Source organism: Rhipicephalus microplus, chromosome 5, assembly GCF_043290135.1.
Source record: "Rhipicephalus microplus isolate Deutch F79 chromosome 5, USDA_Rmic, whole genome shotgun sequence".
Classification (NCBI taxonomy): domain Eukaryota; kingdom Metazoa; phylum Arthropoda; class Arachnida; order Ixodida; family Ixodidae; genus Rhipicephalus; species Rhipicephalus microplus.
The window spans coordinates 7851771-7912718 of record NC_134704.1 but is presented as its reverse complement, the minus strand read 5'-3'; the positions used below and the strand labels follow the sequence as shown (position 1 = coordinate 7912718).

The 60948-nt window shown below is 47.9% G+C and overlaps 1 protein-coding gene across 15 annotated transcripts; it reads left to right on the top strand.

Moving 5' to 3' along the window:
* Positions 1 to 1337: 1337 nt before the first annotated feature.
* LOC119175054 (uncharacterized) lies at positions 1338 to 50055 on the top strand. Of its 15 annotated transcripts, none has more exons than XM_075894789.1 (17): positions 1338 to 1507; positions 11900 to 12037; positions 12348 to 12562; positions 15484 to 15667; positions 16781 to 16879; positions 17055 to 17165; positions 20054 to 20341; positions 24769 to 24997; positions 25055 to 26181; positions 26263 to 28431; positions 34506 to 34760; positions 38456 to 43384; positions 45453 to 45661; positions 45835 to 46018; positions 46640 to 46735; positions 48437 to 48547; positions 49866 to 50055. In XM_075894789.1, the coding sequence occupies exons 1-17, from the start codon at positions 1429 to 1431 to the stop codon at positions 49952 to 49954; spliced, it is 10512 nt and encodes a 3503-aa protein (XP_075750904.1). In that variant the 5' UTR covers positions 1338 to 1428; the 3' UTR covers positions 49955 to 50055. The 15 variants fall into 15 exon arrangements, with proteins under 15 accessions (XP_075750904.1, XP_075750911.1, XP_075750900.1 ...); XM_075894796.1 differs by having other exon boundaries at positions 24769 to 25299; positions 25606 to 26181; XM_075894785.1 differs by having other exon boundaries at positions 24769 to 25580; positions 25617 to 26181.
* Positions 50056 to 60948: the final 10893 nt, after the last annotated feature.

Sequence of the window (60948 nt, the reverse complement as noted above, 5' to 3'; positions counted from 1 at the left end):
TAGATAGATAGATAGATAGATAGATAGATAGATAGATAGATAGATAGATAGATAGATAGATAGATAGATAGATAGATAGATAGATAGATAGATAGATAGATAGATAGATAGATAGACGGACGGACGGACGGACGGACGGACGGACGGACGGACAGACAGACGGACGGACGGACGGACGGACGGACGGACGGACAGACAGACAGACAGACAGACAGACAGACAGACAGACAGACAGACAGACAGACAGACAGACAGACAGACGGACGGACGGACGGACGGACGGACGGACGGACGGACGGACGGACGGACGGACGGACGGACGGACGGATAGATGCGCTCAGTCACCGAAGTTTGCTAAGAAATGCTTTGGATGTTAACAAACTGTCATTATGTAGTAAACTGGTGGAATGGCACAAGCCTAATGAATATAAGAGGATAAATTTTTATTACAATAATTGTTGGGGTTAACGTCCCAAAACCACCATATGATTATGAGAGACGCCGTAGTAGTGGAGGGCTCCGGTGATTTTCACCTCTTGTGGGTCTTTAACCTGCTCCTAAAAATATAAATACACGGGCCTTGGTGGTTTCTGTCTCTATCGAAAATGCGGTGGCCGGAATGCGATCCCGCCACCCGCGGTTCAGCAGTCGTGCACCACAAACACTACTTCAATGCTGCGGGTGAAGATGAATTTTTCATGCAGCGGTGACGAGTAGGACGACGGAAGTCAACACCCGAGACGGGCGTTGGCTCTCAAATGAAGAATATGTACGAAAGTTATTTTTTCTTTCCGTTCCTTCTTTTCGAAATAAACTTCCCTTGAGAGCCAGTGCTTGTCTCGTCTGCTTCTTCCATCCGTCGTCCTACTCGTGAGGGAGCTCAGCATATCCGCGGAGTGAATGATTATGTGTGAGGCAAAGCGTCCATCCATCCGTCTGTCCAATTGTCTGTATGTCCATCCGTCCGTCTGTATGTGCGTCCGTCTGTCTATCTGTTTGCCTGCCTGTCTGTTTGATACTGCCGGTCACGCCTGACGCAGGACAAGGTTAGACTAAGAGGAGCTTCACCCCTAAAATTTATCCTTAACACCAATCAACTCGATCAGCTTACAATCTTAATTCACAAGATGAGATGGTCCGCCTTTTGATTCTTGAAGCGTATTTGCCATTCCATCGAGAGGGCACAGGTATGTGTACTTGGCGGTGGTGTTGTACGGACAGGTGAGCGTCGTCCGCGAGTGACGTAACGGCCTTCTTCGCGGGGGCCAAGGTCGCGAGGCGCGGAGAGGAGGCTGCCGGCGCGCTCGTCGCCTATAAAAGCTTAGCGTCCGGCACGAGTGGGTGCACTGCCGTCATTTGAAGCCGGGCTCTGTTCACTCGTGGACACCTGCGCCACGAGACCCGGAGACGAGGAGGACAAGCTCCGCAATGGCCAGCGCAGGGCTCCGGCCCGCGCTCCGGCTCGGACTATTGCTGCTGCTCTGCTGCTGCCAGGCGCACGGCGAAGGTAGGGGCTTCGACGGCTGCCTGCGTTGTGTGGTGTGATGGTTGTGCGCGAATCAGTACCGGCACCATAGGATGGTGCGTCAACCTCGCGGTGCACTGGAAATGCGCTGAACGAAGCCGCGCTCGTCTCACGACTAAGCCACGCGCGTTAGTCTGATTAGATCACGTGATCCCTTTCGTCCCAGGCTGCGAAAGTAATAGAGTGTGCCTGGCTGACTACCCCACACTAGGAGAGGAGTACGTTATGTAGCACAGATTAAAAATAAAGGGGCAAAAAATAACCGAGAGGGAGTCACTATGAGCTCGCAGGTGTTCCTGAAGTCCTGTATGTTTTGATTAGTTTGGTAATCGCCGAACCGGCTACTGACAGGCTACACTAATGTCAACCTTGTCAATTGCGCTCATTTGTTCTAATTTCTACACGGGCACGTAGTAAGGCTAAGCATATGTAGCGCTGTTTCAAAAGTCGCGCCAGTGCAGTACATTGGGGTGGGAAAAGGGTAACGCAAATTCTGAAATCACAGCAGCTAAGTGGACGTGCGCGTACGACCAATAGGAAAGCCGTGTGATACTACCGATGCACCGTTTTGCGTCCCCTAAGTTGTGTTTCGTGACGCAGTAACGAATAAGTTGAACCAGAGCTATGTTCCCGAGATTAAATCTAGAGTTTGCTATACGTAAAATCCAGTTAGCGCATCCAAGTCACTAGAGCTAGCGCTGAATATAAGCAAAAGTGTCGTGGAATGCAGTAACTTGATTTATATGTACGTTATACTCCGACGCCTCCACGTTGGTGCTATGAGGTAGCAGATGTCGTATATTAAATATCTTGTATTTAGCGGGATCAACCTTAGTGGTTATGGTTACTATACTTCGGTGTATTCACGCAGAAAACAAATGAAATCACTGACCGACTGACCAGTACTGCTGTGCACCTATATATTTACTCGTTCATGTATGTGGCGAGTTTAAGGGATATCTCTCTGCATGCTATGTTTTTTTTGTGTGTGTGTGCGCTGTCACATTGCGTCAGTTAAAAGAAAACATGCTCTACTAACAGTGTTATAAAAGTTATTATTGTTTTTTAATATAACCACACTTGCTGTGAAGGAGATCGAGGGTATAATTATCGGTCACAGTGGTCATGCTTTGATCCTAGCGAAACGCTTTAGGCACTCGTGGCAGCTATCCACATTTGACCACGTTAAATTTGTGTTGTTGCAGACGCTAGTTCTCGCATCACCGTATGCCTAAGATGACTGCTTTCATACATGCCACACTCATATTTGCCTTTTTCTTGAAGGCCATGTGAAACATTTTGCGATAGCAGCAAAGGTCGCAGAACCGTCGAGTGATTCTCATCACCGGACGATCAGCGGCTGCCAGTCACCGTAATCACGCACCAGTGTCCACATTGTTAATTCGTGATGCCGCTTTAACCGTTCGGCGTGCGTTGTCTCTCCGTAGTTCGCAATGAAGAGGCGAAGTATTATCGCAGGCAGGGACATTGATGCAAATACATGTGATTCGCATTCCCTGGCTAAAGAAGCAAAGCGCAGAGCAGGCTCTGCTTTGCCGCGTGCACACCACAGCAGGCCCTCACGCCCTGTGGCCCACAAGAGCATCAGTTGCGTGGCGGGATATTGCGGCAGTAATTGCGCGCCTGTTCACAGCTTGAGAGATGAGAGGCGGCCGCAAGCGTTCGAGGACAGCCGGTTGTCGTGAAAAGGTGTCGTCCCCGTGGCACATCCTCATAGCGCGCTGACGGAATCGTTGTAGTTAGGAGAGCCGAACAACTTAGTGAGGATGCATTGTGGAATAGCACAAAAACACACACGCGCTCACTGGTTAGAGAGACGATAACTTTGAACTGACGTTTATTTTCAGAAAGATTACATAGATCTGGTCATGCGTCCAAGGGCATGAGCCACCCGTATTATACTTGTCGGTGAAGGAACTAGATTGGCTGGATTCAGGGTTGTGAGCGGAGAGAGTGAATTACAGGTTATTTATGCGAAGTCATTGCGCATGACCGGATGCACGTTCATATTTCGCCTTTCTGAAAATATAGCCTACTTGAAAGTTGGCGCCTGTATTGTCGGTAATGTGGTTGAGTCGGACAGGCCAGCCAACGTCTCGATTATTTAGCAGCGATGACAGAAGCACTTTCCCCCAAATGTGACAGACCCGGTGGTCGATGCATTGTGTGCGCGTACTCGCGCAGGATTTCGGTCTTCATCGATGGGGACGAATGTAAGCTTACGCGCTCATATCGGCGAGTGGTGGACCTGTCATCGAGTGCAGTGATTCGTAAGACGCGCCTCTACTGCAATGCTGTGGAATGCTAGTGGAGCTTTTATTTAATTCATGCTGCAGGCCAATCGAAAAGCAGCTCGCTACCAACCGTGCAGTAGGAATAAATAATGACACGTGTTATTTTATATTCCGCTCAGCCTGCAATACACAAACATAGGAACAGTCTTCGGGTGGTTTCCTGGGACGTTTTATGACTAAATTAACTGCATAACAAAGCTAGCCACTCCTACGAGGTTGCACTGAACGCTAACGTGGGTGTTCGGAAATGTTGGCTAGACACGGCTAATAGTCTTCAAGCGCGTAATCAAACGAGGATGGCGGAAAAGACGTGGCACCATTGGGCTCTCATTTGTTACACTTTGTTTAATCGACAGTATCCGTAATAGTCTTGTTTTTCGTATTGTTCTCAGCTGTACGAAAGTTCAGTACATTTCATCGAAGCCGAAGTAGTGATAGTTTTAGGAGATAACTGCGCGTCGGAGCAATCGCTTGCTTTATACTCCGAAAGAGTTACTATATAGCTAAGCGGTCAGTCATTGTTTTCCTGTCTTGCATGTCGTGCGATACCGAGCTGCCATATTCCGCTGCGCGCTTCTAAATAAGTGTTGCGAGTTAGCACCCTAGCGTCTCACGTCTTTTTCACCGTGCGCATCTTTTTTTTTTTTGCGCTTAAATATCGTTAGTATAACACCGTGGAAGTAGGCTATAATGCCTGTGTTTTCATCGTACCGTGGTTGAGTTTTTCTAACACTTCTCCACGCTGTGCAGTACGAATCACAGGAGGCGAGTGCAGGCGAAATAAAAGTGAAGGGGTGGATAGCAGCACGCGGAAGAGCTAAGTGATCGGTGCAAAACCAGCACCGCATGAGACCTTGTGCGGCGTTTGACTATGTTTTTTTTTTTCCTTAGCCTCTTCCGGCGAATAGCGCTAGCGGCTGCTTGGTCGGGTCGAGTCAGGGAGGTCAGAGGTGGGCATTGATTGAACGCCGCGCACTTCCAGGCCCGACGAGCGGTGTTCTCACGGCGAAGAACGGGTAAACCGAGTGTTTGCTTCAAGGAGCTGGCACGGTGCGCCGCCAATTGGCCTGTTCATTTTTTTGGTTTTTCTCGTATTTATCGGAAGACAGGCGTACCTGACGAATTGTGTGGATCTGTTTGGCTTTCATAGGAAAGGGTACTAATTGCGGTTACCTCGCCCCTCTCGACTGTGGTGAGTTAGCGTACAGTGAATTGTGGCAAATAGGCGCTAAACGACAGCGTTGCTTTGCTCGATGAATCGCGCTTTTGTTTCAATCAGGATACCACCGAAAAAGACAGTTAAGTGCAGGGATACTGTCACTTTTTATGGTAGCTAGGCCGAAATTGGAAAACACGCAAAACATTTGGTTTTGGCCTGTTTACGCGTTTCTCGTTTCTTTCCATAACAACTATGGTTCTTTCTTTGTTCTGCAATAGCTCGAACAAATGTAATTTTGTGTAAAGCCACATCAATAACGGTTTGATTGTCATGTAGGAGGAACACATAAATCAGGCCGAGACTTTGCGTCCGGTTTGATGAGATACGGAGAACACGCGTCACGCTCTGAGCCCAAGAGTGCAGTGCAGCCCGCAGTTGGAACAACGGAAGGAGTGTGGCAGCTGGAATTCCCGATAAGGCGGTCTCTTATCACATTCCACTTCCCGCATGAGTGCCAAGTTCTAGAAGCGCAAGAATGTTTTCTGTGTATTTTTTACAATAACGCGGAAGGATGCGTATTAACTTTCGCGGTGGGTCATCTTCAGCTCAGCTCGCTTGGCGTCCACGTCAGCCCGCCAGTTGGTGCGGCGCACTTTAGGGAGCCGGGCGGTCCTATACGTGCCTGATATGCTCTGGCAGGCGCCACAATGATCCCTGCAGCTCACAATCTTTCAATCAACGCAGGGAATGAAATTTCATCCCTACATTTACTGGGGCCTTATAGTGAAGAGATGTGGACACAGGATTTCACGGCTGGGATAGCGTGCGGGACACCTGCGTATCACACACTTGTGTTATAAACAGAACAGACTGTAATTAATCATCCGTGGTGTGCTGGTGCATGCACGCGATGTACCGTATTATGAATAATAAAACTCCAGCAACATACTGCCAAGTGAAGAACAAAATGCACCAAAATGTTTGTGTCCGTATACCCCTCTAAGCTATGCTGTGATAGGTATTCAATGTAACTCTTAAAAGAGCCCTGCAACACTTTTCCCGGAAATCGTCGTTAGAAAAGTCTGCTGCCTCGTGAATCGATTGCCGCCATAGAATCGGACGAGAAGATCCTGTCCCGTGCTGTAATTGCTCTCGTTCTTATCTCGCTCCACGAGCAAAGAGCGAGAAGAAGCGTCCGTTCATCATCAAGCGTCATCACCTTGCACATTTCTTTTGATCTTCGAACGCGCAGTGCGATCTTCACCGTGCTAGCAGAAACGTGGCGGCATCACGTGGTGGCCGCGGCAACTATGCAGCCCAAGCTGCTCAAATGGCTGATTTGACTTTACGGCACTCTCATTGGAGTTAATGGCACCGTGGTGATTGGAACAGCGCGTCGAACAGACAAGGACAAGGAACCGACAAGCGCTAATCTCGATTGTCTGTTTCCCGCGCTGTTCAAGTCGCCATGGAATACTACCAAACGCGGTCACGCACCTTGCTTCAGTTTATGATTGATTGATATGTGAGGTTTAACGTCCTAAAAACCACCAGATGACTATGATAGACGTCGTAGTGGATAACTCTGGAAATTTCTACCACCTGTGGTTCTTCAACGTGCATCCAAATCCGAGCACACGGGGCTACAGCATTTTCGTTGCTTCGTTTTATGGCACCATTTGCTGAGAAAAAAAAAGAGCAATTTCTAGCTGACATCAATAGCCATTCATACATTCGAGGCCAAGCACTGCGCTGTAATGTTTGGCTAACCAGTTCTCGAGAGCTTCGACAACGACTAGACAGTATTTTCTTGTCCTGCTTAAAGAGAGCTGCAGAGTCTCTTTAAAGACGTGCTAGAGCATAACATGTCACGGAGAGCTATATCGTCGGGTTCCGCGTTTTGGAGAAATGCTGCTGTGGTCATATATGGTGATCCACAGAGTTGCGTGGATCATGTCGCATCGTTTCTACAATTTCTCGTGCATTGCATGTTCTGCATCAGTTTCGGGTAACGTGACTATGCTACTCTATCACATCGACGTCGCCTTGTCGGCAGCGATGTCATCCACCAATGTTCTGTTTTAGTGCAGAGACACTTCAGGTGCACCTTCTGCCGTCGCCGTTCTCGCATAACTTAGCCCCTCTTTTCGTGCGTGCGAGTGAAAGCATACTACTCATGATCGACGTTCAAGCTGAGCGAAAACGCACAGACGCTCTCCGTGGCGCCGATCACGGAGAGGATCCGGCAACAGCCGCATACCTCGACCGGCCGGACGTGGTCACGCTTGCTGTATCGGTATTTGCAGGTTGCTCAAACCTTGAGAGAACTATGCTGTCGTCGCAACGTTTGCGTTCAAGTCATAGGCGGCACGAAGATCGCTTCGCTCGTTGAAGCGGCATGTTTGCCTGCAACAGCGTTTTGTGAAGTAATGCCAGGTTGCATGCTTCAGGAGTGAGTTGTATGCTCACATCGTATCACGTGTGCTGCTATCGCATTCATTGCTTCGCACTTGCGCCGAAACTGACTTTTCTAAACGATCACGTGCACACCTCGAAGGTTAAGTAATTTGCGCGTCGTTTCGGTGCCACATCTTTTCTGATCACACCTGAACGAGCGAAATCTTGCTAATTTAAAAAAGTTTTTTCTAGTCCGAGCAATTAAGCTCGTCTCCAGCAACAAGAGTTTGATTCGGGCGAGTTGGTTCATCGTAGTTATATCAATAAGAAGAGAAAAGAAATAGCGCTCTTTCCTGTCCATGTTGTTTCTTCCTAGCATTGTCGCGCTGTTAATACAACTCGTCTCTTGGTTCTGCATCTCTTGACTTCGTTTGGTCGTTTGTTCGGTCGTGGCGGTTGAAACGTGACGTTGGCAGTTTGTCTTTAAGCACTTAGATTCCACCCAAGAACTGCTACGCCTACGAGGCCAATGCGGGAGCTTGAGGCGCCGAGTTAATCCCAATTTACCGATGCTATCATACGTTGAGGCAAATCACAAGAGGTCTTCCGTTCATCGACTAAAACTTTCTTTCGCTATGCCGTTGTTTGCAATGTCTTGAGCATTCTGCGCCCATCCGAAATAGGTAATGTCGTTCATACGTCGAGAAGACTTTAATGGTTACATGCAATATTGAAAATTTAAGGCATTTTTTTAGTGCCAAGTTTAAAATGGAGGAATCCTTAGAAGAACACAGTAATGAACGTGGTGAAGCAATAATGCTGTTTCGTCTCGTTGCGAAATTACGAGGCACTTTTTCTACGAGAATTCACAGATGGTGTCGCGAACATGGCTCGGAACTGTGCAGTCTCCTCGCAACGACGGGCCGATATGAAACGGCGTTTCCATATCGATGAGCGCAGTGATCGGCTACGTGCTCCTCACTGCGGATCGACAGAAGGCGTCCTTGACTCGGTGAATTGGAACACGGTGATTAAGTCCATTCGAAAACTGTAGACTCGAAAGAAATAAATAAAAAGTATTGAGGAGCCGCGCTAATAGAGCACGCACTGCGGCTCATCCTCATTGGTAGTCCAGTGGGATCGTGTCCAGTGCCGGCCGATCATGTCGGAGCATGCGAAAGAAAACCCCGTTACTTTTGAGCCCGTTGACTGGTCATACCGCTTTCCCGCTTCCTTCGCCCATCAAGGCCGCTGCCGGCGGCGACATTGAGGAGCGCGCCAGCGGACGCTACTCAGTGGTCGGAGAGAAACCATATTTCTTTTGATGCGCGCCTCTCTCGCTAAGGTCAGCTCGCTAATCCCGCTCTTCCGGACTTGAGCGCGCTACCGAAAGCTTGCCTTCCTCCTCTCGTGTGATTCCAATCTGCACATACTTGGATTTCATGGGGGGGACTCTTGTCGGACCGGACTTTCCGATATATGCAGTTTTCTTTTTCTTCCTTTAAAAGTCGTCGCGTGAGGGTCATCTTCTCGGCCTCTGGGAACGTGACGTGAAAGTTTGGCAGTGTCTAATCATCCACATCATGCCAGTCGCTGCAAGTTTTCTCCACGTCAGTAACGTCCGTAGACAAAAAAAAAAAAAACCTTAACCTCGATTTACGTAGGAAAGCGCCTCATGAGCAACGTCTTCTTGGCAAACGACGCTGGTTCTTTTTTCGTTATCCGCATATACATAGAAAGGCTACGATGCTTAATGTTTTCAACCACAATCTTTACATGCAGTGATGCTTTCAAAGCACATGAACTGTGGCGGACACACAATAATTACTGGAGTCATAATCGAGATAGGATTATGAGGCACTCCGCGGTGAGGAACTCTAGCCGAATCGCGGCCCGCCTCGGCGGCTCGGCTGCTATCTCGGAAGTCACGGGTTCGATCCCCGCGGTCGCATTTCGATGGAGGTGAGATGTTAGAGGCCCGTGTGCTGTCGGTGCACGTTAAAAAACTCCAGGTGGTCGAAATTTCCGACGCCCTCCACTACGGCGTCTCTCATAATCATATGGTGGTTATCGGATGTTAAATCCAAGTTATTATTATTATTATTATTATTATTATTATTATTATTATTATTATTATTATTATTATTATTATTATTATTATTTTAACACCTTTTAATGTGCCCTGAATAGAGGCACACGGGTGTTTTTCGCATTTTCTTCCACCAAGACGTGGCCGTTGAAGCCGGGAATCGAACCCGTGTCCTCGCTCTCAACAACCCAACCTGCTAAATTATATCATGGCGTGCAGAAAAGAGGACGCGACAGGTCGAAAGCGAGAAATCGTGCACACGAAAAAAAAAAAACAGTGCCACAGATCTGTCAAAGCGAGTGGCCGTCATTGCCGTTCGCTGAAGATGCCCATCTCGTCGTCTTCGTGCAACAGCCTTCGAGCCCTGAAAGTGTTTGTCTTAAAGCAAGACCGGACTGAGGGCTTGCAAAACAACGGTCAGCTAGAGCGCCGAAGCAGCTGGCGGCTTCTTCAGCACTCGCCATTGAACGCGGCGTGCTGGGTGCCCGATGCGCGATCCCTCACAGGGACCGGAAGGGGAAGAATGGGTTAGGCCTCGGTGCGAACAGGGCAGCGGAGTCTGTGGATAGTGGTTGTGGTTGCAGGCTTCCAGCTCGCGGCAGTGGCGGAGAACTGTGGTAGGAAAGAAAACGTGGAAAGCATACAGAAATTCCCGCCAGAGACACTTCAACAAGGCAAGCGACAGGCATACTTGTAAGTTTTAACGAACACGTGGCCCCCTCAGGTCCCTAATGAAGCAATTAGGCAGCTTGCGAAACTATGCGGCGCAAGAAGGTCGGTCCTCGGCAGACACCAAGGAGAGATAAGCGATGTGCGCGGAACATGTCTACGTTATTTTTTTCAACAAGAGTGGGTACTCGTGTCTCCAGTTGTGATGTGTGTTACTTGTTTGTTGGCATCCAAAATCAGCAAACAGTAGTGGAGAAAGTTCGAAGGGATGAGAAATTCTTTAACTCGGGGTGACGCCGGAGCCGTTAGACATATATGTGGCGAAAGGGACCAATACACCCGTGACAGTACAGTGTTACAACGTGTACAGCAGCAAATCATAGTCATCACCTTCATTAGCGCTTTTACTCCCGGAGCGGGAGTGCTTCCACGTTTTTGAGCGCCATGAGAACAGTTGTGCTTCGACAAATGAAGACACTTATGAATTAATGGCGAGATATGACGAAGACGAACATGGCTGTTAAAATGAGCGAACTATGCTCTATATACTAGAAATTCGAGCAAAATGTAAATATTATTGGCTAATGGTAAATATATCCATCTGGTTACCGCAAAAAATATTGGCAGCATTTGTATCGATTCTCACGCCAGTGATAACAGTCAGTACGCATCTTGCACTTGAACTGCACAAGAAACTTCTCCAGAGATATTATTATTCGCGAGTTGCGTTGATCAGTCTACGCAGGCTAAAACAGGCACGGCGAGTGTAGCTGTATACTCGAAATGTTTTTCTAGATACAAGCATGCACATCTTGTAACGTAGGCAAAGTAGCGTTGCTCTTGCAGCAGCGCTGCCTAGCAAACCTTTCTTTGCGGTACGCAGGAGCGTTTTTCAGTCAATATAATGGGGGGAGTTTCTTCAAGTGTTGTGTAGCGTCATGATAGAACAAAGTGCTAGACGCCTCGTACTTTATGATTTGAAAGCCCGGGCCCGGGCAGTGCTCTAGGCTGCAGTGACCCAGCTGCCTCGCAGTTCACGCCGTATTGACAACATCGCTGCACCCCATGCCAAATCTCACGCCAGAGAGCTCCGCGTGGAGCCATTTGTTTGGTCCGGACAATTACACATATACGGTGTGCTGGCAGATTAAAACTCTTAGTAGAAGCTGGTTACCTCACACGCAATGATGGTAGGCTATGGAAAACAAACCCGAACATTCAAGCTCGAGAAGTTAGGAATGTAGAAGGAAAAAAAAAGGAGAGGACTGCAAGTATCGCACTGGAATATGTGTTACTCTAAGTTCCCGCTAGCCAAGCTTTACGCCTTAAAACAGATGATTCAAAAGAAAGCTTCGCCTTCACTCTTTCCACTAAAAGTAATGAAATCTTTTCTGCTATTACTGCACAGTGTTTCGAAGAAAATTTTAGTAATTTAGTGCCACTAATTAGGCCTATTTAAAGCACTATTTTCATATTTTTGGCATGGCAGTGCACACTGCCCTATGGAGAACTGATGTGCACTACAAATGCATTAGAAAACGACAACTAAAGAGGCGCTCACTGGCACTAGCAAAAACTAGTCCGGCTCTCAGAAGGGTCGAAGTGCAGTTGTCATGCATCAACATATTATGAACTGGCGTAGCGTTTCATACATTATTCGCCTAGCAAGGAGCACGCAGATGTGATTTTCTCAGTGCAAGGAATAAAATGCACCTTGGTTTTCGCCCTCTTTCTGTGCTGCGCAGCCAGCGATGTCCTGGTCCGTGAGACACGGGCGGCAGGACCATTTCGCGGACTCTACGAGTTCCTTCAGCAGCGGGATTCCACTGTCTTCTGCAAGTACCTGCGCAAAGCGCAAGTCGAGGATGTCCTGGCGTCCTTTGGTGAGTAGTTGCGTCGTCATCATCACTGCTACGCATGCTAGCAATGAACTCCTGTTGTCGAGGTTGCTCTGGTTTATCACTGCAAGGAGTCTAAACGAAATTGCTTCAATGAGCTGAGTGTACTCTCTAACTTCTCTTGTCCGAGTAACATGTAGCGCCGTATCATGCAAAACCAGCTAGCCTAATAACCGACTTTGCTAACTGTCACTTGTCACGTGGAGTATAAGATGGGCATGAGGTGTTAATGGAACGAGTTTGCCTGAGTATAATTGGCGTAGGCCGAGAGAGTTGAAGAGTTGTGCTCTCGCAGCATCGTTCACCATCATCGCACCAAACGACCTGGCATTTGCGGCGCTGCCACCCAGCGTTGTCAAAGTTCTGGACACGGACAGCCGATTTCTGAGGAAGTTTGTGCTGCACCACATCGTGGGTGACTCGGTCCCGAGCCGCAGTCTTCGCGGCGACCTTGAGATCACCACGGCGGGCGGTGACAACATTCTCGTCAAGGTCTACGACAACGGAAGGGTGAGTGCAACAGCACGACAGTGCAGTCCACTTCGAAAAAGTTAATTATATTATTTCAGAGAGCATAGGTTCACACCGGTGCTCATAGTATTCGAAAACACAGGTCCACAGAAATGGCACCACTAGCACTGAAGGAATACGCATGTACGTATTACTAAGCTTAGAGCATTCAGAAACTTTCCCATCGTGGATTTTATGGAAGACCGAAAGTCGTGCCTTAAAGGAAGGAATCGATGGTTCTGTATCAACAACCACAAGTCATGATAATTAACTGTTGTATTCGGTGAGCCCCAAGGCAATATTCTTGGATCGCTTGTGTTTAATCTATTTATTAACGACATTTTCAACTTAAACAGTGTCCCCGCTGATGTGGTATAGTGGCTAAGGTACTAAGCTGCTGACACGCAAGTTGCAAGATCGAATCAGTGTGCTGCATTTTCGATGGAGGGGAAGACGATGCAGCTTGGCTTCAAGTACAAGAAATGCTCTCGGAACGTATTTCTCATAGAAGCGTTGGGCAATGTCGCCGCCGCTTTCTTTCCCGCCAGATAGTGAAGAGGACTAAAACCCTTCTAACATGCTCATGGCAACCATTATGGACGGACGGGATCATTGAATACTATTGTAGTAACAGACACGCAAACGAAAATTCATGCTATGTCGGAAAATAAAGCTCCAGATTGATTGATTCAAGGACAGAAGCAAATTGTTTTTTCTATTCTTCGCGTAAACATTTAAAAACGCTCTGACGTGACAATAACTGATAGCGCTTCAACTGCACTGCCGGTTCTTGGATCATTAAATTTGGTAGAGGTTCTCAAATATTATAGCTTGAAGTAGAGCTCACACACTTGAAAACCATTCAAGAAAGCGCCTTACAGTGTCTACAAGCATCTATGTTTCAAGGAAACACATTATGCTAAGGTGCTCACTATGTAGACTGGCTCAAAATTATAACACCGCAATAAAGTGGTAGGATCACCGGCAAGAAAATACTCTGCACAAAACCGCTGCACTAAGCCACAGTTCACGGACACGGAAAAACGCGGTGTTCCCAAATCGCCGAGAAGCACACTTACACGCCATGAAAACGTTCGTCTCACTGGGCAATTCATCTCTGTTGAGCGACGACAGCAAGCGTAGGCATGACTGTGCAGTGAAGCACACCGGTCTAAACGGAGTGACGTAAGAGCCCGTGATAGAAACAATGAGCCAGGCCTAAAGTTATCTAGGTGGCATTGCCGAGGAGCACGCAGGATGCACGTCTTCTTGTCCTCCTCTTCATTTTTTCCACCTCTCCTCCTAACCCCATCTTTCCCTTCTGCAGCAGAGCCAGTGTTTTGCCCTAGCCGCGAGCATTGTTCACTTCTGTTGCTGTTCATACCAATTAGGGGAATCTAAGTGGGATATGAGCGAGCCGAAAGGCGTGGGTCTCGGCTGGCATTGTTGGCATGCCTGTTTCGGGCGTTTGTGACGTCACCAAACGCCTCCTCCTGTAGTTAATGTCGCGGACACTAGACATAAAAGTTTGTGAAAAACGCAGTGAATTCCTTATTTTCCCGTAGTTTCTGACTGAAATGAAGGTTGTCTATGTCGATTTCAGGATAAAATCTATCGATTGGGTTGAAAATTTTGGCGGCAAAAATAAATATTGTTCAGTATCCCTTTAAGGTAAATGAAGCCAAGTGGAAGAAAGGACTTTTTTCTCAAAATATAGCTTTTTTAATATGTAAAGTGTTCATTGTATTGATTGTCATTTTGCTGTATAATTCTTCCGTCTACGCCATGTCCTTCAAAACTTACGAGAAAAAATGTTAGACCATCTCCTCCTACGAAACCGAAACTGAAAGTGCGACTTTTCTGTGAACCACAAAGTTTACTTGAGATGTAGTACTTTGTATAGGCTCTTTAGCAATTATGTCAATCGAAAGTTTGTCGTAATACTTTAGAAGCATCGTCAACTTATTATTTTTCATTATAAGAGCCATAATCTTTTCGCTGGGTGAACGCGTAAAGCGGTACTTGTTTCGTTCACGCTCAAGGACACAAATGTGAAGCATCAAATTTGCTTTTTTGACAATATGTGGCATATAAATATTGGAAATAGAAGCACGATTGATAACGTTCAGCAAATTTGGATTGAGCCTGGCCCCTAACCTGAAAACCTTACAAATGATCAGCACCGCAGCGCGAAAGTGCCCCGTCGTTTCACTGAAGCTGCAAAATCAGCTTGGAAAAAAAAAAATGATTGCCGCTCGAGAAAAGGCACACAAAAGTAAAGTACTCAATGAAACTGCAGCAACAAATATTGAGAGTTTCAGTCCTCTTGATCATATTGTGTACGCGCTACACCTGTTTGAAATCTCAATGTTGATTTTCTCGGAACTTGTATTTTTGGTATTTTTCCGTACGTGAACAGTCGTAACACTTTTGCTAATCATCCTTTTTCATGAAAACTTTGCACACTTCCTCATCACTCTGGAAGGTGTGCTGTGAACCTCAATAAGCAAAATCGTGCCACAGGATTCCGTGTGCCTGCTTATTATACGAAGGTGTCCCTAATGCGAGTGCTTACTTTTTGGTTATTTAATTACTTTTTTATTGTTCGTCATATCTCATTCAGTTTATTTCATCGCACAGGCTAATACATTATTTCTTTGCCTGTAAAAATTTTTTTCCAGTGAGCGGAACTTCACTAAGGAGTGTTTGCGCAAGGCATCCTTCGAAATAATTTTTTAGTTATGGAAAATTAAAAAAAACATACGACTTTTTTATAATGCTCAAATGTGCCTTAAATATGTGCTTTACATTGCGGACTAATAATCTCTAATTATTATTCCTTTCAAAAAAAAGAGTTTGCGTCACTTGGTGAATTCGTTCTGAGTGGCAGTGTCATGAAAATGAGCAAATGTTTCTCGCAGACAATCTCCATCGGAGGTGCCAACATCCTGGTGGGCGATGCCTCGTACGAGAACATCATTGTCCACATCGTGGACCGTGTGTTGTATCCGATTGCCGAGAGCATGCTCGCGCAGACCATCCAGTCCAAGTACGGCTACTTTTACCGCCTGCTCCAGAGCGCTGGCCTCACCAGCGTCTTGAACAGTAAGTGCTCACCAGTTTACTTCATTCATTACGTCGAACGTCGTAAATTGCTCGGCAATCGAGAAAGTCGGCCGTCCTACAGTTTGATTTGCGCGAAAAATATCATTACGTCATGACGCCATATTTATTAATATCAGCTGGGTCTACACTTTCGTTGAGGCCTGATTTGCGTACATTTTTGAGCACATAGCTTCCTTGCCGCAGCTGTTTAGTAGCCTGAAAAGCCCCGCAGTGGTGGTCTAGTAGCTAAGGTACTCGGCTGCTGACCCGCCGGTCGCGGGATCGAATCCCTGCTGCGGCGACTGCTTTCGATTGAGGCGAAAATGCCTTAGGCCCATGTGCTCACATTTAGGGGCACGTTAAAGAACACCAGGTGGTCGAAATTTCTTGAGCCCTTCACTACGGCGTCTCCCATAATCATATATACGGTGGTTTCAGGATGTTAAACACCGCATATCAATCAAATTAATTAATAGCACGAAAAAACAGAAGAGGACGCGAGTAGTAACTTTTGTTTCCAAAAAGTTGGTGTTAGAGTAATAAACATCGCTTCCACTACGCATGTCTGCTGCATTGCTTTCATTTCATCCGAAGTTTATACTTATGTATTCATCATGTTTTGTCGATTAGATATATATGCATTGTCTAAAACTTTTCTATTCTATCAAGTTTTATAGAAACTGGCCTAAATCTGTCAATAATTAATAATTGAACTCATTACCGAAATAATCAGTTTCTTCAAGCGGCGTAGGCCGCACCCAAGTGCGACTGCATATTTTTGTAATATCGTTTGTAAAGTGTGTCATTCACGCGGTATGCTTCGCGCTTCTGGGAAAAACATTACATAATATAAAGAGTCGTTGTATTTATTATGTACTGAACAGTAAAGATTTGACACATTCATGCGTGGTTTACACGTTGGAGATCACTCTGTTTACTGAAACTCATTTCGTGCTGACATTGTGGGCGTTGCCAACTGTATGATTATCAAAAGCTTTAGCGTATTGGTGTACATATCAAAAGGTGTTCCTATGCTTTTTGGTGAAAGCATGCCCCGTGGAGAAGCGAAGGACACTTGTTGAACTTTACGACTTTGATGTGTTCTTTTTCCAGGTGACCTGTACACTGTCTTCATACCAACTCAAGACGCCATCACCAATCTGCCAGCGGAAACATCGCAGAAGATTTTATCAAACAACGAGCTTGTGAAGCGTACGTAACGTTCCCCCTACACCGAAAAAAAATCAATAACAACAGCCATAAAAAATTCTGCCTAGCTTTTTGTAGCCACACAGCGAGCTTAGAAGCATTAAACTGATGCTTAAAGATGCAGCTTGCGTTCAATTGTAGCGTAAAATGAGAATGGCCTGAACGTTTCTTTTCGCAGGCGTCGTTTCTCATCACATCGTTCCCGGCCTGCAGTTCAGCGCTGCTCTTAAGGATGGTGCTACGCTGACACCGCTTGACGGCGAAGTTCTTCGAGTCACTACGCAAGCTGGTGAGTGATAGTGTCGATACTGAACTATCTATGACGTGTTTTAAGAGCGGAGCACGTCATGTATCGGCGTCTGCTCTCCTCGCCCGCGCCGGTGGCCAATAAGACGGAGCGTTCACTCAGGAAAAGCTTGCAAGAACGCGTGTTCGTCAGCGAGAGACATTCATTCACAAAACTTTATTTGTGTCCTGAAGCCCGGTCTTTTCAGACCGAGGCGGGCCGCGTCCACGTTGGTACCGTTAAGCCGAGCCTTGTGGCGTCATTCTGGACTGCCCGTAGCTGGTCTTGATAAGACGCGCTTCGCACCATCGTCTGCCAGTAAAGCCATTGTTCTTTGGGGTCGGCGAGAGTCGTGGGACGGCCCGCCAGCATGTGTCTGATCCCAATGATGCCATCGCACGCGTCACACTTGTCTTGAATTTCACTAATAGGGAGAACTTTATGTAGAAAATACGGAGTGGGGAATGTTCCGGTTTGCAGTAAACGTAGCGTGACCGCCTGAGCCATGCCACCTGCAATACCTGGAGGGGCAAATAAGACGGTGCTCTTGTTTCTGCGATGGGCGCTGTCTGAGATCGGTGTTGGACGCTGTCCCCTACGCTGTTTTTGAAATGCGAAGCATTTTTTAGCGAACTTCGGTGGCTTTGAGCGTATCTATTAATCTAGCTATCAGCCTATGACTTTAAGCTCTTCTGGCCGTTTAGAAAATGGTATCGATGCCAAATTTGGTATGGCATAACATGACTGTATGAAGAACATATTTGACTAGTCATAACATGAAAATCACGACATGTATGTCATGAATGTTAGGATTTACATTTCATGGTCCTGCAGCTCTTGCGGTGGTTTCATTCACATGGCATGTTGCAAAACTGGTATGGTATGGCATGATTGCATGGCGAACACAAGCGAGAGACCCTAACATGAAAATCATCATATGCGTGTCGTGTAACAACATGACTACATGCCACGCTCATGATGCGCTCGCGGCCGTTTCGATAGCTTCACTTATACCAAATTTGGTATTACGGGACGTGAATGGATGACGAAGGTATGATACTGGTGCAAACATGATAAATAGGAGATGCGTGTCATGTAACAACATGACTACATGCCACGCTCATGATGCGCTGGTGGCCGTTTCGCTAACTTCACTTATACCAAACTCGGTATTACGCGACGCGAACGAACGACATAGGTTGATGACACATCCAAACATGATAATAACAGACATGCGTGTCATGTAACAACATGACTACAGGCCACACTGATGATGCGCTCACGGCAGTTTCGCTGGCTTCACAAACGCCAAATTCGGTATTACGTGAAGCCAATGGATGACGATTATCTGTGACTGGTGCAAACATGATAATCATCAGATGCGCGCCATGTGAGAATATGACATGCCGCAGTCAAGGCGCCAATACATTTCGACGTGACACGGTGCGCGTCCTCGCCGGCGTTCATTTCGTCGCGCGACGCTGGCGTTGCCACGCCAGGCACCGGTCCTGCCCACCTGTGGAAAGAAGCATGTAACTAAGTTTGTAGAATGCGCCCTAGCTTTTGTGTACACGTTCCTCCTGTCGTGTGGCGCGGTTTATATTGGGCAGACCCGTAGGTGTGTTAATGACCGTTTGCGCGAACACTCGTGCAATGTAAAAAAAAAAACAAGATTTCTTCTGGTGGTTTCCTGGCTATGCATTGTAAGACGTGTGGATGTGCTTCATTGTTTGATCAGATCAGTGTACCATCTTGGGCCACTGTCATAACCAGCTGACACGGGAAAAAACTGAGGCGAAAGCTATCGGAAAATGTGTGAAGCTGTGTGTGAGTACGCTGTCTGTGGCCTTATCTCAAAAAGAGGTCAATTTTTTGGAGCGTGTGCTGTGACGCATCGATATATATTTGTTAATATGAAATCATATAACAACTAGGTTTCCTTGATAGTGTGCTGTGCCACACGTGTATGGTTTTGTCATGTGTGTCGCGTCACGTGGAATGAGCTATATAATGTGTTGTATGGGTATGCAATAAACAAAAGTTGGAAGTTAGCGCTCACACTGTCATCTGTTTTTCCCCTTCTTCACTGCATAGTATCTTTCCTTCAAGCTCAAACTGAGCTGCGCTAAAGCAATATCATTTCTACGTATTGAACGCGATTCATATACTTCGCTAAGAAAACTGACGCATACTAAGCAATCGAATGAACGCCACATCTCGAGTTTGAAATTTGATGTCACTGCTCTTTTAAAAATAGCACAATAGGGCTACCTGCCAAATTTCCTTGTCGTTCAAACATATGTGTGATATTTGGCGGATTTCCTGTAGCCCATAGCTGTAACACAGCAACAACTTTTGAGCGTAAATTTATAACGTAATCAGGAGGTCTGTTGATCCACCCCTCTCTTCAAAGTGTTGCTTGTGAATCACCCCAACGCGTACTCATATTAGTCGATAGCTCTATATGCTAATGTACCCAATTGTTAGCACGTTTTCTTAGCAAAATAATTATCTTTAGCAGCGTATACTTTAAAGCATTGGATTTAAGGAGTGTACAAAATGAAAAAAAAAGTTACTTCAAAAACAAACTGCCTTTTTTTCATCACGTTAGTCAGACATTTTGGTTGTGACAAATTGTTCAGCTGCGGCATTAAAATGGAATTGTATAATGCAACCTCGAGTGAATGCGCTTGAAAAAGTGCTGAGTAAGTGCCGCTTGAGCAGTGTAACAGTAAAAATGTTCACAGAATAACCGAGCTCTGATAGGTTGGGTGAGTAGCATCATAACACTACAAGAAGTACAGACATACTTATCTCTCTTGGTGCTAACTTACCCCATGTATATTCATGACCCTTAGATGTACACGTCTATTTTTTTCCGTTTCACGCAGGACAACTCTTCATTGACGGCGTCCCTTTCGTCAACAAGGACGACGGTGCGACCAATGGTGTCATCCACATTGTAAACCGGCTGCTGGTGCCGCAGAGCGTGATCGAGGACTGCGGCTGCATCGCATCGCATGGGGGAGGAGACATCCTTCTCACCGGTGGAAAGATTGGTTTCAAGGAACCTACTGTCGTCGGCCAGCAGCTTCCGGGTCTCGTTCACCACGTCGTGGTACCGGGTACAGTGACGCAGACCACGCACATCGTCTCCCCACCCAAGACAGTTGTCCTAGGTCAGCAGCCAGATGTATTGGTTAGGCCTGTAGTGCACGCAGCGTTTTCCCCTACTAAAGTGCCGCTCGTCGCTTCCGCGCCCATGAAGCTCGTTCCTTCAGGACCGGGCTTTGGTCAGCGCCATAAACCTAATGCCGGAAATCTGGCTAGTGCTCCGCAGTTCTTCTTGCATTTTACTCTGCCCACACAGGCTAATAGACCAATGGCTACCCCTGCTGGGCCATTGCTTCCTTTCAGTGTAGGCACCGTGCAATCTGGGAAACCCGCTTCTCTATTCCCTGAATCAGGCAGTGTCAAACAGCCAACGCCATCTGCTGCTTTAAAGCCCTCGCTTAGCCAGCCTGACGCTGATCGGGTTAGCGCAAATGTCCCCAACGTGGAGAAACCTCCATCCCGCGCAACTGATGACACTTCGTCTCCTAACTTTACACATCAACAAGCAATGATGGCTCTGTACGGTGAGGGCATAGAAAAGCCTCTGTTGCACCAGCCAACTTTGTCGGTCGCAGTTCCTCCACGTGATGTCGTTCACAGGGTGCCTCCTACGCTTCACAAATTAAACTTGCCAACACTTAAACCTAAGCCGCCAAAAGAGGGCTCAGCAAGCCTCATGACATTCTTCCAAGGCATTAAACCTCTGAAGCACCAAAAAACACAAAAAGACGAAATACCTGGTTTAGTACACAAGTCTTCAGCTGGCGTTGCAGAAACCGCGAAGTTTCCTGGTCACCTCTTAAAATTGAAGACACCGTTACAAGACCCCCGTGAAGCCCTACCATTATCACCAATATTTAAGACATTCCCACCCTGTGATGACAGCTCTTTTTACGACCTTATTCGCCAGGCGCTTCCTCGTACACATGCTTTGAGAAAGGAGAATGTATCTAGAAGTTCGAATAACGGTCGCGAACAAGCAAAAGTGCCACCTGAGACACCAGGACTTCAAGGAAGTGCCATTTTGGTTGGACCAGCCTCAGATATTTCACAATCCACACAGCCACAACTTCCACCGAGTGTTCAGTACCCATCATCAAGGACACCAGCCTTTACGTCATACACCCCCACAGACGATACACAGAGGCCACGAGACACTCTCTCGCCAAAGGCACCAGTACTGGGACCTTTTGGAACAAGAAAGACATCCAGCCAAGACTCTATAGGGTCATCAAGCATCTCACCTAGCGCTGGTGGGTTCATATCAGGCAAAACTTAAAAAAAAACTCCCAACCCCAAGTCAGCATATACGAAGTTGTTAACACGCTGCCATGATACGCAAATTTTCTTATATGGAAATTTGAGAACATTCACGAATTCAAATATGTCATGGCAAGCAAATTGTGGACCTCTACGCCTCGAGTAGATACTACTCTACAATTGTACCAAGAAATGCGTCTGAATATTGTCACAAATGAGGGAAGTGCCATATTTGCTCATGGTCTTCACAATTACTCTTTATGTTGCGACAGGCTGCTTTGGTTGGCTGAAGATGCCTTTAGGGGCAGTAGGCAAGAAAATTAATTTAACTTCTGTTTTGCGAAGAAGCGCAATTGTTTCAAATGGGACAATTGAAGCGGTTCATGTGAAGAGCCCATTGGTGCTTTGATATTTCGAAAAATAAACGGCCTCTAGTATCCATTGCGGAATAATCAGGGTGAACAGTGAAAGTGCCTCAGACAGGCTGACTGACGTTTTGATGGGAGGGCCTATCTTTCTCAAAGACGCTGTGTCATCCTTGTCGTGTTAGTTTAAAGGGGTTAGTAGTGACGTCATCTCCTGGTGGTGGCGAGTGTCCCTGTTGATAATCGCTGTCTGAAAAAAAAAACTATGAAGCAGGAGAGTTTTTTTTTTGAGATGATGATTATCAACAGGAACACGCGTGGAAGTGTCTGAGGCACTTCCACTGTTCACCCTGATTACCCTCTACGTGTTTCCATCTGTCAGCTCCCATCTTGATTTTGCATTGCGAATTAATTAAATTCGACCAAATTTTCCGGCGACACCAAAATTGATGTACTACCGAAAGCAACCTAGGAAATTATCATAATAACGTCAGTGTTCAAAACAATGATGTACGAAGTTGGTTCTACTGAATTCGTTACCTTTTATGCAGCATGCGTTCTATATTCTCAATGAGAATCCGCACACTCAGTAAATCAAGTCGGTTGATGGTTGGCATAACGACCCTCAGTGAGATCCTAGACGTCTCCGAAGAATGTGCCAATCATGCTCTTCAACGTTTCAGCTTTGCTTTCGCTGGTGAATTTGGTCAAATTTCATTACTCCACAAGCAAAGGTCACTTTTCGAAATACCTAAATGGCAGTGCACCCTTTGCATTCTTGAAGTGTCCCATTTGAACCTACCACCTGTATCCACTATAAGATGATAATCACCTTAATTTCTTTATTACAGTCATAACATGTTTTAGTATTCTTAAGATGCCTGTCATTAGAAAAAAGTGGTTATCGAGAGCAAATGTCCTATTTCCATTATTGAGAATTTTCGAGCACGCTTCCCATCACTCACAACATGATGTATATTCCATGGCAAACAATTTAACACAATATGGCCCACGTCAGTACAAACAGGCAAAATGCGTTTGGATTTATTAGTATTTATAACAGTCTTGCTTACCAAAACAGATCCAATGAGACACACCTTATGCGGATTGGTGCGCAGTCTGTTTGAATAGTTGCATCAATTACAGAACTCAAAAGGGGCCCAGAACCACTGCTCATACTTACATATATAATACATTCCTTAGGTAGAAGACAGAGCTAGCAACATGGCAGATAAATTTTGGAGTATTGTGTGGTGCAGGGAGTTCACAAGCAGTGCACTACGTCGACCACATCCAAACACCGCTTTAAAACCGATTTGAGGCAAAGGGCTCGCAGCGGGAGGCTGCTCCTTAGTGTCGACCATATAGAGCGCTTATTAGCCACAATATCGGTAGGGTGCTACAGTCAATGCATATATTCATATTTTAGCATGTAATAACTGATTAGGTTAATTAAACCAACCACAGGAGATAATTTTCATTAAGATTTTTGTTAAGTTGCGGTATAAATTCACTGCTTTCCCGTTTTTCTTTCACATACCGCTCAGCTGCACCCGCATGTAAAGGGAAAACGTGGTGTCATAAACCGGAAGGTCACACCGCTGAATTGGCATACGGGAAATGGTGAGCGATGTGGGAGTGAAACTGCGTACTCGTCGTATATGCACAAAAACTAGAGGTCTTAAAGAGTTCTTTTGAATATATAGTTCATGAAGTTACTTCACTTCTACCAAAGTATTTCATTGGGTTTGACGAAATGTGGTTCAGGGCCTCCTTACAGGATTACGAACAAAACTTCCAAAAACAGACGTGACCTCAAAATTCTGCTCCGAAGATGTAACTGTTTTCACAAACAGTTGATTTCTCATATTTTTGAACAGTTGGCTGTATTTTTTGATGGATTGTCAGCGTGCGGCAGCTGCAGAGAACGCGTGCCGTGACGTCAAAATCGCTGAGGCATGCAGTATGCGCGTGTTCCTGTCACCTCTTCATTTTCTCCACTCTCCGTTTACCCCACTCTCCCCCTTTCACTAAAGCGCTGATGCCTTTTCTCAGCCGGGAGCACCGTTCGCAACCGGGGCTGTTCATAGAGATTCTGCGAACTGTAGGGGGAGATGAGCGAGTCGAGAGACGCGGGCGATGGCTGAAATTCTCCGCATGCCCATTTCAGGCGTTTGTGACGTCACCAAACGCCTCCTCCTGTAGTTCATGGTGTGGCAGCTAGACATTTAGGTTGTGAAAAACGCAGTAAATTCATTATTTTTCCGTAAACTCAGACTGGAATGAAGGTTGTCTCTGTCGTTTTCAGGGTCCAATCTTTCAATTGCATGAACATCCTCGGGGAAAATTTTTGTTTAGTATATCTTTAAGTTTTAGTGGCTTCATATGAAAGCCATACATAGGAGGATATCTCATGCAGAATCTGTTAACTGCACTGAAGAGTCTTATATGTAGACTCAGATCATTCCGAATATATGAATATATGCAGAAACAAAGAAAATTACAAGAAATTGCAGTTGCAAGGTGCTAAACAAAGAGCTTATTTATTCATGGCACTCTTAATGCTCTAAGTTAAGGTTGTTTGAAAGGTGGAAGAACACAAACCTGATTGATTCGAAAGATGTCATCATTCCAAAAAGGAACTGTTATTAATAAAGTGCATGTCGGCCACCAGTGAGAAAGCTTTTCTTACAATGTTATATTGCATGCAATGATTACTATCATGATTACTATCATATTTCATGGAGCAGAGGTTATTATGTAAAACGATGACTATATACTATATATAAAAGCAAGGATATACAAGTGTCATAGTTTGCATCAGTCCACCGCAGATGTCATTTCATGTAAATTGTGTACGTTTGCAGGTCCTGGGACTCTTCAAACTCTGCTCCCTGGCCAGCCTCCTCAAATCACATTCCAGTTTGGAACCCCAGGAGCTCCCAAAGTCCCTTCTATTGGAACACCTAAAGCACCAACTGTGCCATTTTCATCCAGTGGGCCAAGTGTACCTGGTGGGCCAAGCCGACCACTGAGCCAAACCCTTGGAGGGACAAAAGGTCTAAGTGGGCCATTTGGACCCAGTGGACCAAGTGGGCCAGGAAGCAGACTAAGTGGATCTAGTGGTCCATTCGGACCTGGTGGACCAAGTGGACTTGGCGGACCAAAAGGACCAAGTGGACCATTTGGACCAAGTGGCCCTGCAGGAACAAGCGGGCCTAAAGGGCCTGGTGGACCAAGAGGTCCATTTGGACCGGGTACACCAAGTGGACCTGGGGGGCCAAGTGGACCAAGTGGGCCAGGGGGACCACTTGGACCGAGTGGACCTGGTGGGCCAAAAGGACCAAGTGGACCATTTGGACCGAGTGGACCTACAGGACCATTTGGCCCAAAAGGACCTGGTGGGCCAAGAGGACCAAGCGGGCCAGGAGGTCCATTTGGACTGAGTGGGCCAAGTGGACCTAGTGGGCCAAGAGGACCAAGCGGGCCAGGAGGTCCATTCGGACCGGGTGGACCAAGTGGACCTACAGGACCAAGTGGGCCATTTGGACCTGGTGGACTAAGTGGACCTGGTGGCCCAAAAGGACCAAGTGGGTTGTTTGGACAAAGTGGGCCTAAAGGACCTGGTGTGTCAGGAGGACCAAGCGGGCCAGGAGGTCCATATGGACCAGGTGGACCATTCGGACCAAGTGGGCCAAAAGGACCTGGTGGACCAAGCGGACCTGGTGGACCAAGCGGACCTGGTGGGCCAAGAGGACCAAGTGGGCCAGGAGGTACATTTGGACCGAGTGGGCCAAGTGGACCTAGTGGGCCAAGAGGACCAAGTGGGCCAGGAGGTCCATTTGGACCGGGTGGACCAAGTGGGCCCACAGGACCAAGTGGGCCGAAAGGACCAAGTGGGCCATTTGGACCTGGTGGACTAAGTGGACCTGGTGGTCCAAAAGGACCAAGTGGGTTGTTTGGACAAAGTGGGCCTAAAGGACCTGGTGTGCCAGGAGGACCAAGCGGGCCAGGAGGTCCATTCGGACCAAGTGGGCCAGGAGGTCCGTTCGGACCAAGTGGGCCAAAAGGACCAAGTGGGCCAAAAGGGCCTGGTGGACCAAGCGGGCCTGGTGGGCCAAAAGGGCCAAGTGGGCCAGGAGGTCCATTTGGACCAAGTGGGCCAAAAGGATCAAGCGGGCCAGGAGGTCCATTCGCACCGAGCGGACCAAGTGGACCCAGTGGGCCAAGAGGACCAAGTGGGCCAGGAGGTCCATTGGGACCGGGTGGACCAAGTGGACCTAGCGGACCAGGAGGACCATTTGGACCGGGTGGGCCTGGTGGGCCAAGAGGACCAAGCGGGCCAGGAGGGCCATTTGGACCGAGTGGGCCAAGAGGACCAAGTGGGCCAAAAAGTCCATTTGGGCCGGGTGGGCCAAGTGGGACAAAAGGACTCAGTGGACCAAGTGGGCCTGGTGGGCTACGAGGACCGAGCGGGCCAGGAGGTCCACTAGGACCAGGTGGACCAGGAGGACCAAGTGGGCCAGGAGGTCCATATGGACCAGGTGGACCATTCGGACCAAGTGGGCCAAAAGGACCCGGTGGACCAAGCGGGCCTGCTGGCCCGAGAGGACCAAGCGGGCCAGGAGGTCCATTCGCACCGAGCGGACCAAGTGGACCCAGTGGGCCAAGAGGACCAAGCGGGCCAGGAGGTCCATTGGGACCGGGTGGACCTAGCGGACCAGGAGGTCCATTTGGACCGGGTGGGCCTGGTGGGCCAAGAGGACCAAGCGGGCCAGGAGGGCCATTTGGACCGGGTGGACCAAGTGGACTGAGTGGGCCAAGAGGACCAAGCGGGCCAGGAGGGCCATTTGGACCAAGTGGACCGAGTGGGCCAAGAGGACCAAGTGGGCCAAAAAGTCCATTTGGGCCGGGTGGGCCAAGTGGGACAAAAGGACTCGGTGGACCAAGTGGGCCTGGTGGGCTACGAGGACCGAGCGGGCCAGGAGGTCCACAAGGACCAGGTGGACCAGGAGGACCAAGCGGGCCAGGAGGTCCATATGGACCAGGTGGACCATTCGGACCAAGTGGGCCAAAAGGACCCAGTGGACCAAGCGGGCCTGCTGGCCCGAGAGGACCAAGCGGGCCAGGAGGTCCATTTGGACCAGGTGGGCCAAGTGGACCCAGTGGGCCAAGAGGACCAAGCGGGCCAGGAGGTCCATTGGGACCGGGTGGACCTAGCGGACCAGGAGGTCCATTTGGACCGGGTGGGCCTGGTGGGCCAAGAGGACCAAGCGGGCCAGGAGGGCCATTTGGACCGGGTGGACCAAGTGGACTGAGTGGGCCAAGAGGACCAAGCGGGCCAGGAGGGCCATTTGGACCAAGTGGACCGAGTGGGCCAAGAGGACCAAGTGGGCCAAAAAGTCCATTTGGGCCGGGTGGGCCAAGTGGGACAAAAGGACTCGGTGGACCAAGTGGGCCTGGTGGGCTACGAGGACCGAGCGGGCCAGGAGGTCCACAAGGACCAGGTGGACCAGGAGGACCAAGCGGGCCAGGAGGTCCATATGGACCAGGTGGACCATTCGGACCAAGTGGGCCAAAAGGACCCAGTGGACCAAGCGGGCCTGCTGGCCCGAGAGGACCAAGCGGGCCAGGAGGTCCATTTGGACCAGGTGGGCCAAGTGGACCTAGTGGGCCAAGAGGACCAAGCGGGCCAGGAGGTCCATTTGGACCGGTTGGTACAAGTGGACCTACAGCACCAAGTGGGCCAAAAGGACCCGGTGGACCAAGCGGGCCTGCTGGGCCGAGAGGACCAAGCGGGCCAGGAGGTCCATTTGGACCGGGTGGGCCAAGTGGACCTAGTGGGCCAAGAGGACCAAGCGGGCCAGGAGGTCCATTTGGACCGGGTGGACCAAGCGGACCTACAGGACCAAGTGGGCCAAAAGGACCTGGTGGACAAAGTGGGCCTGGTGGGCCTCGAGGACCAAGCGGGCCAGGAGGTCCATTAGGACCGGGTGGACCAAGTGGACCTGGTGGGCCTGGAGGTCCGTTCGGACTGGGTGGACCAAGTGGACCTGGTGGGCCAAGAGGACCTGGTGGGCCAAGTGGACCTGCGGGACCAAAAGGAAGTGGTCCTGTGGGACCGAATGCGCCAGGCGGTTTTATTTTCGGTGGCCCAACTGCACCAGGGCTTCCAAAGGTACCCGGCTTGCCCCTGCCAAGTGGACCAAAAGGACCCTCTGGTCCATCCGGACAGGCAAGTCCTAGTAGACCAAGGGTTCCCAGTGGATCGAGAACATCACCGAGAAGACGACCTGGCTACCTCCCACCTGAAGGAGTCATTCCAGCAGCGCCTAGTGTTTTGAATGTGCCTCGAGGTCCAACGCTTCCTGGGGCTACAGGTGTTACTGGTGCACCAAGGTTTCCCATTGTCACAGGTGTAACCAGCGCCCCACGACTTCCAGGTTTATCTAAAGGTCCAGTGTCTGCTGTGCTGCGAGGTCCAAGTGGTGCGACTGTTATAAGCGGACTTCCTGTTCCGAAGACACCAGGTAAGTAGATTTAGGCGTGTTTAAATATAGGTCTATCGGCCCTCGCTTTATCCAATATGTTACATCATGATATTGTCCCACATCAAACAAATGAAGAAGTCTTGTTTTGTTTTGTCGCCGAGAATATCATTTCGGGATATCACGCGGTATCCCAAAATGATTTCGTTTGTTTCTTCTGGATGCGGGCTGGTGCTCGTCACAATTCATGACCAGGTGGCAATATAAATAACCACTTCTTGAAACAGTGATAATATTGCAACAATTTTATGAACCTTTTCTCCGTTTAGATGATCTGTTTGATCAAGGAGGTATGATTTTTTATCTTCAGTGATATTGTATAAGAAAAATGCTTGCGTAATATTCTTGTATAGCTTTGGTGCAGCTTAGTATTCGTATGAAGGAAGGTGACATAAGGAAGGAACGAAAACATCCCTCACAAATACGAAAGTGCCTAAAGGCTGTTTTAGATGACATAAAATGCAGCGATTATTTTGGTGCGACTGTGCCCACAGTGCAAAAAAGCCGTTTATTCGCACCTAAGCATTCTTCGTCAAGCGACCAACATTCTGAAAATTTCTCCATGTGTTCACCGTGGTGGAGCAATTTTTTGGTCGGGACCTATCGAAATAATAACGCAATGGTTGAGCGATTAAAATTAAGTCACTTTTGTTGACCGAAGTTGCTCACTTAAAAAAGCAGTTGCTTACTTGCTTGGAAGGGCAAAAAGGTGTCCTTAAAATTACAAAACACGGGTGCTCTTCATTACTGTTCATGAGAACTTAATGTCGTGGCGCACATATTTTTACAATACGTTACAAAATTGTGCAGTGTCCGCCACAAAAAACTGCACCAGTCGCAAAGTGAATATGACAGAAGATTCGCTGCCGATGTGAAACAAAACAATTTTTAGCGGTGGTTACGAACAGGGCGAATAAAGTAAAAAAGTGGATTTCTTTGTTGCAATCACAGCGTGCGAAACAGGCTTAATGCGAATTTTGAGCGCAGATGTTTCGGAGTTTTGATTTGGCTATAAATTATGCTAATACCTTATTACCATGAATTCAAACCAACTAGCCCAAGTAGCCATTCTTCTTTAATGCTGGAGGTTTACAAAGAGGGAGTTCAACTTAAGTTCAAGACGATGCAGCGAGCAATGGAAAAGAAAGTAATAGTCATAACCCTCAAAGACAAGGAGAGACCAGAGTGTGTCAGGGAACAAACGGGTTATAATAACACCATAGTCAAAATCAAGAAGAAATAAACATGGGCAGGCCGTGTATCTCGAAGCCAAGATAACGGTTGGTCATTAAAGATCACAAGCTGGATTCAAAGAGAAGGCAAGCGGCTGAGGGAAGACAGAAAGTTAGGTGGGTAGATGGGATTAGGAAGTTTGCGGGTACAAAATGGCAGCAGCAAGCACAGGACCGACTTGACTAGCGGATCATGGGAGAGGCCTTAGTCCTGTTGTGGGCGTAGTCAGGATAATAGCGGTGGTGGTATGGATAATGATGATGATGATGAGCTAACGTGCATGCGCCAAGGCAACGTGGTGCGGTGCGAGTGGACAGGGGCGCGGGCACAATTTTTTTTCGGTAGGGGCACCACTTTGATCCTAAGTGGGGGCCGTGCAGGCAGACGTGGTCGACGTCTACTGTCGTTTTGGGCTGTTTTTACCGCGGCAAAAAATTTTCGGTGTGGTGGCAGAGTAGTTAATTGAGGGTTTTGTATGATAGAGCCAATATTAAGGTAGCTCATAACATAAGATTCACTGAATATCGCGAACATCTGGTGCGCTAACGTCACGTATTTCTTGCCGCATGCTCGCTTCAAATCCCTCTGCCATTGCACCAGATGGACGCCGTGTTAAAAGGGATCGAAGGATTTTTCCATATTCACCAATTTTGATAAAGATTTCAACATCTGTTCTAGACGGTACCGTGGTGAAATGCACCCAATAATACTACGCCAAGTCATCCATTTTTCGGAAACCATATTTTAAATATTGGTAGCCAGTTCTGTAATCACTTCTGTAACCGCGAGCCACCCTTTGTATGTGGTGCAAGTGCCTACTCTCTTTCAAAGCCCCGCCTTGCCCAGAAAACGGATGCAGCGCGTGCTTTCTTCTACGAGCTGACGCGTCACCCCCGGAAGCTTTTCAGGCCTGCGCGTCACGTGACGTGACGTCGACGACGTCACATCGCGCCGGCCGGCCGGCCGCCCTTCGCTGGGTGGCTGCGCCAGCCGCGAGCGCTTGCCGCGAGCGCCCTTCACGCCTACCGACTCGGGCGAGGTTCCTTGACACCATGTCCGCACGATTTATCAAGGTATCCATTGATTGTATGGTTTAACGCGCCGACGCAACGCAGACGATGAAGCGCGCCGTAGGGGAGGGCTCAGGATCAAGTTTTACTACCTGGGAATCTTTATTGTGTGCCGAAATCTCGTACACACGGGCGTTTTTGCTTTTCGCCTCCATCAGAAATGCGGCCGCCGCAGCCGGGTATCGAAACTGCGCCCTAGTGCTCAGCAGCGCTACGCCTTAGACACTGAGCCACCGTTGCGGGGAACTTATCAAGGTATCAAGAAATAATGAATATCGTGAATGGAATAATGCGTATTTATTTATCACAGCCAGACGCCGTCTGTACAAATATCACAGTGCACATTGTTCTCGGTCCAGGCAGACGACAGGCAACACAAGATGTTGCCCTTAATGCTGAAAATATGCCAAAAGTACAAAACACAATATCTTGCCACATAAAACTCAGAAAACAAAACAGATTGTAACAGCAAAAACATCCCCGAGCTTTGGAACAGAAAAAGCACACTTTCATTTAAATTGTAGGTTAGAGGAAAACATACCATTCGTTTATAATAGTAGCAGTAGCAACACAAGGTATCAGGTTCAAACACTTGCCAAAAAATACAATACATAAGAACACTGGTGACTAAATTGTGGTCCACAGCATGATAAATGACAGAAAGAAAAGTAATTGTACTGCCACAGGTAGGTGCATGTCCTAGGGAAAAAATCAAACAAAAATCTAAGAAAAAACAAATCACAGTGCACAACATGTCTGTACACAGAGTGCACAAGGAAAGTGTACACAGCTTAGGTACCAAAACGGACTGTACAACTGCTACAGTGGGCACCGAGGCAGTTCGAGTTAAAAAAAAAAGAAAAAAGTACAGCACCTTTAAAAGCTAACAACTTGTAAAGAGATACAAAACTGGAAACAATTGAGGCTCAAACAAGGGAATGTATTGCTTGAGCCAGGTGGCAATAAGTGCAGCGCTCCTCAGACAGCATCGACAGGTTGTTCAAAATTTCCAACAAGGAACTTACTTTTTGAACTGAGTCTGGTACAACAGCGCTACCAAGGTTCTTGATTGGTGAACCTTGATAGCAGGCAAAGACTTCAAGGTTTGCAAACACGGTCAATGACGCATTCAAACAAGGTTCACGATAGTCGATGATGTTCAAAAACATGGAGCACTCTTCTTTATGAATCACAGTCCACTTCGGAGACACTGACACCCCTTGCAGGCGAGCCCTTAGTTCTTCGAGGGACGAAAACCGGTCTCGTTCTTGCTCCGCTTCATATGACGCCAGCGACTCTTCTACAGCACGGGCGAGTTGGGAGGCTTCTTGTCGGCTCCTCTTGGCGTCAGGGGTTTCTCTCGTGCTCTGGTCTCGTACTGATAGGTAGGACGGACAGCCGAGAAATACCGTTGGGACAGATCCAGGACGCAACCGTGGTACTGGGAGTGCAACTTCAATAACTCTCCCTGTCCTTGGATCCGTCTACGATGTCGTCTTCTCAATGCATGAAGCGTCGAAATGATCCGCGCACACCTGCACAAACGTTTCAAGAACGTCTGAGACGCCACTTCTCAAAAGAAAAAAATGCGCTCCCGTTTGCATGACCGTGTTTACAGTCTGTGTAGCTAAAACAAAGTCTACCTACGTTTCGCAAGCATCTAAATAAAAGCGCTGCGCTAAGCGGTACAAGCAACATGAAAGGAAACACGGGAGCGTGATGTCACCGCACTCCACGAAGCGCTTCCACCGAGAGCTTGCAAGAATGGACGACACCACGGCACTGTTAGTGAACAAAGCGCAGCTGACCATCCTTGCTGCGAACGCTGCTGGCGTCAGCGCTTCGCGAGGCCCGGCGGCCACACGCTCAAGTATTTCCCATCATAGGTGATTTCTACCCGAACAAGCAACGACAAGCTAAGAACAGGAGCATCTCAAATTCTTACCTTAGTGCACGAAGTCGGCACGAAGTCCTTCCTAGGAATGGCGCGTAGCCATTGTTTGAGAGCGTCGGCGTCTTTAGGGAAGGAAAACACTTGTATCTTCTTTCCTGTTTTGTAGTTGCCGGTGCATCCGGGTACACAACACTTATTCGGCATTGTCGCATCACTCCAGCATCACGCACGGAAACGAAATTGCCGCAAAACAACAACGGAAAGCAACAAACGCGAAACACCGTCAACACCACGCCGCCGAACCGTCACCACCGCCGCCCGCGCTGCGCTCGCTGCCGCTGCGGCTTCCCCGAGAGTCGGCCGGCCGGAAATGACGTCAGATTGCTGGGCGCAGGCCTGAAAAGATTTTTCGGGGGTGACGGCTGACGACGCCGCGAGCACAGTTCAGTTTTGTGAGCTTCATACAGTGTGTTAGTCGTCTTTGATATCGGGCCTTACACAAGCATGCAGAATATTTAGCAACACAGCCATCTATTCGGGGCACATCAGATGCTTCACGTGCTGGTGGGTCGAAATCAAAAGGCGATGCTTCCGCGATCAGATAGTAGCTGCAATCGTCACTGAACGTGTCACTGGTAAGTTCAGACGATCTGGCACAGCTTGTTTCCACACTAAATGACATCATCAATTGCTTATCATAGTGAGGAAACGCACGTGAGCTATTTTCACTCCCTGGCCAGCCGTGGCGGTGTATGTCAGATTTCGTGAGGTCATCAGATACGCATTTCGTGATGTGATACGATACACACAATAGAGAATGTAGCAGCTCCCTGTTTCAGTTCCTGTTTTGAGTGATCATTGATTGTTTAACTAAAACTATTGACGAGTGTCTGGGCAACATGAATGGCCCTAGGTGTTGCAGATCAGATAGTAGCTGCAATCGTCGCTGAACGTGTCACTGGTAAGTTCAGACAATCTGGCACAGCTTGTTTCCACACTAAATGACATCATCAATTGCTTATCATAGTGGGAAAACGCACGTGAGCTATTTTCACTCCCTGGCCAGCCGTGACGGTGTATGTCAGATTTCGTGAAGTCATCAGATACGCATTTCGTGATGTGATCCGATACACAACATAGAGAATGTAGCAGCTCCCTGTTTCAGTTCCTGTTTTGAATGATCATTGATTGTTTAACTAAAACTATTGACGAGTGTCTGGGCAATATGAATGGCCCTAGGTGTTGCAGGACTGTCAGTCTTTTTTGAAAACGGCCTTATCTCAGTATGGTCGAACACGTACTGGAGTTTATTTTTGGGCAGCGTTTACCCCACACACATCAAAGGACAGAGCATGCGCAAGGTGCACTTGCTCCGGCTCTCACTAATTGTCACGCGTTTCAGCCGTCTTCCTACCCCCTCTATATTTGAGCGCATGCCTGCTCACATCACCAGTTGCTCTTCGGTACGTGTCGTGGCACAGTGAAATAGGAGAGGGGTAGTGGGCTCACCGGCGTCTAATGTGTGATGCCGCTAATGTATCCTTGGCAACTAAGAAACACACCAGGGCAGACGAACGCCGACGGGGAATGCCACTACCAAACATCTGGGTATGTATGCGCAGTTGCTTATTAGTAGCAGCGCTTATTTTATTCAAAATTTATTCAGATGACCTCACAGGATCCTACATTGGGATATTGCGTGGGGGCAGTACATAAGTAGGGGTAATAATAACAGGAGTATTGATAATTGAGGACCTTGATCATGCAAATTGGTGTTTTAGTGCAAGTTTCTATCTCAGTAATACTACATCTTCAATGAAATAACAATGCATTGTTTGGTTCTGTTCCTGCTTGTGTAGGAGTAACAAGCTTGAAAATCTTCCCTGGAGCACCTGCGGTCACCACCTTTACTACTGGTGTGTCAGGATTTATGCTTGGTGGGCCAGTTGGACCAAGAACACCTGGAGGATTTTCATTTGCGTTCCCTGGGCTGCCGAAGGGACCGAGTGGATCACGGGGTCCAAGTGGCGTCGGAGGACCAAGCGGGCCAGGAGGACCAAGCGGACCAGGAGGACCACGTGGCCCAAGTGGAACAGGAGGACCCAGTGGACCAGGTGAACTACTCATTGAAATTATGATAGCGTGATATTTCAGAACTATTTGTGTACGAAAGACCACAAAGATATGCCTTGTGAACATCCTGAAAAGCACGGTCGTAGTTTGAAAAAAAAAGCTGTCCTGAACAACTTTCAGCGTTAATTTCGTAGAATTTCTAGACAGTTTAAAATAAGAAAAAATTGTTGAACACAATGTTACTAGCCCGAACGTTTCGACTAGTGGGCTTGTCCTCGCCAACGTCTGCCACCATGGTGGTTGAATGGTTTCTGTGTTCAGCTGCACGTGTAAATGCCGCCACAAGCACGAGCTCAATTTGGGCCTCGCCTATGAAATTACTGTAGAGATGATGGGCTAGGCGTTCATGTACTCTAGTAAAGCAGGGCGCGTTAATGAATAATACCACGTGGATCAAATTTTCGGAGCCCACCCGTACGGTATCTCTCATGATCACATCACGGTCATCATGGTTTTGGCACGTCAGTACCATGAAGTTAATATTACTCGTGATGGCAGCTGTTATTTTGATGGAGGCAGGGCCGCTTGTTGAAATGTTGGCTCCAGCGACATTTTCTTTTCAGCAGTTTCTCTTCAAAAGAACAAAACATAATAAACCTGAAAAAAATGGCAGCCGATCCATGAAGTGAATACTGATGATAGAGCAAAGCTTGGTCCTAAGGTACATAATGCCAACGGTGAAGTCACCCACTAGTATAATAAAGAATGCACGAACGGACGGACGGACAGATGCACACACGAACGGACAGAGCACGGTCTATGCACGACATGAATGCGCTATGTACGGTTAATCAGGTGGACGACGCGTACCTATGACGACGGCGACAACGGGCATGATACGAGCAAAATGAGCTTGGCTTCTAAAAAGGATAGCATCCATAGTGCTAACATACTTCTTGATAATGATTTCGTGAGCGAGTATGTTTACCATTTTCTTAGAACTGAAATTCAACGCTGCAATTGAAATTTTCTTTCTTTCATCATATTTAGTTTGCTTTTCTACCGTCGCCATAACAAAATAACAACTTGCTAAAAAGTCACGTTTCTAAAACAACCAACACGCCACACGCCATGACTGCGAACACTGGCTTTCGTGCAAACTTATCAGAGCAAGCACAAAGGAGAGAGCGCATCGCATTGTCATCTCGCCCCTCTGAGTTTGGGCGAGCGGAGATGGCGTAATATGTGAGTTCAGCATTTTAGCCCACCACAGAGTTTCACGCAACAGCACCTAGAGGGAAATGTGGCGCCACCTTCTACGCAAGTTTCATAAGGGGTGCTGTGCAGTCATGGTAATTAAGTTTGCCTGCGGAAATAGAGCTTTTCTAAACAAAATCTTCATAAATATTTTTCATTCACCTATCTAAGAACTTACAAGAAGCAGTTGCTTACCAGCAGGCCATCGGTAAACGGCTAAATAAAAATACAGGTGTATAGCCGTCATTGAGTGAATGCTGGTCTTGCCGTCTGCCTTCCAATTTTAGCGGCCAGTCGCGAGTTCTGAGGGTTTAAAATATTGTACACTGAAGCAAAATTCTTCCAAGTTAAACAAACATCGTGTCTTTGTTACGCCAAGTCCAAAATGCTCAATAAAGATTGCTGCAATACAAAACAAATTATTGTGACGCTAGGGATGCATCTAGCAAGGTTGATCTTCGAGACGTCGGGGCTCTTCAGGAACAATACTAAAATCGATCCGACACATCCCAGCATTCCACTACATACAAAACAGCGTCGCAGTGCCACTTTGCTTTCTTTGTAACTCCTTGGAACTTTATGCAACCTACTTTCGTTTTTTCTGATAATCTTCAAGAACAATGGACTCACGTTTTCACTTCGCTTACTGGAAAAGTAGACGCACTGTTTACCCTCGTGCCCTATACATATCCTCTACTGCAAGCTTCTCTCTGTTTTTTTCTATTTTATTTTGAGACATTTCAAGCATTCCTCCATTTTGTGCGTATAAATGATTAGTCCGACTCTGTTGGAAGATAACACTCAAGAAGTAGTTCTAAAAGATGGCTGTGGGCTTTTGTCAAGCTGCCTCTTTAGGAGAGAAGCTTTTACCTGCTGCTATCCATCAAACTACAGGCGAAAAATTAACATTAATAATAATAATAATAATAATAATAATAATAATAATAATCACCGTTAATAACAGACAAAACTCTTGACTTCTGGAACGTTGTGAACCCGCTAATTCGCACTGAAATCGATCCACGATTCAGATTGCACTCAGTTGCTCAATTTCCCGTGATGCGTTTGTAATAACTTTCATTCACTTGGTAACTTTCCAACATTAAAATCGTGTGGATAACTGTGCATGACGAAGGGGTCTGGAAGGCTGGTGTGTGTCTCACCTCTTTTGACTAATAAAACTTCATCCAGTGCCGATCATCTATGTTTCAATAACATTCTTAGAGAGAGAGAGAGTGAGAAAGGAAAGGCCGGGAGGTTAACCAGATATTGGCATCTGGTTTGCTACCCAGCGCTGGGGGCGGGGAAGTAGGGGCAAGAAAGAGGAATTAGATAGAGGAAAAAAACGCACGCGCACTCATAAAAAAACGAAAACACACACAGGAAGGGCGTCCTAGCTACAACCGTTCAGTAAGGCCGGTCAATCGCAAAAAGTGTAGTAGCGCTTTCAGGGCCCTCTTCTGTGAAGTCGCATCCTGACGATACTGCAGGATTTCCTGCTGCGACAGAGTTTGATCGTCTAATTTGATGAGTTCCTTTCGAAGGCATAGTCGTTGTTTACTATACGCTAGGCAGTCACAAAGAATATGTTGAATGGTTTCCTCTTTGCCACAGTGGCCACAGGCTGCGGTGTCAGCCATCCCAATGCGGAAAGCGTAGGCGTTGGTAAACGCAACGCCCAACCACAGCCTACATAACAGGGTCTGGTCTGCTCGGCGAAGCCTCGACGGGACTTGAAGACTTAGCGTAGGGTCAAGCGAGTGCAGTCGGGCATGCTTGAAGTGTAGCTGATTCCATTGCGATGTGGTTTGCTGGCAAGCAAGTCTGCGGAGCTTTCGTGCAGCATCTGTCCTAGAAAGTGGTAGTCGCAGTTTATGATATTCTGTGTGGGCTGAGCGGGCAGCTTGATCGGCCCGTTCATTGCCGATGATTCCGCAGTGACTGGGCAACCACTGAAATGTAATTTGGTGCCCTTTCTCAGTCAGGTGGTGTATAACCTCTGCTATCTCTAGTACCAGCTGCTCGTGTGGTCCACGGCGTAAGGCTGATAGTAGAGACTGCAGTGCCATCTTCGAGTCGCAGAAAATAGTCCACTTGCGTGTAGGTTGATCAACTACAAATTGCAACGCGGCACGAAGTGCTGCCAATTCTGATGCCGTTGATGTTGTTGCGTGAGATGTCTTGAATTTAATTGTCGTGGAATAACATTCTTAAATACATCATGTAATATCCGTGCCTCATTAGTTGCTGTTGACTGTCTCCTTAATTTATGACCTCTAATCAGTGATTAGTCCAGATGTTCCCCCACACCTATATGATACCCTCGTATTGAGGGCCTCTGTGTGTAGAGAATATTAATGATACCAACAAAGAATTCCATTTTATACTTCATTTTTATATTAGCATATGCATCATATTTGTCGAAACACCTTAGCATACATAGCATTTCCCTAACTGTATACTATATACTCTTCCCTAGGAGGACAGAAACAACCATTTGGGCCGAGTGGACCAAGAGGACCAGGTGGGCCAGCAGGACCAAGCGGGCCTTTCCCATCAGGGCTTTCTGGTCCCAGAGGACCAAGTGGACCTAGAGGACCTGGTGGACCAAAGGCACCTGGAGGACCAGGTAGTCCTAGTGGACTAAAAGGACCAAGTGGTCCATCTGGACCTAGAGGACCATATCCCAGTGGTCCTGCCGGGCCAAGTGGACCGTTCCCGTCAGGACCTTCTGGACCAGGAGGACTAAAAGGACCCAGTGGACCAAGCGGTCTTGGTGGACCAAGGGGACCTGGAGGACCAAGAGGGCCAGGAGGTCCATCTGGACCTGGAGGACCAAGAGGGCCAGGAGGGCCAGGTGGTCCATCTGGACCAAGTGGACCATATCCCAGTGGTCCTGCTGGGCCAAGTGGGCCATTCCCATCAGGACCTTCAGGACTAGGAGGACCAGGTGGACCAAGAGGGCCCAGTGGCCCTAGAGGACCAAGCGGGCCGAGTGGGCCCTCTGGACCAAGTGTACCATTTCCATTCGGGCCTTCTGGACCAAAAGGCCCCAGTGGACCAAGTGGGCTTGGTGGACCAAGGGGACCTGGTGGACTAAGAGGACCAAGTGGGCCAGGAGGGCCAAGTGGTCCATCTGGACCAAAAGGGCCATATCCCAGTGGTCCTGCCGGGCCAAGCGGACCATTCCCGTCAGGACCTTCTGGACCAGGAGGACCAAGAGGACCCAGTGGACCTGGAGGACCAAGTGGGCCATCGGGACCAAGTGGACCATTCCCATTTGGGCCTTCTGGACCGGGAGGACCAAGAGGCCCCAGTGGACCAAGCGGGCTTGGTGGACCAAGGGGACCTGGAGGACCAAGGGGTCCTAGTGGACCAAGAGGACCAAGTGGGCCAAGAGGGCCAAGTGGTCCATCTGGACCAAGTGGGCCATATCCCAGTGGTCCTGCCGGGCCAAGCGGACCATTCCCATCAGGGCCTTCTGGACCAAGAGGACCCAGTGGACCAAGTGGGCCTGGTGGACCAAGGGGACCTGGAGGACTAAGAGGACCAAGCGGGCCAGTAGGACCGTCTGGACCAACTGGTCCAAGTGGACCATATCCTAGTGGTCCTGCTGGGCCAAGCGGACCATTCCCGTCAGGACCTTCTGGACCAGGAGGACCAAGAGGCCCCAGTGGACCAAGTGGGCTTGGTGGACCAAGGGGACCTGGTGGGCCAAGAGGACCAAGTGGACCAAGAGGGCCAAGTGGGCCAGGAGGGCCGAGTGGTCCATCTGGACCAAGTGGGCCATATCCCAGTGGTCCCGCTGGACCAAGTGGACCATTCCCGTCAGGACCTTCTGGACCAGGAGGACCTAGAGGCCCCAGTGGACCAAGCGGATTTGGTGGACCGAGAGGACCTGGTGGACCAAGCGGTCCTAGTGGACCAAGTGGGCCAAGAGGGCCAAGTGGTCCATCTGGACCAAGCGGGCCATATCCCAGTGGTCCTGCCGGGCCAAGCGGACCATTCCCATCAGGGCCTTCTGGACCAAGAGGACCCAGTGGACCAAGTGGGCCTGGTGGACCAAGGGGACCTGGAGGACTAAGAGGACCAAGCGGGCCAGTAGGACCGTCTGGACCAACTGGTCCAAGTGGACCATATCCTAGTGGTCCTGCTGGGCCAAGCGGACCATTCCCATCAGGACCTTCTGGACCAGGAGGACCAAGAGGCCCCAGTGGACCAAGTGGGCTTGGTGGACCAAGGGGACCTGGTGGGCCAAGTGGTCCTAGTGGACCAAGAGGGCCAAGTGGGCCAGGAGGGCCGAGTGGTCCATCTGGACCAAGTGGGCCATATCCCAGTGGTCCCGCTGGACCAAGTGGACCATTCCCGTCAGGACCTTCTGGACCAGGAGGACCTAGAGGCCCCAGTGGACCAAGCGGATTTGGTGGACCGAGAGGACCTGGTGGACCAAGCGGTCCTAGTGGACCAAGAGGACCAAGTGGGCCAGGAGGGCCGAGTGGTCCATCTGGACCAAGTGGACCATATCCCAGCGGCCTCGCCGGACCAAGTGGACCATTCCCGTCAGGACCATCTGGACCAGGAGGACCAAGAGGCCCCAGTGGACCAAGTGGGCTTGGTGGACTAAGAGGACCTGGTGGACCAAGCGGTCCTAGTGGACCAAGAGGACCAAGTGGGCTAGGAGGGCCGAGGGGTCCATCTGGACCAAGTGGACCATATCCCAGTGGTCCCGCCGGACCAAGTGGACCATTCCCGTCAGGACCTTCTGGACCAGGAGGACCAAGAGGCCCCAGTGGACCAAGTGGGCTTGGTGGACCAAAGGGACCTGGTGGACCAAGTGGTCCTAGTGGACCAAGAGGACCAAGTGGTCCATCTGGACCAAGTGGACCATATCCCAGTGGTCCCGCCGGACCAAGTGGACCATTCCCGTCAGGACCATCTGGACCAGCAGGACCAAGAGGCCCCAGTGGACCAAGCGGGCTGGGCGGACTAAGAGGACCTGGCGGACCAAGCGGTCCTAGTGGACCAAGAGGACCAAGTGGACCATATCCCAGTGGTCCCGCCGGACCAAGTGGACCATTCCCGTCAGGACCATCTGGACCAGGAGGACCAAGAGGCCCCAGTGGACCAAGTGGGCTTGGCGGACTAAGAGGACCTGGTGGACCAAGCGGTCCTAGTGGACCAAGAGGACCAAGTGGGCCAGGAGGGCCGAGGGGTCCATCTGGACCAAGTGGACCATATCCCAGTGGTCCCGCCGGACCAAGTGGACCATTCCCATCAGGACCTTCTGGACCAGGAGGTCCAAGAGGCCCCAGTGGACCAAGTGGGCTTGGTGGACCAAAGGGACCTGGTGGACCAAGCGGTCCTAGTGGACCAAGAGGACCAAGTGGTCCATCTGGACCAAGTGGACCATATCCCAGTGGTCCCGCCGGACCAAGTGGACCATTCCCGTCAGGACCATCTGGACCAGGAGGACCAAGAGGCCCCAGTGGACCAAGTGGGCTTGGCGGACTAAGAGGACCTAGCGGACCAAGCGGTCCTAGTGGACCAAGAGGACCAAGTGGTCCATCTGGACCAAGTGGACCATATCCCAGTGGTCCCGCCGGACCAAGTGGACCATTCCCGTCAGGACCATCTGGACCAGGAGGACCAAGAGGCCCCAGTGGACCAAGTGGGCTTGGCGGACTAAGAGGACCTGGCGGACCAAGCGGTCCTAGTGGACCAAGAGGACCAAGTGGGCCAGGAGGGCCGAGGGGTCCATCTGGACCAAGTGGACCATATCCCAGTGGTCCCGCCGGACCAAGTGGACCATTCCCATCAGGACCTTCTGGACCAGGAGGACCAAGAGGCCCCAGTGGACCAAGTGGGCTTGGTGGACCAAAGGGACCTGGTGGACCAAGCGGTCCTAGTGGACCAAGAGGACCAAGTGGTCCATCTGGACCAAGTGGACCATATCCCAGTGGTCCCGCCGGACCAAGTGGACCATTCCCGTCTGGACCATCTGGACCAGGAGGACCAAGAGGCCCCAGTGGACCAAGTGGGCTTGGCGGACTAAGAGGACCTAGCGGACCAAGTGGTCCTAGTGGACCAAGAGGACCAAGTGGGCCAGGAGGGCCGAGGGGTCCATCTGGACCAAGTGGACCATATCCCAGTGGTCCTGCCGGACCAAGTGGACCATTCCCATCAGGACCTTCCGGACCAGGAGGACCAAGAGGCCCCAGTGGACCAAGTGGGCCTGGTGGACCGAGGGGACCTGGTGGACCAAGAGGACCAAGTGGGCCAGGAGGGCCAAGTGGTCCATCTGGACCAAGTGGACCATATCCCAGTGGTCCCGCCGGACCAAGTGGACCATTCCCATCAGGACCATCTGGACCAGGAGGACCAAGAGGCCCCAGTGGACCAAGTGGGCTTGGCGGACTAAGAGGACCTGGCGGACCAAGCGGTCCTAGTGGACCAAGAGGACCAAGTGGGCCAGGAGGGCCGAGGGGTCCATCTGGACCAAGTGGACCATATCCCAGTGGTCCCGCCGGACCAAGTGGACCATTCCCATCAGGACCTTCTGGAACAGGAGGACCAAGAGGCCCCAGTGGACCAAGTGGGCCTGGTGGACCGAGGGGACCTGGTGGACCAAGAGGACCAAGTGGGCCAGGAGGGCCATCTGGACCATCTGGACCAAGCGGACGATATCCCAGTGGACCTGCCGGGCCAAGTGGACCATTCCCGTCAGGACCTTCTGGACTAGGAGTACCAAGAGGGCCTAGTGGACCTAGAGTACCAAGTGGGTCATCTGGGCCAATTGGACAATTCCCATTAGGAACTTCAGGACTAGGAGGGCCAGGAGGACCCAGTGGATCAAGCGGCCCTGGTGGACCAAGGGGACCTGGAGGACCAAGTGGTCCTAGTGGACCACGAGGACCAAGCGGGCCAGGAGGACCAAACGGGCCATATCCCAGTGGACCTGCTGGGCCAAGTGGGCCATTCCCATCGGGACCTTCTGGGCTAGGAGGACCTAGAGGACCTGGTGGATCACAAGGGCTATTTGGTTCTAAAATACCATCTGGTCCTGGGTCTCCACTCACAACTACCAGCGTTCAGTTTGGTGGAACACTAGTCAGTGTTCCTAAAGTGACTATAGGCCAGCCTCAAACATCTATATTGCTTCAACCTGGAAGCCAAGTCACGTATGGAAAGACTAAACTTCTTGTTCCACCTCCTACCACATTTGTTCCTGGTCAAGTTGTTACACACACAGTCGGTATAATCCCATCAACAGTACACAGCATTTCTGGCACCGGGCTTCAAGTACAAGGCAAGCCATTGGACTTCAATATTGTGCTGAAGGAGCTGAAAGCTACTCGCTATTTATCCTGGCTCCAGAAGACCGGGGTTCTTCAGCTAATTAATGATGGAGGTATGAGTCTAATCTCATTATTTTAAGCTTCAAATAACCTACTTGAGAGCTCTTAATATTAGTAGTCATATTGTGTGTTAAAGAAAGGGAAAATAGACAAGCACCCGTTTGCAGAACGAAGCCACAGGGAAATCCTTAGAAATTTTTCAGAAAAAAAAAGCTTCTTAGTTGCCTTCTTAAGCTTCTTGACCCTTCTGGAACTTGCGGTTTTCTGCACAACTCATTTGCATTATTTGTTTTCATTGAAGCAACACAAAAATCGAGCAAGGTTGTACTGATTCGTTATGAAGGGACTCTAAAGAAGAAGAATGACTTAGTTTAGATGCGAATTCTAATACCATAAGTTCTGCTATCATAAGGTCATTATTAGTGGAGAAAATGAAGATCGAAGTTTTATTTTTTTTGCCTCGAAATCACCGCGTGTGGCGCCACTTATTTCAAAATGCATTTCTCATATTATCCTGACATTCTCTCGATGAAGTGTTCTAAAGCTTTTTTACGCTAGGTCTACGACAGCCACACGTGACAATGTATTTTATTTTTATCGACGAGAAGCTACGTAGACTCCTTCTAAATTATCTACGTCATAGTATTTGGTGCAGGAATCTCAGGGGGGCGTTTCCACCCGCTTCCTCTTTTCGCGTGTTTTCTCGCTGCGGTGAGAGTGGTGTTCTCGGGTTTGTGAAATTGTACTTACACGCGAAAAATCTCTAGTGTCTTTAAATATTTGAGGTGTGACAAACATAAAGACAGGAAAGGTAACGACACAGGAGCACTTCTTTTATTTAACATGTACATTTTAGGTGATATAACTATTCGCAGTTAGCAACATTCGTCACGTGTGTCTAACTATTGTTTGCTTAACAGGTAATTTTAGAACAACGTGTACACTAAGTCGGCACTGGGGGCGTACCGTTAGCGTAAACTCCCCTTACGAGTTCTGCAATAGTGTTTGTCCCCCGCAAACGCTGACGCGTGCTTGAGCCACCGCAAGAGGGCTTTGTTGGCAGCATCTTTATGGGATTTCCTGCGGGCGCACCGCAAATGCTAGCGGCTGTTTGCGTTATGGTGATTGCGCAGTGGCAGCTACTGCGACGAAGAGCATACGCAAAGTTTTGCGTACGCTATTCTGAACCTCTCTTATAGCATGCCGTGTTCTCACGCTTTATGTTTGCTAATGTGCGCAAATGGGATTGTAGATCATTGACCACGAAGTACTTTTACTCACTTTGCTACATTGTTGCAGTAGAGAGAAAAAAAACAGTACCAGGTCTGCGCAGGACGCACAGCACTGTTAAAGCGAAAGCTGGAGCCGCAGTGTTTTTTAAAGCCTTTTCTGCACGTTTTTTCGGTAACTGCTACAAGCACACTTACAGGGTACCCACTACGACATTTATATTTTTGTGCATTAGGGAGGCATCTTGTTCTTGTTCATCGATTAGCTGTGGCGCATAACCACAGTGGGAGATTGGCCCAAAATTGAGTGGTTTTATAAAAAAAATGAAGTGTGAGAATAATGGAGGCTATATAATAAAAATGATACAGATTACATAGCAAATTATTGTGATTTATCTAATGTGCTCTATTGTAATTATTTGGAGCATTCGATGACCCACTCGGTATTCTATTTCCATTGTGTGATGCCTGGTTGTTCTTTTGTTCTAAAAAGATTTGTTACACAAATTAACGCGATTCCTTTCCCGACATGAAGTCTGCTTTGGGTCCTTGTAAATGAAAAAAAGTGGTACGTAAAATGGACTGGAGAAGAGAAGGACAGCAAAGGTGCACCTTCATTCCATTTACGTAATACGCCTCACTTTTTTTGCATTCACAATGAACTGTTACCAATAATGGGCTTTGCTCTGCAATGACTCGTGAAACTGTATAAAAGAAGGACCAGTCCTAAACTGCAGGTTAAAAATTGCCGTTGGGTATCTTGAAATCGGTGCTTGCTTGTGTGAGATAAGTAGCTTGGTTAGCTCTGCAACGAAATTCACTTACAGTGGAACGCATGAAAACTCGTAGCTTGTGTAGAGCAAACATATTCTTTTTTGTTTACATATCGCAGCTGCCTACACTATCTTCGTTCCAAGTGACGACGCCATCGCTCAGATTCGGGGACAGCTACTCTCGAAGCTAGAAGGTGACACTCAGCTCCTCAAGCAGCTCGTCCTGTACCACATTGTTCCTGGTCAGGTCACCATCGACAACGATAGGACCTTCCCGACACTTGATGAAGGAAACTTGTTGCGATTCAACAAGTACTTCAATGGGAGGGTAAGTAAGCCCTGGTGTAGCTGAACCATCTGGGTGGGTTGAAGCAGAGCCACTTACTACACCCTCCATGCGCTGCCATGAATTTGTTTGCCTCAGTAATGTCTGCATGTCTACACAATGGGCAAGGCTGCAGTGATGACCAACCACGAATGTCTTCACTCCATCAACTGCAGGTCGTAACCGCTTCTGGTGGCGTCATCGGCCCCAAAAAGCAGCAGGGCAACATCGTCTTCTACACCATCGACCGAGTTCTTCACCGACCTGGAGGAAGCATCTTGGACGTCATTCACCAGTCTATCCTGCTCCCTAAGCTAGATGAAGCTATCAAGTTTGCCGGACTCGAGGAGTACCTCTCCGGTAAACTATAGAACGCTTGCTTTTCAGTGATTTTTTATGCCGGACCATCGAACCACAAAAATGTCGTGGTCTAAGAAACATAGCTATAGCATTTCTTTAGAGAACTCAAAGTAAGGTTCGCAGAAGCACATGATTACGGGACATGTCCCGTCGTCCCATGTTCCTTTCTTTTGTGGTTGTGCTTAAGCGCTGCAAAAATGTAAGTTTTCAGTCAGACAAATAACTGGTGGCGGCTTTCCTTCGCAGCGCCATCAGTCTCGCTGTTTTTCGCTGAGTGGAGTCTCACATAACTAAAGACGACGCAATTAAACCAGATTATTGCAGCAATAGTTCAAAATTTTGAAAAGCTTTATTTTTTATATTACTATCTATATACACGTTCATTTCTGACTACGATACTGTCTGATCGTAACGAAAAAATAACACTCCGTTTTGCGTACGTTCTTTTTCTCTTATCAATATTTAATACTGAAGATGTCTCATAATGAATTTTTGGTCGATTTCCCTGAGTGGGTATGAGCCATGTTTGAGGTGTCATCATCATTATCATGATCGTCATCATCAAAACTTGCGTCTGTTCAGGAATTTAAGCCTCCCGTTGCGTTCCTCCGATTTTCGCAGGAGTAGGACCATACACGATTTTCGCTCCAAGTGACCAGGCATTCAAAAACTCCGTGGGCATGGAAAACGTATTGCGGGACAGGGAAGCTCTCAAGGGTATGTATTCAACTGTCGCACTGTACACTTGTCGCCGCTAACACTGTGGCACGTGTCCCCGATTGGGGCGCTTTATGACCAGAACTTGCTATTCCCCCCAATAACTGTACACTTTATCCTGTTTCTTTGACTGCGTGTCATAGTCGCCATAATTAGCGTTAGCCAATTTCAAGATACGACATCATATGAAGCCGCATTCATCGAGATCATTTTTACAGGTGCCGTATTAAAGTCCTGTATCTGTGTATTGCGGGAGACAGTGGCACATACCCACCTGTGGGTATGTGCTACTGTCTGGCGGGAAGTGTTAGACGACGTACGTGACGGGATTGCGACATTATTCATGTCTTGACCAGCGCGTTATGTTCCTAAAACAATGTTACCCTCCCATGGTAATTTTGGCTCACGCCAAGTTGAGGAGGTGACCACGAGAGCACACAAGCGTAGGCGGCTACATAGATAGATAGATTAGATAGATAGATAGATAGATAGATAGATAGATAGATAGATAGATAGATAGATAGATAGATAGATAGATAGATAGATAGATAGATAGATAGATAGATAGATAGATAGATAGATAGACAGACAGACAGACAGACAGACAGACAGACAGACAGACAGACAGACAGACAGACAGACAGACAGACAGACAGACAGACAGACAGACAGACAGACAGACAGACAGACAGACAGACAGACAGACAGACAGACAGACAGACAGACAGACAGACAGACAGACAGACAGACAGACAGACAGACAGACAGACAGACAGACAGACAGACAGACAGACAGACAGACAGACAGACAGACAGACAGACAGACAGACAGACAGACAGACAGACAGACAGATAGATAGACAGATAGATAGACAGACAGACAGACAGACAGACAGACAGACAGACAGACAGACAGACAGACAGACAGACAGACAGACAGACAGACAGACAGACAGACAGACAGACAGACAGACAGACAGACAGACAGACAGACAGACAGACAGACAGACAGACAGATAGATAGACAGATAGATAGATAGACAGACAGACAGACAGACAGACAGACAGACAGACAGACAGACAGACAGACAGATAGATAGATAGATAGATAGATAGATAGATAGATAGATAGATAGATAGATAGATAGATAGATAGATAGATAGATAGATAGATAGATAGATAGATAGATAGATAGATAGATAGATAGATAGATAGAAATGCTTCGCATTTAATATGCTTGACAGCAGTCACGTCTGTATCTCACCTGTACAGAGCGCTCTTAACTGAAACAGGTGGGAAAATAATGGGCGTACCACTTAGCGAAGTCATAAAACTTTATTCTTCGCGAAGCGCAAGATAACGGCTATATAGTGACAAACGCACCGACTCGGTGCCTAGCAAGGCTCCACGGCAGTGCGAGAAGATATGCCCTTCTTGTGCCAGGAGGCGATCCTCATCTTGTTCGCACAAGTCGACGAATACATCTGGACATGGCCTAGAAGCCTGTCGACGTAGAGCCGGGCGGTAGCAGGCTGCGTGTTTAAACGAACAGCGGTGAGAAGTTAAAAGAAATTCGAGTTACGACATTCTAGTAAACATGACAGAAAGCCGGCTGACTCACACGTGCATATACATATAGTTCGCTAGTATTAAAAATATGTATAAACGCAAATAATGTTTGCTATTCACTGACCTCGCAGCCCTGCTACTCCGCCACATTGTCCTTGGAACCGTGTACAGCGCCGGCGTGCAAGAGAACCAAGTCCTCAAGACGGTCGGTGGCCTCGAGCTCAAAATGAGCATCATCCCGGGTACGCACTTGTTTCTGCTCCATTTTCTTTGTTATTCTGTATCTGTAATCATTATCGTCGTAATTTACTCTTAAGGGCCGGCATTATACATGTGGGGGAAGGACGGGAGGTAACAAGCCTCTTAATTGTGTAGCTAGCTATGACGGAATGGCTTAACCACGAAAAGTGAGAGACCTACTTGTACGTAAAGGTTTTAGAAGGCACGAATTTCCTATAAAGATATTAACCTGAAAGTTAATTTACTGACACAACTCCTTTCACGTTCTCAAGTAGTATACTTATATGTTAGGGCATTACTTTATATACATATATATATAGGCAGGCATGGTGGTTGAGTGGTTGTAGCGTTGCAAGTAGTCAAGTAGATCCTTCGTGAGTGGTCACAACGTTTATTTCACATATATACCCAATAAAGGGATAGCCGCCGAGGTAGCTCAGTTGGTAGAGCATCGAAAGCGTTATTCGAAGGTCGCAGGTTTGGTTCCTGCCCCTGGCAAGTCGTCTTTTCACCCACCTTTATTTTTCAAATTTACATTACAGTTCGTTTAATAACTTCCTCTATACATTTCTTGGCATTATTGTCTGTTAGATCTCAATCATATAATGGCACGTATGTTTGCTTTCCTTATCGCACTTCATCATCTTGCGATGTTTTCATTTCTTTCTTGCCTTTCGCTACTCTGTTCTTTTATCGAGTGACAGCGTTAACTTAAATGCACCAACCCTTTTAAAGCCGTATGATTGAAATAAAAAGGCTCATCTTAAAGATAGAAAGGAAGATTTTTCCTTTATCAGCAATTGTACCCTCGTATCTACCATGGAGTGTTCATTAACAATGCTGTTAGGTTAGTGCGTTAAATGTAGACTTCAAGATTCGGTGTACGCATGTCTTCAAAAGCTTTACTTTAAACGCTTCTGAATTCAAGTGATAAAATAATCGATCAATCAAGCAGTTTTATTTGGCATCCATTACATCAAGATAACAAACGCGAGGAGAAGATCAAAGAGCTGACAGCTAGACAAAGGTCCTTGCCCCTATTTTTGATAGCCGAAAAACAACACACCATGCATGTAATTAGTTGTAATTTCTACTAAACTTGTCTCGTTCTCATGTGTAGCAGAGTAGATAACAAAGCTAAAGATACACATTGAAACTTATGCATTGCAATTATGAGGCACACGGTTTGATTGAACAAACAAAAGTAGTTCCCTAACGTATTCAGTATGGGTAATTCACTATCTCAACTCGGGTACAAAAAGCGCTTGCCGTCATCACCTCTTAACTCGATGATCAACGCCACTTATTCTCCAATTTCAGAGTGTATCACAGTAAACGGGGTCAACGTCAACAACCCGGATAACGTCGCCTCCAATGGGGTTATCCACGTGATCGACCATTTCCTTTAGGCGTGCACATCCCTATACCCGGAAGGGTGGCACATGTTTCTCTGTAAAGCTTCCTCTCTCGACTCTGTTGTTATATTGTTAAATAAACTGCGTGTTCCGTATATCCGCCGTCCGACGTGTTTCATGCTGCCGGTGCGCTGCCGAGTAGCATATATAGTGACAAACAAGTTGTGTGTATATCCTCCTAATCACAGCACGCCTTTTCAAGTCGATTATTTTCACGGTCCTGAAATTGCCGATCCAGTCATATTGCATGTGTTTGCATCAGCATCTTGGTCGTGTACTCACAAATCGACATTTCTGCTTCGCATAGAAATGGCCGGCAACGCTCTTTGTGGCGGCGGTTGCATAGAGGAGGCCTTGCCTTCCGCGACTGTCCTCGCTACGCTGCACAAACACGATCCCGTCTAATCACTCTCGCTCGCTTTAACCACAGACTGAATCGGTAGCGACTATCCTGAAATGTCATCCTGAAAAGTCGCCGTAAATTAAGGTCACACACTATTGGCGAAATTTCTAAGCAAAGCCGGCTGTAGACTGATAGCGTTGCCGTACGTATACCACACGAGGCGGCTTCCAGCAGATTTGTGTGACATTGTGTGCGTGCGCTCACCCTTTCTTACTGTCTCTCTTTACTGCAGTCTTTAAATCCCAATCGCCTGTGCAAAATAGCTTAAACCTTTTCTATGTCATTTGTTTTTCTTCTGCAGTTAGTTCAGACAAACATTCGGTTTTCGTAAACATAGAGTGACAGGTATACCTTTTTTTTTAATGCGAAATGTATTTCTTTGTCGCGCTATGTCAGCCGTCCATCGGGATCCGTCCACCACCCTCTCCCATAGCAACAGCTGCGCGCGCACGCACTTATCCTCGCCCCTAGCAACCGGAGCATGTGGTGCGAGGGAGTGTATGAGAATGTAGGTGCAGTGCTTCGCCTCTCCTATTCTCACCATTCACTGTCTCTCCTCCCTGCGCCCCGCTTTCCCGTCCGCTCGCACCTGCATGACTCTCGGCCGTTCACTGGCTGGGCGCCTCTCAGGAACATCCGGAAATGTGTGCTCGAGACACCGCTGTGAAACGCCAACGCTGAGCCGCGAACGCTGTTTGTTTTGTTCATAGTATTTTATAACCGTGCACGATATAGCTACTAGTGCTGGGAACGAATACCGCCTTTTTCACGACATAAAAACGCCACGTGCGGTGAATGGCGTTATTGGCTGCACGGTGTAAAAAAAGAAAACATTCTTCTAACACTGGGTTCTCACGTGCGAGACGCCGTTGTTGCGCGATGCATTCGCATTTTCTCACGATTCCCTTCGGGGATGTGGGGGGCATTTTTTTAGGGGTGAAGCTCCTTAAATCGGCACCCGTTCCTCCCTCGTAGTAGTCGTAGTCGTAATGTGTAACCAGTCTTACGTTTTGACCGGCAAGATGGTGCCGGTGGGAGATTTATCCTGTGCGTTGTTGAACAATAAAAAATTCGCAGCGCGCACGTTAACTGAAAGCTGAATTCTCCTGTCTCTCATTCCCCATTAGCAGCCATTGGCATGTATATTGAGCACTATCTGACAAGAAAGGGTTGCTACGTTATACTCGCTGGGCGTTACCTCCCTGGTTTTCGAAAGGTTTAGCGATCGTTGGGCCGCAGTGCCATGAATACAGTGAACTGGTATATACCATGAACTCGAGGTGGTTGAAGGTGGGAAGTAGACACGAAGCGCAAGCCGTAAAAACGTGTGTGTGTGCCACCTCTCGTTTAGTCCTTGGAATGTCCACTGGATGGCGGTGGTTGTATATGAGGAAAAGATGAAAATATATGAGGAAAATATATGAGGAAAATATATGAGGAAAATATATGAGGAAAATATATGATGAAAAGATGCGAGATAGTGGTACTTCGAGTGCTGAATAGATGGACGAACGGACACACAGACAGTTGCATGAACGGCTGCACGGATGGCTGCACGGATGGATGGACGCATGGACGGACGCAGGAGCGGATGCATAGACGAACGCAGGGACGGACGCACAGATGTACGTGCGGACGCACGAACAGACGCACACAGAGATGGGCGGATGGGCGGGCGGACGATCACACAGACGGACGCATGGATGGACGGAAGCATGAACGAATGAACGGACGGATGCTTCGCCCCACTCTCCATCATTCACTCCGTGCATATGCTGCCATTTTTTTTATCTTGTTGCCGCGTCTTCCGGTGAAATATGAAATGTACATCACATCTATGTTCAACTCTCAGGAATGTTGCAGCAGCAATTCTACTTTCAGATTACATTACATCACGTTAGCTTATCACTTCTGGTTTAAACATTAAAATTTTGAAATTATCAAAGCAATTGTCTATGGGCGTGGACAAGGCCTTTGAAAACCCCCACTGAATACACACTGTTAAAATGTATACTTGTTACTTTATTTACTTATTACATTCTGCTACAGCCAAAACATGCACCATACAGTGCCAAGTTTTTTATGGTACTGCATGCAAGAGGTTTGTATTGGCATGAAGCCAGTATATCAATAATTGATCAACCTTAACAACTTTCACCCAAATATGCATGTGTACAAGAGCCTCAAGTATTTCGCCTCTATCCAAATGTGGCCGCCACAACCGGTATTCGAACCCGCCACCTGCGTTTTAGCAGTCGAACACCATAACGCCCAGACGGCGGCTGAGCATCTGGCTAGATGACACGAAAGTTTAGACTCTGTGTTTCACCTGGTTCAAACCAAATAATACAAATAAATAAGTGGTACTGAGGTTATGTAAATTCTCAACACCCCATTCACCTTGCGATGAGCGAAGCTGAAGTCGCCGCCTGTAACGCAAAAAAAAAAACAGTTACGGCGCAAGACAAATCAATGAGTGCGATACCAAAGAATTAGAATGCCAGAGCTGGCTGTAACCTAAGGATGGATCTTTGTAACAACGTTCACAGCTCCTGCATGGGGACTCAACATTTGCTGTCTTCAGTTGCTTACCCCGAAGAGCTTAATTTCGTGAAGACGACAGACCAAAACGTGCTGTTGTTTCCTACGCGCAAGCCGTCAGTGGGGCTCTTGCAAGAGTGTTTGGCACACACGTCGTTAAAATCACACATGTACCAAATAACAAACTGATGTAGAAGCTCGTACACGTCGCCGCACCGCGGTGGTCTATTGGCTAAGGCACTCGGCTGCTGACCCGCAGGTCGCGAGATCGAAACCCGGCTGCGGCGGCTGCATTTTCAATTGAGGCGGAAATGTTGTAGGTCCGTGTTCTGAGATTCGGGTGCACGTTAAAGAACACACTGCATAAATGTGTTGACACTGAACGGTGACGAGAAGTCTACAGCCATTAGCTGAATAAAACACTTGCAGGGCTCATGGTACAGTATTTAACAGTGGTGTATTACGCTAGCAAGCTCAGCCACTTTCGCATTACAAATGGTTGCCTCGGAAAGCCGGTGCCCGGTCTCGGAATGTACAGAAGTTGTCTATTTATTGTAGTTTCAATTTACAAACGCACTTCCTTTTCATATGAGTCCGACCATCACGTTTCTCCCCTTTAAATAGTTGGTAGAACTATGTACTACAAAAGATTCCTAAAAGAGACAAGACCGCGGAAGTATCGACGAACTGCCATAATCTACATTTGATGCATTTGCTCCTCGCACTGCTTGCATTGAAAACAGTAGAACTTTTCGGTAGTTTTCAACTTCGAGACAATTTTAAACTTTTGTAGCAGCTCACGATGCAGCAGGAGTGTGTGCCTAGTTTCCGGGTTCACAATTGAGCGGCGCCCATAGCGTGTGAAATAAAATCCCCTAAGGAACACGTTTTCCGTGCGCGCAATGGGCAACCAAGCAAGCGCGGCCCGTCCGAGTGACCGGAGCTTTGCCCTCTCTCCGCTAGGCGGCGAACGGCGCTGCCCAAACTTGAGCCTGTCTTCCCTATCGACACAGCTACTTTTAGAATCACTGCACATTCAGACGACTAAAGAGGCGATTAACCAGACGCCAGGTAATCTCCTCGAGATGCGCCACCCATCACAGTCACGCCCTTCTGCATGCTCTTCATTGTGAACAAGCGGCCCCGAAACGGTTATGCATGTTTGTTTTTATTTGAACAAGGCAAGTGCCTGCTTCAATAGACTCCCCTCGCCTGACGAGATTTCGTCGAACTTTGAACTAGGCAGAATGGATCTATCTAGTGGTGCACCTAAGCAAACATCTACATAGAAGAGGTCGCAGCTTTAGTATCCTCTCCTGCGCAACGGAAGATGACATTGACACCAGAGTCGTCTAGACACGCGGGGATCCAAAGGGGAAATAACGAGGTGGGACGCAGCCTCGCCACTTCAAATGCTCCGACCACTCCTACATGGATATCCCAATCTCACCACCCTTGCGCAAATTGTCACCGAGCTCTCACGTTGAAATGACACGCCTTGGGCGCTTGCTGAAGTGTAATAACCGCGAGTGACTCAAAGATGTCACCCCTCCTCGTATCTATGAGGGCATCGCCCTTAGCCGATCCCAGGAAATATTCTTTAACAAACTATTTGCAAACGCAGCCACAATAAATGGCGGACTGTTGCTTACCGGAACACTGCATATGTACCTTTTTACACTCATCATGCATAGCTAATATGGAGTCCCTCATTCTACACTTTCCTGCCCTACATAATTACCGAAAGAACAACGCCATATTTTTACATCTTGATTTGGAAGCGGCACGAAAGTAAATAAATTCTCGAGAACCCCCATCGGTTTGTCAAATTATCCCAATTCGGAATTAGTAGCAGCTTGGCGTGCGTGATCTAGCGTTTGCCTATCACCCCTCCCCATCCTTCAATCTTCCCAAGAGAGACCTTGGCCTTCCCTTTCCATAATAGATGAATCAATTGGTCCATCTTTATAGTAGGCAACGAAGGGCCCCTCGGTTCATTGAATGTTTATGTATGTACAGTCTCAATGAATTAGCACAGGTGACCGGTTGCCGACAATACTATGGTTTGTGGCGCTGTTTTTCCCGCGCACTCTGATCCCAAAAGTGCCAGGCACATTCCATTTTTCAAATCAGGGGTGGCCGGCGGAAAGCGTTCCAACAAGCAGCTTTTTTGAGTCAACTGCGATGAAGATAGCGTTCGCGACTGCAGCGAAAAAATTAGACAATGAATCATGCGCATGACCACATCCACCGATAAGCAGTGAACAAGCGTTTCTTTAGAATTAGGACTTTCGTTTTAGGGCTAGATGGGCTGCTTTCCGCCGGCCACTCCTGCTTGCGAAAGTCGAAAGTGCTCGGCAACAACAGCGCCGCGTGTCGCTATTTTGCGGCTCCAAGCCACCGGTCACTTGTGTTAGTCTGTTCTTTCCGTGGTGACCGCAGGCTTGAGTGATTATCACAGTAATTTGAAGTTATCCGCCGAAACGCACCGGGAAGGATCGCGTCGACAGCGCAAGGTGAGTCACACGGACACCCCTTCATACAGAAGTGTGGCCGCCAGGTTTGGCGATAGAAACAAAAAAAGAAAACGCTCAGTGACGATTTCTGCTTTATTTTTACTCATCCACCTCCCATGGTGGTCGAAATGTCATGGTGCTCGACTGGTAATCCCCAGGTCGCGGGATCGAATACCAGCTGCGGAAGCTGGTGGAGGCGAAAATGTTCAAGGCCCCTATTTAGGGGCAACTTAAATAACCCCAGCTGGTCGAAATTCCCACAGTCACATGGTAGTTGTGGTTGTTAAAATGCCGGGAATTATTATTATTTTACGCTGCAAAGGAGTGCCAAAGTGCACGAGTGCAGCTAATTGTTCCGCTGTGTATTCGGGGTGTCGTATGTATCCTTTGTGGACAAGCACGCAATTCCAATTGTTATGCCAGAACTCCAATGCATCAAGCTTCCACGAATAATGAGTCAGCTGTAAACACACACACACACACACACACACACACACACACACACACACACACACACACACGCACACACGCACGCACGCACGCACACACAGACGGACACACGGACGGACAGACGTACAGACAGACAGACAGACAGACAGACAGACAGACAGACAGACAGACAGACAGACAGACAGATAGATAGATAGATAGATAGATAGATAGATAGATAGATAGATAGATAGATAGATAGATAGATAGATAGATAGATAGATAGATAGATAGATAGATAGATAGATAGATAGATAGATAGATAGATAGATAGATGGACGGACGGGCGGACGGACGGACAGACAGACAGACAGACAGACAGACAGACAGACAGACAGACAGATAGTAGATAGATAGATAGATAGATAGATAGATAGATAGATAGATAGATAGATAGATAGATAGATAGATAGATAGATAGATAGATAGATAGATAGATAGATAGATAGATAGATAGATAGATAGATAGATAGATAGATAGACGGACGGACGGACGGACGGAAGTACGGACGGACGGACGGACGGACGGACGGACGGACGGACAGACAGACAGACAGACAGACAGACAGACAGACAGACAGACAGACAGACAGACAGACGGCCAACGCGGAAAAGAGAACTGAGCTATCGACGAGCATGCGCGCAGCGATGCAATCAGCAATCTTGGAATCTCTGCTAACCATATAAATGCAATATCGAGGAATGGGTAGTTCTGGGTGCTCTATAACTCCGCAGGCATTTGCCGATAAAATAGCCACGTTTTCCATTCGAGACGACACACAGCCCCATTCCAGCACACGATAATTGGTGACCTATAACAGAACCGATCACCCAGTTGTTCACCAATAGTCTAAGGCTAGTCTTTGTTAGTTGGCAAGTCAGTTACGTGAATTTAACCAGCAGTCTCAGGGATACCGAAGGTGACAGTGTTTGGTGAAGAGCAGTAATTATTAGCCGCGCTGCGCATTACGGCCTGTAAAAAGGTGTTGCGGCTGGTAATTATTCAGTGAGTACCGAGACACCAAAGCTTATTTACAAGGTGGTCATGGAGGTCGAATGGTTCCGAAAAGTCGACAAAAATGGGATCTATTTGAACCGAGCCCCCCTAGTCGCCGCTTGAAGAACTGTCCGTGAACTCAAGTAAGTCCCGCAAGAATTCATCGAAATTTCACATAAAAGAACGTTAAGTTATGTTTGAAAAAAGAAGCTAGTAAACAGTAAAAGGGAGACATAATGCTTGATGCCGGGAAGGGTTATAGTAGTTTTGAGGAAACGTACCTGTGCCGCAATTGCTGAATGCGTCACTGCCACCGAAAATGCCTACGTTCGGTTCCCGCTTGAATCCCGATTTTTAAACGCGAACTATTTACTTGTGAACCAAAAGCACTTTGGCCATATATGTGTCTTATTCATTTGTTTAAAATCTACTAGTGGTCTAGTTGGTTTATCATTGCGGCAGCAGAAACACCAAGGTAGCAGACAAAACTTCAACTTTTAAATGCGAACTGTTTCTTAGCGAACTTCGGTGACCTTGACCCTATCTATCTATCTATCTATCTATCTATCTAGCCACGTACGACTTTTAGCTCTCCTGGTTGTTTCGATAATGTTATCTATACCAAAATTGGCATGCCATAACATGACTGTATGGCAAGCATAACTGACTAGTCATAACAGGAAAACCATTTATTGATTTGTGGGGTTTAACGTCCCAAAACCACCATATGATTATGAGAGACGCCGTAGTGGAGGGCTCCGGGAATTTCGACCACCTGGGGTTCTTTAGCGTGCGCCCAAATCTGAGCACACGGGCCTACAACATTTCCGCCTCCATCGGAAGTGCAGCCGCTGCAGCCGGGAATCGAACCCGCGACCTGCGGGTCAGCAGCCGAGTACCTTAGCCACTAGACCACCGCGGCGGGGCAACAGGAAAACCATGGCATGTATGCCCTGAATGCCATGATTTACATTTAACGGTCTTGCTGTTGTTTTGGTGGTTTCGTTCACATGAAATATTGCAAAACTGGTATGGTATTACATGACTGCATTGCGAGCAAAAGTGGCAGACCCTAACGTGGAAATCATGACATGCACGTCATGTAAGTCATGACTACATTCTATGCTCATAGTGCGCTCGTGACCGTTTCGCTAGCTTCACATAACGTAATTTGGTGTTACGTGACGTGAATGGATCACGGAGGTATATTACTGGTGCAAACATGATAATCATGATATGCCTGTCATCTAAGAACATGATAACATACCACGCTCATGATACGCTCGCCGCCGTTTTGCTAGCTTGACATACACCAAATTCGGTATTATGCGACATGAATAGACGAAGAAGGTAAATGACACGTCCAGACATAATAATCACGACATGCGTGTCACGTAAAACATGACTACATCACTACATGCTACGCTCATAGTGCACTTGCAGCCGTTTCGCTAGCTCCACATATTCCAAATTTAGTAGCATTACGTGAATAGACGACAATGTTAAATGACGCGTCCTAAACATGATAATTATTATATGCATATAAAGCATGACTACATGCCAGGCTCACAGTGCTTTTGGCAGTGATTTTTCCACCAGGCTCACCCCATGTGTTTGAACGATGAATGCGTCAAAAAGTGCCTATACTTACGCGATCTTCTTCAGTAATAAAAGTCAGTTGATATTCAGCGCTCTTGCCCCTTTGTATTCGTGTTGTGCACCCTGCCGTAAAGCCTATCTAGCCGTCTACGTCTGAATCGTCTTGCGGTCTCCTGCTTAGGTTGGTACATGCCAGGATTAGCGAAAAGAACAGACTCTTCCGCTACGTAGTTGCATAAGTCCCTTCATACCGTTATATTCACATGCACAAAACTTAGCATGTGTTCAGAAGCGTCCTCAGTGTTTTTATTTAATTTTATTTTGCTCGTTTAGCTACGTGTGCAATGGTGAAAGCCGTAGCCAGCATTGTTAAAGGCACCATAGTAGCTCTTACAAACCATAACAACAAAAAAAAAACTGTCGGCCTTTCACAACTTAGCCAAATTTTTAACGAACAAAAAAATTACAGAAGTAAGTTTACTAAGCTCTACGTTCAGCTAGCAAATACATAAATGCGTGTTGTTATACTTGAAGTAACCTTAATTTCGTCCAGATAACGCGCATGTTTTCGCGTCGCCAAATGGTTCGGGTGAGTAACTGCCGCTTTGATTGCCACCACGCTGTAGTTTGTAGTTTACGCACCACAAACGTGCGTCGTTCGCCCTCTGACATCTGTCCCCAAACGACCTGCCAGGAATCCGCGGGGAGTCCTGAACAGAAGAGAACCCACTTCCCGGTCACAGAGCACGCCCCGTTTCGGGGTCAGGATGCGGTGATTTATACGGCGGGCCATTGGTTCACTTGACCAGCTAGAGGTGACGCGCGAGATAATGCGAGAACTTCGCGGGGGAAGCGAGGAGCGGGCGGACATTTATCCCTGCGGGCATTGAATTTTCGCTAATGAGATCGTTCACTCTGGGTCCAGCAAGTGCGGTTTCTTTTCAAGTGACTGCTCATGTGTGACATGCTCGGGACAGTCCTGCCAGAGGTGCAGTCATGGCACTCGACTGGTGCCAACCCGAAAGTCGCGGTAGCCGGAAATGCTTCTTAACTCAGGTGCTCGTTAAACAACCCAAGGTGGTCAAAATTAACTGAGCCACGGCGTCCCTCACAATCATATCTCGGTGGAGGGACGTTAAACGCCAACAATTATAATTAAGCTTGGAACAGTCAGGTGATAGTTTATGCACACCCTCGCCGTGATGGCCGCATGGACCGTTGGAAATACGGCGCACGATGAATTGCCTTTGTTTGCCTGTATGCCTCGAAAGTGCAGATGACGCCTTGAATATCGATGTGACAACGGGAGGAACGCAATGCCGCGCATCTTTCGGCGATTTCATTCGTGCGCCCCACTGGTGACGAGGATCCTCGCGACGACGTGGGCCTTCGTATCTCTATCATGCACAGCCTAAAGTTCAAGCTTCGTTTTTTCTCGTTCATTGTATCGGGAAGAAAACTGCGCACGTAGTTTGACGAGGTGATTGGTAAAGCTGCAAGTCTCTTTTGTAAGATTATGCAATGTAGAGTAACGTCAACGCCACGATAAAAGAAGAGTAAATACGTCAGCAATGCGTAAGACAGACAAGCTGTGTAACACGGGCAAAATTGGGGAAAGTGAAGTAGTGCACATCATTATTCACTTCTGAGGTTGCTGCGCTACGCAAATATATGGCTTACAGGTCGGAGCGAAACCCGGGCACAGCTGGTGTCAAGGGCCCAACAAACGCATTAGTGCATTGACCGTTGTACTGCCGCTCCACGGCCTCGAATGGACCCTATCAACGCGGTGTTCCAACTTGAGGTGGGTGTCGGCATGTCATTTATCTGCGGTCCTGAGAATTGAACCAAACAAGCGGCCAATTGCGGGGCCAATTTTCGGGGCAAAGGGCAGAATAAAAGGGCCATTCGGCGGTCCCCATATGTACGCTCACCGCGTGCTATGAGTGCACCGTCGCGCTCCATAAAACGGCTCAATCGACTGTTTCGCGGGAGGTGGCACCACTCAATGACTACGCCGATGGCTTTGTGGTCACTCCTCCTCTCCCGACAAGTTGCGGAGGGGCGTTAAAACCACAAGGGCGACACGCATTCTGCCATGGCGGCCATCTTGTCCTCAGAAATTAGGCTTCGTTACATAAAAATTAAAATTGTTCTTTGAAATAAAATTGAAAAACCAACATGGGTTTCCAGCTCACGGAATTGCACTGTTTTAGTGGGGCACTAGTGTAACCTGTTGAGCGGCAGAGGCGATTTCACCAGGCTGACAGAGCTAAGGGGTGTTGAGCACAGCTACACACTATGACATTAGCAACCATTTAAAAAGTTGGATGCACTCATAGAACTGTCAAGCAAATCAAATATATAATAAATTTGAAGGGTAGACACAGGAAAGGGGTGTCCCTGAGCCCTCCTGAAGGAGGGAGCACTATTCTACGATCCA

Bases quoted from the DNA above. Each gene is read 5' to 3' on its own strand.
- LOC119175054 (XM_075894782.1), top strand. From the start codon at position 1,429: ATGGCCAGCGCAGGGCTCCGGCCCGCGCTCCGGCTCGGACTATTGCTG. The intron at 17,166-20,053 runs GTGAGTGATAGT...CGTTTCACGCAG, and splicing joins TCGAGTCACTACGCAAGCTG to GACAACTCTTCATTGACGGC. The intron at 46,019-46,639 runs GTAAACTATAGA...CGATTTTCGCAG, and splicing joins ACTCGAGGAGTACCTCTCCG to GAGTAGGACCATACACGATT.